Source organism: Cornus florida, unplaced genomic scaffold (genome assembly GCF_030987335.1).
Source record: "Cornus florida cultivar Cherokee Brave unplaced genomic scaffold, ASM3098733v1 CherokeeBrave_3.0.0_Hap2_Chr10, whole genome shotgun sequence".
NCBI classification, from domain to species: Eukaryota; Viridiplantae; Streptophyta; class Magnoliopsida; order Cornales; family Cornaceae; genus Cornus; species Cornus florida.
Genome location: NW_026775580.1, coordinates 91794597 through 91866685, shown reverse-complemented (window position 1 = coordinate 91866685; position 72089 = coordinate 91794597). Strand labels below are relative to the sequence as shown.

Genomic DNA, 72089 nt, shown 5'->3' with positions numbered 1-72089 from the left:
TTCATACCTGCCCACCAAAACTGCCGTTTCATATCCTGATACATCTTATCGCCTCCTGGATGAATAGAGAACTCAGAGTGGTGAGTCTCAGTCATCACATCCTTCCTCAAATTATCAGCAGAAGGTACCACTAACCGTCCCTTGTACCTTAAACCTCCATCAGCCCCAACATAGTAGAATGGAACCTCTCCGGAAGCTATCTCTACGACCTTGTCGACACACTGCTGATCGGTGAGTTGTGCTTGTAAAACCTTGCGAATGATGGAAGGTGTAACCACCATGCAAGCCATAAAAGCGTCTGACAACTCATCTACATTCTTCAAAGCATTCCACTCAATAGCGAATAGAGCAGAAAGACTACCAACAGGTCGGCGACTAAGTGCATCCGCCACCACATTCACTTTCCCTGGATGGTACTGTATAGAAAAATGATAGTCTTTTACAAACTCCAACCATCTGCGCTGTCTCATATTCAGCTCCCGCTGAGTGAACAAGTACTGCAGACTCTTGTGATCACTGAATAATCTGAAGGACTCACCCAACAGATAATGCCTCCAAATACGCAAGGCAAAAACCACTGCTGCCAACTCCAAATCATGTGTTGGATAATTAAGCTCATGAGGCTTAAGTTTCCGAGATCCATAAGAAATCGGTCGATCCTCCTACATCAATACACATCCAAGACCCTGCAACGATGCATCCGTGTCAACGAGATACTCTATCTCGCTCTGCGGAGTAGCCAGAACCGGTGCAGAAGTCAGCTTCCTTTTCAGCTCATCAAAAGCTCGCTGACAGTGTTCATCCCACATGAACTGTACACCCTTCTTGGTCAGATGAGTGAGTGGTCCTGCTATCTTGGAGAACCCCTGGATGAATCTCCTGTAATATCCTGCCAGGCCGAGAAAACTCCGAATCTCAGTAGGTGATGTAGGCTGTCCCCACTCAACCACCGCTGAAACCTTGGCCGGATCCACTGCTATCCCCTTTTCTGACACCACGTGACCCAGAAATTTCACCTCCCGCTGCCAAAATTCACACTTCTCGAACTTAGCATATAACTGGTGCTCACGAAGCGTCTGCAAGACTATGCGAAGATGTCTAGCATGATCGTCCTCCGACCGAGAATAGATCAAGATGTCATCAATAAAGACAATAACAAACTGATCCAAATAAGCCCGGAAGACTCTATTCATTAAGTCCATGAACACTGCAGGTGCATTAGTAGTCCCAAACGGCATAACACGAAACTCATAAGAACCATATCTCGTGAGAAACGCTGTCTTAGGAACATCCTGCTCCCTAACCCTCAGCTGATGATACCCAGAACGCAGATCAATCTTAGAGAAGTATGTGGCTCCCCTTAAGTGATCAAACAAGTCATCAATCCTGGGCAAAGGATACTTGTTACGAATCGTAACCTTGTTCAACTCCCTGTAATCTATACACAGACGAAGCGAACTATCCTTCTTCTTCACAAACAGAACCGGTGCTCCCCAAGGTGATGTACTCCTACGAATAAAACCCTGGCTGAGTAACTGCTGAATCTGATCCCTCAGCTCTCTCATCTCTACCGGTGCCATCCTATAGGGTGCCCTAGCAATAGGCGCAGTGCCTGGAGCTAAGTCTATCATAAAATCAATCACGCGACTAGGTGGCAACCCTGGAATCTCCTAAAATACATCCAGGAAATCCTGTACAATTGGTATGTTATCCAATGATACAGTAATCCCCTCATCCTTTTCCTCCTCCACATGGAACAAATAGGTGCTACCGCCTCCTTTAAAACGTGGCATAGCTACTACATACATATCCTGACCAGGTATGGTAAAAATAATATATCTATCAAAACAATCAACTTGGGCATGGTAGTGAGACAACCAATCCATCCCAAGTATCACATCATAAGTGTGCATGTCCAGGACCAGTAGATTGGCTAGAAACCTGAGTCTGCCAATATCTAGTGTCACAGGCCCATCACTCTCATGTATAATAGCTGTATCACCCAATGGTGTAGAAATACCCTGAGGTCTAGTGCATACCCTCGTCCGCATCCCAGATAAAGCAACAAAAGTCCTAGCTATAAATGAGTGTGTAGCACCCGTATCAAATAAAACACGTCCATGTAACCCATGAATAGAAAACTTACCCTCAATAGTCTGAGGTGCCTGAACATCCTGTTGCTTGGGTTATACACCCTACCATAGTGCAACTGTTGTGGTGCCTGTCCCTGAGTCTGCGGCGGTGCCGGTAAAGCCAGATGTGTCTGTCCCTGAATCCGTGGAACCTGTGGAGCTGGTAGAGGCACTGGCGCCCTCTGTCCCTGCTGCACATACTGTCCCTGTCCCTGTCCTGCTTTAGGACACTGCCTGGTGGTATGACCATACTCTCCACAAGTATAACAACTACCCTGGAAAGTACCAAATGGCCTCCTCTGTCGGTTAGCCTGTGGCTGACCCTGTCCTGCCTGTTGTCCTCCATTCTGTTGCCTCTGAATAGGTGCTCCATTCCGGTGAGCATCTGAACCACCCTTGTGCTTCTTCCAAGGCTGTTGTCCTTGGAACTTGCCTTTGTCATTCTGCCGGTGACCATTGCCATTCCCCTTTTCAGCTGACTGATTAGTAGAGTCTTTATCACCCCGCTTCTCACCACGAGCCTGTCTGATGTCCACAGTCAACTGATACTGTTGTAGCGCGGCGTCTACCACCTGAGCATAGGTAGTATAGGCTGGACTACCTGTAATAGCTCTCTTGATAGACCACATCAGTCCCTTGACGAAACTGTTACGCTTCTTCTCCTCTGTATCCACCTCCTCCGGTGCAAAGAGAGACAAGCGTGTGAACTGTTGCTCATACTCTGCCACTGTCATGTTTCCTTGCTGCAGACTTAGAAACTCGGTCTTCATAGCTGCCCTGATTGCATAGGGAAAATATTTCTCGTCAAAGCGAGCACTGAACTCATCATAAGTCAATGTCATCCTCTCCTCTGGGGTGGTAACTGACTCCCACCACTGTAGTGCATCCCCAACTAGCTTGAAAGTAGCAAACATCTGCTTTTGAACCTCCGTGCACTGAACCAAACGAAGATGACGCTCAATGTCTTGTTTCCACTGGTGAGCTGCTCTCGCATCGGTGGAGCCTGAGAACACAGGTGGACTCCCCTTTGTGAAAGAGCTCCTTGCCTTTCCCCAATAATCCGTCTGAACCACTGGTGCTGGTACAGGTGCCTGCTGAACCTGTGGTTGGTTCCGGAGTGCAGCTGTTACCCCAGCCTCTATAGCCCGAGCAACAAGGTCATTGAGGTGTGGAGGAATCTCTGAATCTCTGTCCTGACCCTGAGTCTGTTGAACTTCCTCCAGCTCCTCCTGAAACCCTAGCATTTGCTGCTCTTCTTCCATTTGTCGACGTTGTAGACGTTCCTGCTGTCTACGTGCCGCTCTCCTCTGTCGACTGTTCATGTTCTGTCCTCTTCCAGTGTTAACCATGCTGTTAACATAGAAAGACAGACATCAGACGAGTTTAAACGAACCGTAAAAGAATTCAATGAATCCTAAACATAAGCTCTATATAAACAAAACGCTACGCGGAAGTCTTAATACGAAATGTCATAGAGACACTTGAACCTGGAGTGCTCTGATACCAACTGTGATACCCCTCGGATCCGAGACACGGGTTGATCAGGCCCAGGCCCAAACCCGAGGGAATATCAAACAATTAAAGTATTTTAAAACGAACACAGATGACAAAAAGAACAATAAAGATAGAATAAAACTGAAAGAAACATTAATTATAAAATCCTCCATGGACAACTGAAAAATGAAAACTCCAATCCTCCAAAACTTCAAGGTTACAACTTGGGAATCCACTGATGGACCCCTAACCAAAAGTTCAACTGAAACTGAAAACTGAAAATAGATAATGCTAGGAATATCGAGAGAAATCCTACGTATCAGATGAAGGTGAGACTATCCTCGACAAGCACGATCAAGCTCTAAGGCTGGAACCGTTCTGTACCTGAAAAGAATAATAAAGGAGTGGGTCAGACCCACGAGCAAGTTCTAATCTAATTGCAATCCATACAGTGACCCGATACGCAGATACACCGTAGACACCTCACAATATCTATCTAGTCCATACGTATAAATATATCCACACTAAGGGACATTCATCAGTCTATAATAGGGGTCTCAACCTGAATAGAAGGCAACATGCGAATACGCACCCATAGGTGGGCATGAGTACCTAGACCTAACAGGGTACACCTCAACCTATTATAACCAGCTACGCATCCACTGCATATACGCACCCTAACCAACGAGTCTGAGACTCAAGCTCAACTCGTGGTACCATAACCATATATATAAAGTCCGTCCAAATCCAGGGTATGCAGTTCAACTATTTATTAAACTGTCATACAATAAACCAACTAGTTAGTCATTCAACTTATTCAGTCGATATGACTTAACTACCATCCGTTAATCCAGGAAGTCATCCAACTTATTTACAGCTGATCTGACTTAGTCACAATTAGGATTCGATATCTTTCAATCCATTCCATTAATCTATTAGGTTAGGTTTATGCGTTTTGAGCTAAACCGTCCCTAGTATGTCACTGTCCCATACCGGTACATACCATCCTCCATATCCATGTAAATTACAACATATATAACAGTTCAATAATTTACAGACCAAAAACTACCATCCAAACAATTGCAGAAAACTATTTAAAACTTCAGCAATTTAAATCCAACATTTAACCATATAGTTGCAGGAGACGATTTAACAAATCAACAACTAACATCCAGAGTATGCATAGACCAAATTTAATATGTAGGGACTCCATCATGCATGTGAATAGGTTAAATAATCCTATTATTAACCAATAAATTGCTAAAACAATTCAGAAGATTGTTTAAATATTTCAGCAATTTAAATCCAAGCATTAACCATATAGTTGCAGTAAACAAATTAATAATTCAGCAACTAGCCTCCTAAGCATGCATAGATCAAAATTAATAATTAAATGACCTTATCATGCACTTGAATGCATTCTAAAACAAGTTTTATAAACACATTATGTTCCATCAAATTGCTGAATTTTGATTCAACAATTAATTCAACTTCCATTTGTTAAGTGCCTTAATTTTTACACTGTTTGTCCCGAAAACTTAGAATTAAACTTTACTCAATTTAGGGTCTTAATGACACTCAAAATTCATTCCTTGATCCCTTTGTAAAGTTCCAAATTCATTCCAACAGTCTCCATGCTCCAACAGTGAACATAGTATGTAGAAAATTAAAAAAAATCGTAAAATAAACCAAAAATACCAAGGGAGCCTGCTCCAGAATTTGGAGCAGGCTCTTTTCCAGCCTAGAGCTGGCTCTAGGACTTCTTAGAGCCGGCTCTACTTTGTTGTGGGAGCCGGCTCCCACTTCCATGGAGCCGGCTCTCACCTCCTCTGAGAGCCTTGTCCCCGTTGCTTCGTTTCAGTCCGTCCGCTCCTTCTCTGATCAAATCCACCCACTCTGTTGGTCTCTAAAACCAATCTTAGGACTCGTAATTTAGTCTAGAAGCATTCCCCTAGATTGTTTACAATAGTTTTGAAAGCAATTACAGAGTTTAATCAGGCCATTTAAACTAGCGTTTGAAGAACAATACTGAAACTAAATTGCGACATCAGTTTTATCCCAACCCCTCTGTTCTTCCTCCAATTTTAAATTTGAAGTCTTAAATTACATCTAGTATCCAATCTGACCTCGGTTGATTTCAGTAAGATTCAAAATAAAAATTCAACCAGTAAGACGTTACGCCAAAACAGAGTCAAGAAAACATACGTGCTATAATTGTTTTGTAAATAAATTTCACAGATAAAACGATCAAGTAAAACATATATCAAACATGCATGGTTCAGTTTAAGGCCAATTAATCTCCTAGAGATGTCCAGGTGCACAGAACACAAATCAAATGGAAGGAGGAAGATAAGAACTTGCCTGTACAGTTTTATAAACAGAACCTTGACGCCGTTGTTCTAAGCTTTCCGGCAACCACTGACTACTTTCTAGCCTCCTCTGGTTCTGATCTAATCCACCAAACACCTCCCTTGGTCCTCTCTGTTATTCTCCTTGACAGACCGTTGCGACGCTCTGTTCTCTCAACCTCTCTCTTTGCTGTATACGGGAATATGGTGAATAGGGTTTTAGAAACCCTTGGCAGACGTATACCCATATATTTATAGAGTTATACCAAAACCCTACATTAATTAGAGCCCTAACTAAATCCTAACCGGCCCATAGAACTTAATTAAATCCTGTGTCGGCTAAAGAAACTAAACCCTCAATTATGAAAAAAAATAGTTAATTAAAATACTTCCTAAATTACTTCCTAAATTAAAACCTTTAATAAGCAATTAAATAAAATAAAATGCAATTTAAACAAATAAATAGATACCAATTAAATACACGTCACACAGGTAAACAATAATAAATAGAAACCAATTAAATACACGTCACACAGAATAAAAGAATTAAACCAAATAATCATGAAAAAAAAAATACAACAAAAATAATAATAAATGCCGAGACTATCCTTTTAAATTAGGGGTATTACAGGGGGCATCTTAGTTAATCATTTTAAATGGAGGGTAGCTCCATCACATGTTTTTTTTGTTTTTAATAAGCCTTGAGGCAATGATGGTCTTTAATAAAATTCCTTTTAGTTTATACGTGTAGTATCCCTGTACTATAAGGGATAATAAATGAGTGTCCCGTAGTACAAGACCCGGGCAGAGTGAATCATGTAATCCGTATCCCCGTACTATAAGGGATAGTAAATGAGTGTCCGACCCGGGCTGAGTGAATCCCGTAATCCGTATCCCTGTACTATAAGGGAATAGTAAATGAGTGTCCTGTATTACAAGGACCCGGGCTGAATGAATCCCGTCATCCATATCCCCGGACTATAATGATAAGTATCTTGTATTATCAGGACCTGGGCTGAATGAATCCCGTAATCCATATCCCCGTAATATAAGGGATAATAAATGAATATCCTGTACTACAAGGACCCGGGTTGGATGAATCCCGAAATTAATATCCCCTTACAATAAGGGATAGTAAATAAAAATTATTTATTAAAGAAGTGAGCTAAGTAAAACTCGTAAAGTTCAATTCCCTTACTAAAGGGACGAGCTTTGTAAAACTCGTAAAGTTCAATTCCCGTATTAAAGGAGTGAAACTCATACAATTTATTCCCTTATCAAAGGAAGAGTACTGTTCCCTCGGGTGCAAAAAAAAATAATAATAAATAAATAAATAAATAAAATAAAATTTCCTGAGTTACTATTCACGTGAATAGTGCCCGCGGGTACTGTTCATAGGGGTATTTAAAAAAAAAAAAAAAAAAAAAAAAAAAAAAAAAAACTCCTTTAGTTACTATTCACAGGAGTTGAAAAAAAATCCTGAGTTACTATTCACCCGAATAGTACCCGCGGGTACTGTTCATAGGGGTTGAAAAAAAAAAATTTATTATTATTATTATTATTTATTACATTCCCAAAACTAGACGTGCAAGCTTGGGAATGGGGGGCAACTGATAGGGAAAAATATAAACCTACCCTACCCTCAATAAGATTGATTAGATTTCATTATCAAAGATAATGAAATCTGACGTGGTTCAACAGGTAAGAATAATCCTATTATAACTGGAGGAGGTCAAAAGGATTAAATCATATCCCCGACAAATCTTGCAACAAATCTCCTATGATTTCACACAAGTGGGAGATAAGATCAACCATCGACATCGGCGGAACAATTTTGATTCCAATCGACAGCCATAAATAGGGCACTGAGCCATTAAGGAAGGTACGACGTAAAAACTATTATTAATCCCTGCCTTCTTTTTAAACCTCCGTGACTAATTTGATCGTCGGAGAGCTCTTGGTAGGCACCACACCGGTGCCGTCAAGGTTCATCGATCTTCTCCTCTCTTCCTTGCAGGAAAACGGTATCGTATTGGACTGCGCGAATTTCAGCCTTAACAGTTGGCACCATTTGTGGGAACGACGATTCCCTTGAATCAATTAATTACTCGTTGGGTATATAAGTTTGTAGTCCGGTATGGTTACCGAAGGAACACCGTCGCAGGGATCTGGTCAAAGGGTAGAGTCGGGTGAAAACCTGGATGTCCCAACTGACCAGGCACGGCTTGCAGTGTCGGAACTGCAGGTTCAAACTTTGAGTCAGGGTATGAACCAGTTGATCTAGCAAAATGCAATACTCTTGTAACACCTTGTTCCACCAGTTCAACAAAACTTTCCAGGACAAGATCTTTCAAATCCAAACGGAGGTAATCGGAATCTTGAAGAGAAGGATAATCATCCCCCACAAAATGAGACTGACGTCGAACAAAGCCAGGTGGGAACCCGACGTAGAGAGGTGGTTCACCCATCTCTCCCATGGAGTTCCCGACCTCCTGAAAGCATAGCCTTCTGTCTTAAGAAAAAGACAAAGAAAGTTACCCATATCGACTTGCAGATCAAGGATCTCAAGGGGAAAATGGAAGATGTAATGCAGGCTATGAAAGGGAAAGGTCATGCCGCTATAGATGACCGGGTACAAAGGACCAACCTGCCTTTCAGCCCCGCCGTTATGAAATGTCCACTACCTAGCAAGTTCAGGATACCCTCGTTTGAAAGCTTCGATGGGATCAAAGATCCCTTCGATCACCTGGAAACTTTTCAAGCTCTTATGCATTTACACACTGCGCCAGATGAAATCATGTGCCGAGCTTTTACCACTACACTTACGAGATCAGCGAGAGTTTGGTTTAACAAGTTGAAGCCAGGAACCATCAACACCTTTGAAGAATTGAGTAAGCAGTTTGTGAGCCACTTCATTGCAGGTCAGAGGCATAGGAGGCCGGCTACCTACCTGTTTACCGTCGAGCAACAAAAGGAAGAGTCGATTCGGGAATACATCACCCGATTCAACGCAGAGATGTTGCAGATAGAAGAGGTGGACGACAAGGTAGCTTTGACCGCTTTCATAAGAGGACTCCAAACCTCCAGATTCTTGTTCTCTTTATCAAAAGAACCTCCCACCAGCATGATAGAGTTGCTGGTCAGAGCGCAAAAACACATCAACGCTGAAGACACCATGAGTGCAAAGAAGAAAGAAGAAGACAAGAAGAGGCCAGCCCCTTTCGCAAGGGATGAAAATAATACCAAATATAAGAAATCCTTCTTCAGCCAGAGCAACAGCACATATCATGAGAAGGATTCAGATGAGTATACCGACTAGAAATTGTCTCACAGCTGGAATTAACCTTATCAAGTCATTCACAATAAAGATTGGGGGTATCTTAGTTAATCATTTTAAATGGAGGGTAGCTCCGTCACATGTTTTTTTGTTAATAAAATTCCTTTTAGTTTATACGTGCAGTATCCTCGTACTATAAGGGATAGTAAATGAGTGTCCTGTAGTACAAGGACCCGGGCTGAGTGAATCATGTAATCCGTATCCCCGTACTATAAGGGATAGCAAATGAGTGTCCGACCCGGGCTGAGTGAATCCCGTAATCCGTATCCCCGTACTATAAGGGAATAGTAAATGAGTGTCCTGTATTACAAGGATCCAGGCTGAATGAATCCCGTCATCCATATCCCCGGACTATAAGGATAAGTATCTTGTATTATCAGGACCCGGGCTGAATGAATCCCGTAATCCATATCCCCGTAATATAAGGGATAATGAATGAATATCCTGTACTACAAGGACCCGGGTTGGATGAATCCCGTAATTAATATCTCTTTACAATAAGGGATAGTAAATAAAAATCATTTATTAAAGAAGTGAGCTGAGTAAAACTCTTAAAGTTCAATTCCCTTACTAAATGGACGTGCTGAGAAAACTCGTAAAGTTTAATTCCCTTATTAAAGGAGTAAAACTCATACAATAGATTCCCTTATCAAAGGAAGAGTACTGTTCCCTCGGGTGCGAAATAAATAAATAAAAAATTTCCTGAGTTACTATTCACGTGAATAGTGCCCGCGGGTACTGTTCACAGGGGTATTTAAAAAAAAAAAAATTCCCTTAGTTACTATTCACATGAATAGTACCCGCGGGGACTGTTCACAGGGGTTGAAAAAAAAAATTATTATTATTATTATTTATTACATTCCCAAAGCTAGACGTGCAAACTTGGGAATGTGGGGCAACTGATAGGGAAAAATATAAACATACCCTACCCTCGATAAGATTGATTAGATTTCATTATCAAAGATAATGAAATCTGACGTGGTTCAACAGGTAAGAATAATCCTTTTATAACTGGAGGAGGTCAAAAGGATTAAATCATATCCTGACAAATCTGGCAACAAATCTCCCATGATTTCACACAAGCGGGAGATAAGATCAACCATCGACATCGGCGGAACAATTTTGATTCCAATCGACAGCCATAAATAGGGCACCAAGCCATTAAAGAAGGTACGACGTAAAAACTATTATTAATCCCTGCCTTCTTTTTAAACCTCCGTGACTAATTTGATCGTTGGAGAGCTCTTGGCAGGCACCACACCGGTGCCGTCAAGGTTCATCGATCTTCTCCTCTCTTCCTTGCAGGAAAACGGTATCGTATCGGACTGCGCGAATTTCAGCCTTAACACAAACGAAACCTAATGATACATAAAGAGTCGGTGAAACCCAACGAATTGAAATAGAACTGAAACGTTTTGATTCCTCGCTAGCATAATTTCAGTTTCAGTTTTTATATTTGTGGAACTTTTGCGTTTTACTTCGGTCCTTGAAATAGAACAAATTATACTATATGTAATCTATATATATATATATATATATATATATATATATATATATATATGGTTTTTTTAATTATATAATTACATTACATAATAATAATTACATAAATATATTGGCCATAACAGCTACAAATCATGACCCACCCATTAATATGACTTGACCATTGTATATATATATATATATATATATATATATATATGTATATGGTTTTTTTAATTATATAATTACAATACATAATAATAATTACATAAATATATTGGCCATAACAGCTACAAATCATGACCCACCCATTAATATGACTTGACCATTGTGTAATAATATATTATGGGATAGGGATTTATTGTTGAAAAAGGAAAAAATAATAGAAGTAATATAGCCTATATTCTATCTTATCTTTACCTTTAGTAGAAAATTTAATCGCCATTTTTATACCACAATATCGTAATTAAAATAGTGATACTTCATAATTACCATTCATAAAGTAAAAAAAAAATTAATTGCTCTTTTCTATTGAACTAATTGACTCATACTAAAATAATAAATAAAATAATCAAAATAAAGTAATTTTAATCATTGTTTCCACGCTAATCACCACTTGATACTTAAATAAAATGATAATTGATCCATATCAATGATCTTAGTACCGATCATCATTTAACATAAATGTGTCAAAAATATATAACATTTTATTTAATTTTTATTTATCAAGTAGTAATTGGTCTGATCAACAATTCTAGACCGTGTGGTAATTTCCCAAAAAGTTAAGTATAATTTAATCACCAATTTGCAACTACATATTGGTTTGTCATATTTGGTAATCATAGGGATGCATGGACATTTGGAGCCGCTGATCCCAACAATGAAACTGCAACCCTGCTTTAGGTAATTATAGTCCCACTGGATCCATTGTCAATTAAACTATTTTGTTGTCTAAGATATAAATTTTTATCCATCAAACAAATGAAATATGAACCATATGAAGATTGAAATGAATTGTGACAAAATTGATAAAGTGGCTATCTTCAGAACTAAATTTGACAAGACTTATATATGATTATTATTTCATGAAGTTCTATTCAACGAATAACTTATACAAAAGCTAAAAATATATGTAGGGAAAAAAATAAGAATTAATACCTTCAATCGAAAGACGGAGCTCTATTTATATGTATTTTTCTATTACGAACCATGAGTAATTTATCAATCATATCTAAAGGTCATTATGTATAATGTGACTCACTAGTGAACAAGAGATCACTTTCGATCTCTTGCTTATCAAAGAGCAAGAATTTCATGGACACCAAGCATGCTGGCCAAAAAAATATATATATATAATAATAATAATAATAATAATAATAATAATAATCATATCCAACTATAGTGTATATGAATTTCTTACTATAATATATATTCCATTACTCGATTTAATACAATACATTGTGTTTATACCCAGTGACGGAGCCAGGATTTCAAGTGAGGGGGGCACACTGCCAAAAAAAAAATACAGAGTGTGTGTGTGTGTGTGTGTGTATGTGTGTAACAACTATAAAATTCAAAAGACAAAAAAGAAGAAAAATATTAAAATATAAAAGGAAAGAAAAATGAGAAAACTTTAAAAGGAAATAGTTAAAAAGTTTTAATTGAGGAAAAAAAAAATTGACTTTTTCTACTAAGGAAATTTAAGAATGTGGAGAGTAAAAGAGAAAATAAAGAAAAAATAAAAATATAGTTTTAGAAACTACAAATTTGAGGGGGGCACTATATAAATTTTTTCATATATATGGAATTTTTTTTTAAAATTACCACATATATTATAGGTTGCTGGCCAATTCAGGGGGCACGTGCCCTCCCCTAGGCCTTCATTGGCTCCGTCCCTGTTTATACCATAAATATCTTTCAGTTGGAAAGGTTATCGTGGCGATCCCAATGGAAAGGTGAGCGTTTCTTATTAGAAATGTGAGCGTTTCTAATTGGAAGAGTGATATACAAATATTATTCAATCATAAAGCAACATGTGAAAAATGTAGCCATTTAGTACAAGTAACTACACAGGGACATGTGTCAGCCAAAAAATGAAGCAATTACCTACAGTTGGAAGGACGTGTGACTTTCCAAGTTGATACATGGCAGAAGGAAATTGTTTTTTACAGTTAGAAAGTTGTTGCTAAATAAGACACGTGTCAGCCAAAGAGGGAATCAGTTACTTGCAGTTGGAAAGACGTGTGACTTTCTAAGTGGACACATGGCAGGCAGAGAAGAAAACAATTACCTGCAAGTTAGAGGCCATTATAGGCAGTTCGGAGATCGTAGCCTATTCCATTTAGCAGTTTCAGAACGTGGCTAGAAGCCTTCAATTGGAATTGAACCACCAAAATCACTCATTCAAAGTTGTAATTCATGGGACATCATGTTCTTACATGTGTCAATATTGTGAGAAGACTAAGGAAGACATGAGACACGTGGCATAATCCGAACCTTCAAGGTGGAAGTTTTCAACTGCTGTTGGAAACCGTCGCCTTTCCATTTGGGCAGTTCCAGAATGTGGGTAAACGATTGCAAACATGCATACAACCACCAAGATCACTATTTATCAGTTGTAGATTACGGAAGAATATGATTTTACAATTGTCAACGTTGAGAGAAGGCTGAAAGATCACATTTCCAATTGTTACAAGAAGGCTCTATAAATAGAGTATTTAGGCTTAATATGCAAATCATGTTCAATACACACAACAATACAACATCTTTACTTATCATTTCATTTATCTTTACATTCCAATAATATACTTCAATTTTGTCTAATTTAAGTCCAGCACTTACTTTTCTTACTTTCCAACAAGCAGTCCATAGCTCTTTCAATTACAAGTCTCGCACTTTCAATACATTTTTTCTTTCCACTAGCTATAGAACATTCCTAAAGTCCTTTTTCAAGACAAAAAGAACCTTTGAAGATGGTTATTCCAATCCTTCATTCAATCGGCTGATCCCTACAACTTCCAACTGGAATATTGTTTGGAAAATCCACTTTGAAACGACAACAGTTTCTAATACGACCGTGACACCCACTCTCCTTTCCACACTTGGAAAGGACCACGATTTTTTATGAGCCAAACACATTGAAGTGATAAAGACATTAAATTTAGTAACAGCAAAAAAATAAGGGGAAAGAATTAAAATTGTACAGGAAAAGAAAGATGCATCCAAACATATAAAATCGTTTCATTCGAATTGATGATAAAATACAGGCAAATAATTAGCCTATCATTCAAGCTATAAATGACACCTAATCTGAAAATTGTTATGCAAATTTACATTGGGATATTCCACATCATAAGTTTTCCGAAACGAGCCTTGTTACTTTCAAAATCAATAGAGAACTGACTGTAATTGCTTATAAGTAAATAAAGACAACATCATTGTTTATGAATACAAGTGATAAAAATTGCAGAAAACATTCTTAATGCAGTGTTGGTTTGGAGGGAGGGGATTAAGGAGGGATGGATGAGAGGGTGGATAAAATAATTTTTTCGTGTTTGGTTTGAGGGAAGGGAAAAAAGGGAGGAAGGCTTCATCCCTCATTTCTTTGTATTTTTCTATCCCCTAAAATTGGAAGGAAGAGGAGAGAGAAAGAAGTAACAATTAACAAAAATATGTATTTTTCATTTCTAACCTTCCTATAAACTTGGAATAAATATAGAATTTTTATAATTTAAATAATGAGGGTATATTGGTAAAAAGAATATAAAAACCCTTTTTCCCTTCCTTCCAACTAAAAAAAATAATAATGTGTCATCTCATCCATCCTTTTTACTATTCATTCCATGCAATCAAATAAAATTTGAGGGAGACATCTCCCCTTCCTTCCCTAGGAATGCCTCATCTATCCCTTCTCCCGCCCCCCCCCCCCCCCCCTATCAATTTTTCCATCCATCCAACCAAATGGAGCATAAAAGTTCTGAAAACCCAATCATAAACAATAAAAATGTACTTTTCCACGAACTTTGAGAAGATCACACTTTTTGTTAGGGCTACAACTCGGGCGGGCCCAATCCAAAATAACCCGAGCCTAGCCCGAATTTTTATGGGCTTGGGTAATGTTTTTCTAATTTTGGTTTGGGCCCGGGCTATATAGTTTGAACCCGAATTCAATTCGGGCTAGGCTTGGGTTGATATGGATGAAGCCCGAAGCCTAACCTGAGTCTGAAAATATTATATATATTTATAATTATGCTTAAGTCACAAGAGTGTAGTAGCCAAGTTGGTAATGTGCTTGATATTTATGTTTAAGGTTTCAGGTTCAAGTCATGGGTGCAGCATTAATTGATTTATTTTTTACACACAAATTATTTTGAGGTGGGCTTAGTGTCGGCTAGAGCTGGGCTTGGGCTAAAGATTTTCTATATGGGCCTAGACCGAGATGAGTGCTATGCCTGTCCAACCTGCCCGAGTTGCAGCCCTACTTTTTGTCACTATATTTTTAAATATTACATACTTGAAAGTGATAATGATTGTCAGGATCCAACCCTTAAAAACGTTTATACTATTTGCCCTTAAGAGCGTCACATTCCAAATAATTAAGGCAGCATTTTGTAGGGCCAGAATCTTTTTTGCAATCCTTCTTGTAGTATGATTTCCAGTACAATGTATACACACAGCAAATACCATATTGCCCCTAAGAGCATCTCCAATAGACTCTCTAAAATTAGGCTCTCCGAATTTGCCACATCAACATTTTTCAATAACCATATCAGCGTTTCCTATAGCCACGTCAGCGTTTTAGAGTCTCCAAATTTTAGCTATCGCATGTACTCCAATGGTGCATTTTCGCTCTCCAAAAATATTAATATTTTAATATTTAAAATAAAATTTATTTTTTTAACTTTTTCCTAACGGTTATATTTTTCATGTTATATAAACAACTATTTGTTCATCTCATCATCATTACATTCATCTCAACTTATTCTAGCAAAATATCAATTCATATATCTTTCAATCTCAAAATTCCAATGGCTTCCTCATCACGATTTTTCCTTTGTCAGACTCTAATTCTTCATCTTTTTCATCATCTTCTTCATCATCCTCTTCATCAGAAGTTTTTAAACTGCGTAAAAGGCGATACATTCATCGTGATCGAGAGAAAGGCGATCGTCAACTAATGAAAGACTACTTTGACAAGAATTGCATATATCCACTGGAGTACTTTAACAGACGATTCAGGATACGACGAGAACTATTTTTTCATATTTTGAATGATGTTAAAGCTTATGACGACTACTTCATCCAAAAAAAAAAGGGATGCAACAAGTCGTTTGGGGTTGTCTTCTATACAAAATATGACAACTGCAATACATATACTCGCATATGGTTGTGCAACTGACCATTGTGAAGAGTATATTAAAATCAGCGAGAGCACTGCCATTGAAACCCTGATGACATTTTGTAAGGTTGTTATTGGTGTGTATGGGGAAGAGTACATGCACCCACCCAACGAAGCCGACATAACACCACTACTTCAAGAAGGGGAAGGGAGAGGATTCCCAAGTATGATTGGTTCTATCGACTGTATGCACTTGGAGTAGAAGAATTGTCCGGTGGCGTGGCATGGCACGCACAAATGATGCTCTCATACGCCTACGCTCATATTGGAGGGAGTTGCCTCAAAATTTTATGGATCTGGCATGCATTCTTTGGAATGCCGGGTTTACACAATGATATTAATGTGCTAGATCATTCTCCAGTGTTCAACAGTATCGTTACTTGCTAAATTCCTCCGGTTAATTTCGTTATGAATGGCCATTACCATACAATGGGGTATTACCTATCTGATGGTATATACCCTAAGTGAGAAACTTTGATGCAGACTATCCCACACCCAACTACAACAAAAGATAAACTTTTTGCTCAGAGACAAGAAGCCTGTAGGAAAGATATGGAACGAGCTTTTGGGGTCTTGCAGAGCAAATGGGCAATAACGCAAGGACCAGTGCGTTTTTAGGATAAAGGAGACTTGTGCCTTATAATGAAAACGTGCATCATCCTTCACAACATGATCATTGAAGATGAGCGTCATGTCAATGTTGGAAGATGGACTCCGCCACCAGAGGAGACAATCTCGATTCCCACTTTAATTCAAAATCCATCAGTCTTAGCGGCACACATCTATTCTCGCTAAGTCCAAATTCGCAACAAAGAGACAAATACGTGGTTGAGGAAAGATTTAATTGAAAATTTGTGGAACCGCTTTGGTGAAGAACATGTTTAATTTATGTTGCATTGTTTTATCTTTAAATTGTTCTGAAGTTTATGTAATGGAATATTTATTGTGTAATGTTTTATTTTGAAATAAAAAATTAAATTGTTTGTTGATTAAATTATTTAGCCAATATGTATGAAATCTTGTAAACAATACAATATCTAATATCATTTAATTTATTAATTTATAGTGAAAACAAAGACACATTTTTTTTAATAAAAAAATAATAATATTTAAAAATAAATTTCAATTTGTTAGGGAAATCATATAAATAAAAAAATTGTACCTAAAACAGCTATAATGTTAATAGGAAGATTGAAAATTTTGAAAACGAAAAAAAATCACTTTTTTTCAATTTTTTAAAACTTTTTTTTGCCCAAAAAAACCTTTAAGGCACTGTTTGTGTTAGCCAATCAATGCCTTAACGGCTCATTGGTTCAATTATTTTGAAGAAAAAAAGAAAAAAAGAAAAAAAAAAAGACCAAAGTAATCCAAAAATCTGAATTTTAGCTTTTATTTCAGCAAAGCATGCCCTTAGGAACAGTGTTTTGGGTTGGTACAGTGTTCCGGGTCTGAATTAAAAAAATAAAAGAAAACAAAAATGGGCCCACAAAAAGTGAGCCCCAATCGCCTTCCCAATCGCCCTTTTTGGCGACCTCCATGACAATCACAAATTTGGGGCCCACTTTTTCCATATTCCATTGGAGCATGCAATTTCCAAAAGTAGTGCCATTTTCGCCAAACAGAGCACTAATGGAGCTGCTCTAAAGCCTAGAAGAAATAGGAGCAGAAATAAATGTGATTGTAATTATTGGTTTAGAATGGGGTTAAATGCTCGACACTCTATCAGGTTTGCCTCTATTACTCACAAATTAAATTAGTGAAAAAAAAAGTCTAAACATCCTCTAAGATTTGGTTAATATTGCCCTGACACCCCTTTGTTAATTAATAGTTAGAAAAGTCGAAAATCAACTAATTAAAAAAATATAATACCAAAACTACTCTTTCCCAATTTAAGTAATTTTAATTTGGACACAAATATCAACCTAAATTAACTTAGATATATCATTTTAATTTAATATTGCCAAAAATCAACTAATTAAAAAAATATAATACCAAAACTACTCTTTCCCAAAATAAGTAATTTTAATTTGGACACAAATATCAACCTAAATTAACTTAGATATCATTTTAATTTAGGCATAAGCCATGAATCAAAGAAGTGCACTACCAATCTCACATAAAATCATCATAAAAAACAACATCTAGCATTTTTGATTTATTCTTTAAATCAATCTAATCAAATTATTACGAAATTGATTACTATTATGAATATATATATTTTTAAATCAATCCAATGAAATTATTATGAAATTGATTTTGAATCATGATACACAATTTAACTTATTAATCTAACAATATAGATCGACGATTACTTAATATATTTTATATAATGAAAGCCTTACCGATTATGAGAATTGCCCTTCTGCTCTGGAAAAAAGTGGACAACCCTATAATAAGGATAAGGCTATGAGGTTCAAAATTCACTAACTAATAGGAAAAGAAAAACAAGAAATGTTCATAATACAATGTCATCTTTTTTCTCTATTTATTTCTTCTTTTCTTTTTTCCTCTGCTTTCCTTCATTTTATGAATTGAATTGATTGAAAATAATAAAACATTAGTCTGAAGTATATAATTAGCTTTAACAATCATATACCTCAATTAAACATCCAACTCAATAGAAAATGAAACAAAAAAAGTCAAGGTCCACGTCATTTATGGCCTAGTTGGTCTCAAACTCATTAATGGCGTTATACATCTCATATTCTGGTGCAGTTTTGGTATTACATTTTTTTAATTAGTTGACTTTTGACTTTTTTTAACGGTCAATTAATGAAAGGGGGTGTCAAAGCAAAGTTAACCAAACCTGAAAGGAGGTTTAGGCTTTTTATTATTATTATTATTATTATTATTATTATTATTAGTTTAATCTATGAGCAATAAAGACAAACCTAGGGTGTCAGAGCATTTAACCCTAACTTTTTTCTTTCAGAAATTTAAAATACATTTTTAAAAACAAAGTAGACTTCAAATTCCTTATCAAACTATTTGTCATCGATGATTCTTCAGCTTCATTTCATTTTTTTCGGATAGATCCATGTCATTGAATATTCAATTGATCACACATGACTTGTGTCTCAAAAGGTCGGTCGCCTATTGGAAAACTGTGTCCCTATATAGGCAACTCTATTAGATACAGAGTTTCCTTGAGCATGTTGAAAATATTTGAGATAAACATCAAATTTTGACAACATATCAACAATTTTTCTGCATAACAATAGTTTTTATATCAATATAATTGAAAACAGGAATCTAAATTTAAAGAATAAACTCAAATTTTATACAAAAAAGCTTACTCATATGTTCTAAACATTCCACTGGTATATGCTTCTCCTTGACAATTGTTTTATGGTCAATCTCCAATATTAGTTTCTTTGCTTTCGTTCTCCTATGGAGTATTTCATCAATCCCATGATGCACTCTAAGTAAGAATACTTTATCTCTAGATCTCGCTTCAAGAAGTGACTTATGAAAATAAAGTGATAGGAAGAGATATGGAATGAGAGAAGATAAAGAGAATAAATATAAAAATGACAAGTTTTTTTTTTTATATTATTTTTTGGAAGATTATAATAAGAGTGAGCTGTTGTGCCTCAAAACGACGCTGTTTTGAGGCACATGACCTCCTTAACAGGACGGTCCCTCCTCGCAACAGTCAGCCAACCTCCCATGTTCACTCGAGCCCGCACGCTCCCACTTACTAGTGTTGTAGTAGCTCTCGCCGTCTCACTTGACTTGCCGACTCCGTCCAGGTTTGATCGTAAAGAATTAAGAATTGAAGTAAAAAAAGATTTTTATGAAAAAAATAATAAGTAATATTATGCAACAAACTATAGATTGAACGTACCAAATCTCTGAACAAATATCATCTATGTATTATGTATTTATTTGAATCCCACTAGGATACCTAGAGATAAGATTTACAAATTTCCTCCCTCCTTCATATTTTTCTTTTTTAGTTTTATCTCTTTTAATATGGGGTATCAATCTATAGGATGCTCCTACCCAAATTCAAATTGGACTTTTTTCGAATGACAAATAATGAAAAAAAAAATGTGCAACATATTATGAGGATGATGCAAAAGAATAGAGAAGTACTCTAAGCTCGTAAGCTATAAATAGAGCTTTTGGATCACATACTTGTACTAAAATTATATCATTAGAATGAAAATCAATGAAAAATGAGGTTACATGCATCATAAACACACTCACGTTACGTGGGCCCTCAAAATATGCTATATGAAGAATGTAGCAAAGGGCAATATTATTCAAATTTGAAACTGAACTAGTGAGGAACAAGAACTGAAGCACCGAATTGGTTAGATTCGGATAGGTTCTATCCATCAATTCCTTAGTCAAATAATTACATTGATCAAGTGTTGATCATCATCTTTGCAGGGGCATGCTGGCCCTTCTTTAAGAAATCGATTGAATATTATGTTTTTCTTACTTGAAGAGGTCAAAGAACGATTCGAAACAAAGAAATGAAAGAACAAAAGTAGTATAAATTCACAAAGAATCTGTGGATAGAAACTAAAAAAGACATATCAAAGTAATTTTGATGATTTAATAATATTATTACTTGAATGCGGAGTTGTTAGTTACTTCGACTGGATGAATCTAAGCAATGGACTAATTAAGTCATAATCCATTGGTTGATTGTATCATTAACCATTTCTTTATTTTGGTGCGAGGAACTTATCACATGAATCCATTGATTTTTGGGCGCGAATGTGGTTCCCATATAGTTTCCTGCAGTAATTTTTAAGTGGTTCATATTTGGCCACATCATTCTTCAGCTAACAGACACTGAGATTGTTTTTGGCCAATTACACCACCATTTATAAATAACATTTCACCACCATTTATATGTACGATCATAAGAGTCTAAAAAGTAACATCACCACTTAAATAGTAAAGGTTGTTGACAGCTAAATTAACAAAATAAATCATCTTCACCCTCAAAATAAGATATGCATATAATACAGACTAAGTAATGTCACATATAAACGCAACTCAATTCAACATATCATTTATGTTATTATTTGAAATTAAAGTATTTTAAAAACACTTTAACATGTTAATTTAAAGAATTTAAACCAAAATTAAAGTCACTTGGATTAACTTTAGACAACAAACAAAACACTTAATGTTTCTAATAATGAAAAGAGCCACAACTTTATTTTTTTCCAAATATTAAAAAAAACATACACTTAAGTATAAATTATTTAACACGTTTTTGAAAAAAAATTGGCAAAATTTAATATTAATTGTCACACTCACCACCTTCACCATCAAAAAAATGTATTTACATAGTGTTGAAAAACTAATAACTACACATAAATCTAACTCAATTCAACATGTTTTATATATACGTATACATATTAAGTACCTTGAGTTCAAAGCGTTCTTGTATATGTATATGTATATATATATATATACACACACACTTATATATTACCTAAGTGGTGATGTTCCTTTTTACAAATGGTAATGTTATTTTTTAGTTTCCTATGATATTACTTATAAATGGTGGTGTAATTGTCAATTGCAGACTTAGTGTCTGTTTTATGAAGAAATACGTGGTCAAACCTGTTGGGAGAGATGACAATAAACAAACACAGCGGAATAATTCTTCTTCCTATGTGCAAGCAAATATAGTATATCTCTACTTTTATATGTGCTGAAAATAATAGAAAACAAATCAATCACACCAAGCCACAAGAACACAAGTAATTTTTTACGTGGAAAACTTCCCCAGTGTGAGGAAGAAAAACCACGGGACCTAGTCCAGTTAAAATCTCCACTATCAACCAAATAATGGGTACACAAAGTCTTCTCTAATCGCAATTAGAGGCTACAAAATATCTCATCAAGATAACAACAATCTTGGTAAAAAAATAAAGAGAATTGGAGAGAACAATACCAAAACCCGGTTACTATTCACGGGCACGAATCACTGTTCCCGAGCTCAAAATCCGATCTTCACCGTTCAAATTTTAACTCATTGAGTCGTGAACCTCTCCTCCAAATTTCAGCTCGATCGAACCACGGACGAAGCGGGATCGGACGTTTGATGAAATCTGGGCAGAATAAAAAACTTGCATTTTTCTACCAAAACCCAGTTACTGTTCACGAGCACGGTACAAAGCTAGATTGGTTGTCAAAGGGTTCAGTCAGAGAAAAGGATTAAGCTTGATTATTTTGGAGTAAGCTTGATTAGAGAAGCCTTTGTGTACCCATTATTTGGTTGATAGTGGAGATTTTAACTGGATTAGGTCCCCGTGGTTTTTCTTCCTCACACTGGAGAAGTTTTCCACGTAAAAAATTGCTTGTGTTCTTGTGGCTTGGTGTGATTGATTTGTTCTCTATTATTTTCAGCACATATAAAAGTAGAGATATACTATATTTGCTTGCATATAGGGAGAAGAATTATTCCGCTGTATTTGTTTATTGTCATCTCTCCCAATAAAGTGGTATCAGAGCTCTAGGTTAACAGATTGCCAGGTTGGCAGTTTGAGTTATGGAAGCAAATACGAGTAGAATGATTAATTTAAATGGTTCAAATTATTACATATGGAAAGGAAAAATGGAGGATCTTCTTTATGTAAAAGATTAGTACCTACCGGTGTTTAGTGCTGAAAAACCAGAAAACAAATCTAATGTGGAATGGACTTTGTTACATCGATAGGTGTGTGGGTATATCAGGCAGTGGGTAGATGATAATGTTTTGAACCATATTAGTGGAGAGACACATGCACGTTCTCTATGGAGTAAGCTTGAACAGCTATATGCTAGACAGACTGGAAATAATAAATTGTTTCTGATTAAGCAGATGATAGCTTTGAGATACCAGGACGGGACTCCTTTATCTGATCACCTGAATACATTCCAAGGAATTATTAATCAGCCGGCTGGAATGGGTATTAAGTTTGATGATGAGATACAAGGGTTATGGTTGCTTGGTTCATTACCGAACTCGTAGGAGACGCTCAGAACTTCATTGTCTAACTCCGCTCCAGAAGGTGTAATCACAATGGATATGGCCAAAAGTTGTTTGCTAAATGAAGAGATGAGAAGAAAAACACAGGGATCCTCTTCACAGTCAGAGATCTTAGTTACAGAAAAGAGGGGGAGAAGTAAAAGCAGAGGTCCGAAGAACAGAGATAACAACAGAAGCAAGTCTAACAAGTTTGCAAATGTTGAGTGTTATCAATGCGGGAAAAAGGGACACATCAAGAAATATTGCAGGCAATTGAAGAAAGAAAACAAGAATGAGAAAGGGAAGGGAACGAAGAATGGAGATGACAAAGATGGTAATGACAGAGTTGCTACCACCACTCCTGCAGACTTCCTCATTGTTTATGATGATAAGATGATAAATGTTGCATACTATGAGACTAGTTGGGTGATTGACAGTGTTGCCTCCATTCATGCTACATCTCGGAAGAATTTCTTTACATCTTATAAATCTGGCGATTTTGGAACAGTAAAGATGGGCAACAATGGCTTGGTTAAAGTCATTGGAATTGGGGATGTGTATCTGAAGATGAATAATGGCATGAAGTTAGTTCTCAGAGATGTGAAGCATGTTCTTAACATTCGTTTGAATTTGATTTCTGCAGGTAAACTTGATGATGAAGGGTATTGCAGCATTTTCAATAATGGCCAATGGAAGCTCACTAGGGGTGCTATGGTTGTGGCTCGAGGTATGAAGCACTCTGCACTGTATGTTTTGCAAACAAAGATCTCCAACGACATTGTTAATGCGATGGAGGATAATGATACAACAGAATTGTGGCACAAGAGACTGGCTCACATGAGTGAGAAAGGATTAGCTCTACTAGGGAAGAAAAGTCTACTGTGTGGACTGAAAAGTACACTTCTGAAAAGATGTACTCATTGTTTGTCAGGGAAGCAGAGCAGAGTCTCCTTCAAGAATTCCTTTCATTCGAGAAAGTCAGAGATACTGGATTTGGTACATTCAGATGTGTGTGGCCTTATGAAGACGAGAACACTTGGTGGGTCTAGATACTTTATGACCTTCATAGATAACTATTCAAGGAAGTTGTGGGTATATACCTTGAATTCAAAAGACCAAGTGTTGGCAGTGTTCAAGCAATTTCAAGCCCTAGTTAAGAGACAGACTGGGAAGAAACTGAGATGCAGTCGTACTGATAATGACGGAGAGTATTCTGGTCCTTTTGATGAGTATTGTAGACAACAGGGTATCCGGCATCAAAAGACAACTCCAAAAACTCCTCAGTTGAATGGCGTAGCAGAAAGGATAAACAGGACACTGGTTGAAAGAATGAGATGTTTGCTTTCACAAGCCCAATTGCCAAAAAAAATTTGGGGGGAGGCATTGAGCACAGTTGTTCATGTGTTGAATCTTACACCCTGTGTTCCTCTACAGTTTGCTGTGCCAGACCGAGTTTAGACAGGTAAGGATGTATCCTATAATCGTTTGCGAGTTTTTGGGTGTAAAGCATTTGTGCATATTCCAAAAGATGAAAGGTTCAAACTTGATTTGAAAACGCGACAGTGTATATTCCTTGGCTATGGCCAAGATGAGTTTGGGTATAAGCTTTATGATCCAGTTGAGAAAAAAATTGTGAGAAGCAGAGATGTCGTGTTTGTAGAAGATCAGACGATTCAGGATATTGAGAAAGCAGGGAAATTTATGTCTCAACAAGGTGATATCTTGACTGATATGGATCCAGCTCCTCTGAAGAATCTGCCATCTCAGGTTGAGAATGATGGTCAGGATGACCACCAGTGTACATGTGATGTGGATGTTCCCTTACAGGTTCAGGGAGATATTGAGACTGATGAGCAGTTGACAGCGCCAGAGATTCCACCAGTGATTCCATCCAGGAAGTCTGCCAGAGACCGACGTCCTTCCACTCAGTATTCAGCAGAGCAGTATGTGTTATTGACTGACGGGGGAGAGCCCCAGTGTTTTGCAGAAGCCATAGAAGATGAACAAAAGACAGAATGGGTTGAGGCCATGCAAGATGAGATGCAGTCATTGCATGATAACCACACCTTTGAGTTAGTGAAGCTACCTAAAGGAAAAAGAGCTTTGGAAAACAAGTGGATTTATAGGAAGAAGCAAAATGAGTTATCTTCACGGCCATGGTACAAAGCTAGATTGGTTGTCAAAGGGTTCGGTCAGAGAAAAGGTATTAACTTTGATGAGATCTTCTCTCCAGTCGTAAAGATGTCATCGATCCGTATAGCACTCGGCCTAGCAGTAGTCTTGACTTGGAAGTTGAGCAGATGGATGTGAAAACTGCATTCCTTCATGGTGATTTGGAAGAAGAGATTTATATGAAGCAGCCAGAGGGTTTCAAAGCGAAAGGGAAAGAGAATTATGTGTGCAAGCTGACGAAAAGCCTATATGGTTTGAAACAAGCACCGAGACAGTGGTATAAGAAGTTTGAATCTATTATGGGGGAGCAAGGCTACAAGAAGACAACTTCTGATCACTGTGCATTTGTTCAAAAATTCTCTGATGATGATTTTATTATTCTACTGCTTTATGTGGATGACATGTTGATTGTTGGCAGGAATGCTTCAAGGATTGAACAGTTGAAGAAGCAATTGAGTAAGTTATTTGCTATGAAGGATTTGGGGCCATCAAAGAAAATTCTTAGCATAAGAATCAGTCGTGACAAGAGTGCCAATAAGTTATATTTGTCACAAGAGGAGTACATTGAAAAAGTGCTTCAGAGGTTCAATGTGGACAACACTAAAGTGGTTAGCTTTCCTCTTGCTACCCACTTCAGACTGAGTACAAAGCAATGTCCTTCTACAGATAAGGAAAAGAAAGACATGGAAAGAGTTCCTTACGCCTCAGCAGTAGGAAGTTTGATATATGCAATGATTTTCACAAGACCAGATATAGCCCATGCAGTTGGTGTAGTTAGCCGATTCTTGTCAAATCCGGGAAGAAAGCATTGGAATGCAGTGAAGTGGATCATGAGATATCTTCGAGGCACTTCCAGTTTAAGACTTGGTTTGGGAAACGGATAACCATTGTTAGTTGGCTACACAGATGCAGATATGGTAGGGGATGTAGATACTCGTAGGTCTACTTCGGGTTATTTGATCACTTTTGCAGGTGGGGCTGTAGGTTGGCAATCGAGACTTCAGAAGTGTATTGCTCTTTCTACGACAGACGCAGAGTTTATTGCAGCAACGGAAGCGACTAAAGAGTTCCTATAGGTAAAGAAGTTCTTGAGAGAACTTTGTTTCAAGCAACAGGGGTATGTGTTGTTTTGTGATAGCCAGAGTGCTATTCATCTTGCTAAGAATTCCAGTTTCTATGCAAGATCTAAGCACATTGATGTACGATACCATTGGATCAGAGATGCGTTGAACAATAAGTTACTTGAACTTGAGAAGGTTCACACTGATGATAATGGCTCTGATATGTTGACAAAGATATTACCAAGGGAGAAGTTTGAAGTTTGTTATTCGATCGCCGGGATGGCGATTCCCTTCACATAGTCGCAAAGGGAGAGATTTGTTGGGTTTATTTCCTTCTATATGGAGGAAAGCCCAAGTGGGTTTTATTAAAAGCTCAAAGCCCAGCCTTTAGGGAAAAGAAAACCTTAAGGAAGTTAGTATAAAAAGAGAGAGAGGTTAGCCGCAAGTGAAAAAAACAAAGAGAAGAAAAACACAGGTTTTTCCATTCTGCCCAGGTTTGATCAAATGTCCGATTCCGCTTCGTCCGTGGTCAGATCAAGCTGAAAATTGGAGGAGAGGTTCACGACTCAGTGACGCACAATCTGAACGATGGAGATCAGATTTTGAGCTCAGGAACAGTGATTCGTACTCGTGAACAGTAACCTGGTTTTGGTAGAAAAACGCAGGTTTTTCTATTCTGCCCAGATTTCATCAAATATCCGATCCCGCTTCGTCCGTGGTCCGATCGAGCTGAAATTTAGAGGAGAGGTTCAAGACTCAATGAGTTAAAATATGAACGGTGAAGATTGGATTTTGCACTCGGGAACAGTGATTCGTGCCCGTAAACAGTAACCGGGTTTTGGTATTTTTCTCTCCAATTCTCTTTCTTTTTGCCAAGATTGTTGTTATCTTGATGAGACGTTTTGTAACCTCTAATTGCGATTAGAGAAGACTCTGTGTACCCATTATTTGGTTAATAGTGGAGATTTTAACTTGACTAGGTCTCGTGGTTTTTCTTCCTCACACTGGGAAAGTTTTCCACGTAAAAAATTGCTTGTGTTCTTGTGGCTTGTTGTGATTGATTTGTTCTCTATTATTTTCAGCACATATAAAAGTAGAGATATATTATATTTGCTTGCATATAGGGAGAAGAATTATTCCGCTGCAGAAAACTACTGAAATAATTACATCAGAGGATTTGCGTTCGTGATTTCGGGCGTGAGGAAGTTGTTGTTTGGAGCGCGAGTCCGAATCCAAAATGTTAGTTGGAATATATGATTCGGAATTGGAGTCGGAAGGAGCGAAGGTGACAAAATTGATAAAGTGGATATCTTCAAAACCAAATTTGACAAGACTTATATATGATTATTAACTGATGATGTTCTATTCAATGAATGCCTTGTACAAAAGCTAAAAATATATATTGAGAAAAAAAAAAAATTAAAAAAGAAAAAATCAAGAAACAAAACAAAACTAAAATTTGAATTCATACCTTCAATCCAAGAGGGTGCTCAATTTATATGCGTTTTTCCATTACGAACCATGAGTAGTTTACCAAAAATGGGTGCTCAATTTATATGCATTTTTCCATTACGAACCACGAGTAGTTTACCAAAAATACACACACACATATATATATATATAGAGGTTAAGTGTAAAAAATGACAAATCATAATTTTGGTGATAAAATTACTAAATTAACCTTACTTTAACATTAGTAAAAAAAGGGGGCAAAATATCAAAATTACCTTTAAAGTCAAAACATAACATAACAGTATAAGGATTATAAATAAGTGTCCCAATATTTAAAACAAAATTGGAATGTGGGTGTCTAATTACCTTTTACCAAATTCAACCATTGTCCTTCCAATACATTCAAGAATATCTATATATAAATCTATAGTTGCTAAAAAAAAAATTTAGACATACGCCACTAACTACACGTCAATCTCACTTATCAATTATAATTTTTTTTTTTAACTGTATTTTATCCTACTTATTAATGATTTTTGAGAAATTGTGCTTGAAAAGTTAATGGTAAACGGACTTGGAAAAAAAAGAGAAAAAAAAAGTTAATAGTAAACTCAAAAAGTTTGGCTTGCACATTATATGATAAAAATAGACATTAATAAAATAAAATAAAATAAACAATTTTTTTTTAAAAAAAATGTGTTGCTTGAGTATGTGTTCAGCCGAAGAGTAACTAGATCAAAATTTTAATTTTGATAGAAATCTGAAGTTCATCTGATAACAATTTGCATCAAAGCAAATCCATTTATTTAATAATAATATTATTATTATTATAGATATAGATAAATATATAATTAAGGGGGGCTCATTCATTTACAATAAAATATAGTGCATCTATCATTCGGAGAGGAGATAATATTGGCATAGAAAAAATTTTAGGAGAAAAAGAAAATAGAAATAGAGATAATATCGGCGGCCACAAAAAATATTTTAGAGAGAATATATTTTTTAAAGAGACAGACTATGACAATACAAAGAATTTTCCTTGGACAGGTCTTGAAACACATTCAAACAAAACCATTTAATATTCAAATACATACAAAATTAGTAGGGACATTATTGTCAAACAAAAATAGCACTTTTAAATTTTTTTTTAAAAAATAATATTACTAGCCGCTCTTTTTCAACGAATCCATTCAAAGATGGACAAATTGCTCAAAAGATGAATAATACAATGAGTTGTATTCAATTTTTTATTTTATTTTTTTTCTTTTCTAATAGGGGTGTTTCTTGCATATTTTTTATATAATAAGGGAATTTGCATATCTATAGGGTCCTATAGATATATAGCCATCATATCTAAGGAACCGTATAATGTGATTGAATTTCTTGCTCATTAGTAAACAAGAAATCATTTTCGATATATATAAGGTAATGATCGAGCAAGAATTTCATCGACAGTGTCCGTAGATGTATAAAGATAGACATTGGATTTAGTAACAAAGAAAAAACTAATAAATAAAGGGAAAAAAAAATTAAATTGTACAGGAAAAGAAAGACATCCAAACATATATAATCATTTCATTCGATGATGATAAGATACAAACAAATAATTAGCCGATTATTCATGCTGGATGCACCTAATATGATAAATTTACATTGGGACGTTCCACATTTAAGTTTTATGGAACGAGAATTATTACTTTCAAAATGGATACAGAACTGATGCTAATTGCTAATAATGAAATAAAGACAACCTCGTTGTTTGTGGATACCAGTAATAAAAATTGGAGAAAACATTCCTAAAGTTTTGGAAACCCAGCCGACTTTTCAAGAAACTTTGAGGAGACCACTTTTTGTCACTGCATTTTTAAAATATTACATACTTGAAAGTGATCATGATTGTCAGGATCCAACTCTTAAAAACGTTTGTACTATTGGCCCAATTCTTGCAATCCTCGTCATGGTCAAGAGCGTCACATTCCAGTTTTCCAAATAATTAAGAAGGCATTTTGTAGGGCTAAAATCTTTTTTGCAATATGATTTCCAGCACGATACATACCAGTCCACTGACAGCAAATACCATGGTGCCCCTAAAACCTGGAAGAACAAAATTGAATCATCAATTCCAACACAATTACGCAACTCTTGAGAGAGAGGGAAAAAAAAAAAATTGAGAAAAGGAATATTAAAGTGATAAAAATGAGCACAAATGGCATAACACTGGTAGAAGTTTTAAACTAAATTGGTTAAAAGCATAAAGTGACAAATAAATAACATAAATTGATTTAAGTTAAAGTTACATAGTAAGCAAACATGTACAATATCAGATTATATGCATCCCTTGCTAAAAACTGGTTTTGTGACGACACCAGTTGCTTTAATAAGTAGTGAACTTAATAGGAAAATCAAATATAGTGCGGGCACAAACTGGAGTAGAACAATCAGTGAAAGGGCATTGTTATTGTGATCAGCTCATAAGCTACTCGCTGCTAGCATAATGAACCAGATAACAATCTGCAGAAAATATATTCAGCTAACAATTCTTTTCTCCTAGATAACTTTATACGGAGTAATTTACTAGAATAAAGGTAAAGAAAATTGTATTAGTAAAAATAGGCTTATAGGAGCAGAAATAAGTGTGATTGTCATGATGGAGTCTAGAATATATAGAAAACACAAACTTACTAGGATTACTTTAATACTGATGAAATAGAGAAATTTAAATTTCCCCTTATTATTTATTTTTGTTTCTAATGCCGGGTGAGCAACACAAGATCACAGTAATTACTTTCTCATTTCAGGAATTTAAAATACTATAAGAAAAGTAAAAGTACCAGACTTCAAATTCCTCATCAGACGATTCTTTCGGGATGATCTCATATCGTGGAATATTCAATCGATCATGCCTGACTTCTGTTTCAAAACCTCTATCGCCTATGGGAAAACTCTCTCCCACGGTCAGATGCGAAGCTATATACGCAACTCTATTAGCTACCGTGTTTCCCTGAGAATATTGAAATGATATTTCATATTTATCAAATTCTAACGAACCAAAAATTTTGCTGCATCACAATAGTTTTATATCAATATAATTGGAAACTTGAATATAAATTTTAAGAATAAACTCAAACTTTATACAAAAAACTTACTGATAAAGTCCAAGACATTCAATTGGTATATCGTTCTCACGATTTAGCACCTTGACAATTTTTTTATGGTTAATCTCCAATAATATATCCTTTGCTTCCAATCTCCTTTTAAGAATTTCATCTATCCCATGAAGCACTCCAAGTAACAATACTTCATCTCTAGATGTTGCATCAGGAAATGGCTTATAGAAAATTTCCAAAATCCTTCCCCTACAATCTCTTAATACTTCTCCACAACAAGCTTCCTTGGTCCCACCAAGATTTTTCTTAAAAAACACAGAAACATTTAACTTGTACTGTCCATCGAATGGTGCTCTCCAAGAACAGAGTACTGAGTATTTTAATAGTGTCATTGGAGAACTCTCCAAAACATAAATTTGCTGCTTAAACAGGTAATTATAAATCCTTTTTTTGTACTTTTTAGGAATCCAGAGTACCAACCACATGAAGTCATTTATCGAGATATATCTGGTCTTGGAAACCCCAGCCACATGCCAATCAGTGTTGCCCTTTTTGAACAACCCATAATTTTCTAATATAATGTTGTGCTTCTGTTCGAAAAAAAGTTGTTGGGGTCCACAAAAAACCTGTTGTTTAAAGATCAAACAATATAATTGTTAAAAAAAATTTGAATTAGATAAAAAATAAAATTAAAAATTAAAAATTAAAGTTATGTATATATTGAACTTACGACTAAATTGGGGATGCAATTGTGGATGCTTTTAAAATTTCCTTCGTTGATAAAAGATACAGAACTTGCAATAAAATTGTCAATGTTTGGAAAATTTCCTTCCTTGATGTAAATGGCACGCACCATTCGATGAAGGATTCCTAAGGAGGCAAAATATAAAAACAGCATTAAAGGCAAAAATATAGTAACAAATAACAACGAAAAGATAAACATTTTAATCACATGAAGCCAGAATCTTTCTTGATTGTTTTTAAGAATCAGGTACAAAAATAGAAATGACAATCCTGGAAGTAAATTCACGAATTAGACGTGTACGTACGATGCTTTGGGAAATGCTCCCGCTTGAAATTGAAGTTTGAAAGATACGGTTTTCACTATTAACCCAAATGAAACGATTTTATATGTTTAGCCCTTTAATTCATTTATTTATTTATCTATTTTATGTTTCCTGATAACCCAATTATTTTTATTTACATTTCAATTTTAATTCTATATTTTTCTCAAGCACTACATTACTATTAGCAACCGGTGGTCTGAACAAAAAAAAAAAGTTGAGACTACATTACTTCAACTGATGTTGAACAATGTAGACTTGTTAAATTTCCCCCCTCATCTTCAAAGGGTTCACATCAAATACACCATGCCAGAAATAATTAAGAAAATAAATAGGAGTGAGGTAAATAAAAAAATTGCTAAGCATATTATTTCGAATGATATTCAATTCAATGTGGTTCAGACTCGATCTTTTATTGATTTCGTGAAGAGTGTATCTGTATTTGAGTCCTAGAATTTACGTTGTATGACTCAATCATACAAATTACCAACTTACTCAACTTTATGCACGAAGCTAATACCAGATTCTACGATGGAAGTTGAGGCATACGGTGTAAATTTGCATAAAATGGGATTTATTTTATTAATTGTAACATTTTCTTTTATTGTCTTTACAAGTATATGATATAGAAGAAAATATATAAGATGTGTATAGCTTAATTTTTTGTCCCGAATTTTCAGCTCATACGTGTTATACATGTATGTATCCGTATTCGTATTTTTCTTTTCCGTTTATTTGGCCGAATTTTGCAATGTATTAAAAAAATAAATAAATAAAATAAAATAAAATAAAAAGAGTCGAATTATACTCATACATTCCCAAATCCTCCTTCTTCTCTTTTTCCTTAGCGTAATTTACTAACTATGATAATAATAAAATTCCCTAGAAGAGGGAAGTTATAGCTAAACACAATGTAAAAATTCAGATTGAATTAGATATTCGAAACATTTCATGCTGTGAACAACATGCTCTCATTACGGGCTTTTGTCTTCATTTTTTAAAACTAGCAATGACAAGCATGGAATTGATGTTCTGGAACGATAGAAATAAAAGACTGCAATTTGACCTTTGCAACTGGGCATTAGTACTCCAAGTCCAAGGCATGGATTAGAAGTAATGAAACAAAATTCCGTTGATAGATGATGTAATGTTACTTATAAAGACTGAGCATCAGCATTTCAAGATATCTTCAGCAATAGAGAGTTGCATTATATTCTTTGCGCGATAGAGAGGGCAAGGATAAGCGTCGACCTGTCTTTAGCGTGACCTTATGTTTGTGACAAGTCTGTATGAAGAGGAGAAGGTTTTTGGAGGTAGTAAGACTACCGCGCATTCTCACTTTCGGGCTATTGTCGTCAAATGGAGGGCACATCAAAGTGGATGTGGGAGTGCCGAGAGAAGGAAAGAGACTTAATAACTGTGCCTTTTTGGTTTTTTCTACACAGAAGTCGCAAGCCTCGAGAAGACAGAAGAGTGGGCTATGAAGTCTTGAATGGTGATGACTGGGGTGTGTGACTTCATTGCCGGGGACCCAATACTTCTATTCAAGCTACATTCTCGCAATGAGGCAAATAAGGTTTTAAAAAAGGGAAAACCATAATGGGGAGATGCTTTTTTAAATACAGAGTGGGATTCTCTGGCATTATGAGGAAGAGCAAGGAATGGCGAATTCTATTGTATGGTGTGCAGCTCCATCTATGGTGCCATCCACAATTCGTTGCAATTGGGGATCAGTGTGGTGATTTTAAGGGCGTAAAAGCAAATGAAAAGGTAAACATGAAAAGAATAAAATTTTAGGCATGGACAGAGAGGAGAAACCCGCTTTTGTGATGGCGGGGGACGGGAAGGTGTTTTATCAGGTGGCTGTGTTGGAAGAACCATGTCAGAATTGACTCTGACAGTAGCATCGCTCAGAGATCAACATGAGAAGTTGTTAACTCAAGAGAAGGATCGGTGGTGAGAGAAGGACGAAGCCAAGTGTGCATCGGAAGTATGCCGGAAATTGAAATATGAGAAGTAGAGGTAAAAGGGACAAGAGAGGTTGGGGACAAGGGTCTTTGCAAGCGCCTGAAGCACGTAAAAAGAAGAGGCGAACAAAAGGAGAGGGTCTTCTTAACAACCAAAAAGGGGTGGGAGGCAGCTCGGTTGCAACATGGCATATAGGGGATGGCAATGGGAGAGATGTCACGCGACATGTGCCGCTATTAATGATCCAATCATAAATGCAAGCATTCGGTCTAGGTTTTAAAATTTTGAAAACATAGACCACCACCTCAAACAAGAATGAACCTGCTATTACTGATCCAACCCGAAATAAAAATACTAGGTAGGAGTGACAATAACTGATACGACATGAAATAAATGTGTTTACGTTTGACTAATCGTGCTTGGATTGCAATAGTGTCATCCCATACCATAGTTGTTAAGGGCACACCTAGGCTCTAAAAAAGTCCCAGGCTTGTCGAGGCTCAGCTAGAGAGCCTTGACCTAGTAAAGGCCAAGCCCCTTCAGTCAGGCTCACTGGCATGCACTTTTTAGTATGTCCCAGGCTAAAAAAAAAAGTGTCTTTCAATTTTTGGGTAAATTCCACTTACCTCTCTTGATTCCCCCTGCCGTTGGGACACCTGACAGAGATGAACAGAATATTTTAAGGTAAGTGAAATTTGTTCTCTATTTTTCAATAATTTATTCATATCATTTTTCTTTTATCAAATGACTACTAAATTAGAATGTCACTATGGGCGATTTCACCCCACTAGGGGCGATTTCAAGGCGATCGTGATTTTGTTTTTCAATTTCAGTTTGCGATGAAATCTTTTTTAGAAATTGCAAGGATTCCAAGAATTTCACTGAGAAGGGATGTGAAGTCAGCAGTTCCACATCGAGAGCCGTCTTTGTACATCGACGAGGAGCCCGTCGGAGGGAGGAAATCAGTTCTCTCACCTTGCTTGGTCGGTCGTTTTGACAAGGAAGTTGGGGGATGTGATCGGGTGGAGGAAGGGGCGGTGTGAGCATGGAATACGTCCTGTGGAGTGGGGGTTACTCCCTTATCCGATTCGTTGCTCCTATTCAGGTTTCCTTCTCAGGCAAAAGCTCAACGTGTGTTGAAGGAAGGCCGGCGTCAATGCGGATCTGCAACCTTGTGGATCGATGTGTGGTCTTTTAGGGTTGGTTGTTGCGGCGTCCTTAGAGACAAAGGTCTCAAACAGATCCGGATGTTTGGACTGCCCCTTCACCTATGGTGTCATGCTTTATTTGTTGAAGTAGGGGAGTTGTGCGGCGGATTTATGGGAGTTGTTGCAGATGAAACAAGGGACGCCGAAAGCATTCGGATTACAGTGAGAATAGGATCGACCTGTCCGCAATTCGTGTTTATTAATGATGACACCTTCTATTACAAGGTGGCGATCTGGGAAGAAGTCGCGCCGGAGTTGGTTCCCTCGACAGAGACTCTTGAATGCAGTGACGGGTCTCATCTTATGACTGAGGAAGGATGGAATTCGCTTCTTAACAAAGGGAAAGAAGCGGTGCAACAGGTCCAACAATGGCTGAAAGATAGAGAACTTCAAAAAATTTGTGCGAGGAATCAAGTAGCCGAGACGCGCCGGTTAAGCGCGTTGCAGCTGACAAGAATAAAATTACACGTGGCGCTCGTAGAGGCTCACTTCCAGATTCGTCCCTATCCTTATCTACAAGGGTTGGTGAAGAGGTTGGGTAGGGCCGCACAAATTGGCCTAAGGTTGATTTAGGTTGGAGGGGTTCAGGGAAAGCTAAAGTGTTAAGTTTTGGGTCTGGGAGGAATGGGCTCAAGTTCAAGCCTGACTTTGGGCCTAAGACAGCCCACACTAAAAGACGGGTATTTAGAGGACCCAACTCACTTTCTGTTTCCTTTCTCAACGAACCAGATCCATCTAAAAGACAAGCCCAGGTTCAAGCTCAAATCCAAAACCAAACTCTCTCCTCTTCTTCATTTCAGCGTCGGACTGAGAAAGAAAAGTGGAGACTGCCGGTTGCTTCAGCTAGTCGCCAAGGCACTCGATGGACTCGTACTGAAAAACATAAATGGGTAGCATGCTCTCCTTCTCCTTCTCCTTCTCCTTCTCCTTCTCCAGGTTTGACCTCTGTTTCTCATTCTAAGAGCTCATTTTCTACCCCTACTTGTGAGGTGATGGGAAATGGTGGCGGTGGTGTGGAGTATCGTTTGGATCATAAGAGGGGTTTTTCTGAGGCCATTGTTCCACGGGCTAAAGAGTCATTGTCTTCAATGATCACGTCCGGAAGTGTTAGTTGTTCCAACGGGGTCATAGTATGTGTAGGACGGGACCTTCATTTCAAGCTGACAGATGATTTAGCCATGACTTTACTTAACGAACTTAAGCTCTTTGTTGCTCTAAAAGGCTTAAATGGTTTACCCTCCGTGACTGGGACGAATTACACCCATGATTTGATGACAAATTTTACGGATGACCATGGAACAGAGCTGAATCTGCAATTAAACTTGTATCAGAACAGTGTTGAAAGCAAAGGGGAGGAGTTTGAAGATCAGTTTTCTTCTCAACAGATCTGTCCTCTTCCCTGCGATATTGATCAATCTGACGTGGACATTATGGAACCCTTAGCAACTGTGCACCCTGATTGCCTAGAGACGACAAACGATTTGGGTATGGACTAGGTGTTTGATAATATTGGCGAGGTCAGTGAAGCTTTGGGTGTCTCCTCGGAAGGTGATGATGACCGAACACAATCCATTCTTCATGTTATTGTGGCAGGAAATAACCATACAGAGACCTTTAAAAGCACAAAAGTTGATAAAAATAGGAAACATGCACATCGGAAAGGAGATCAGGAGGTTAGAACCTTATTTCCAATGTCAATTACGAAGGGAAGGATGGAGTGAATAAAGAAGGGGGAAGGACCAGGAGTGGGAAGCAGGGAGGAAGGGCATTGATTATTTTTGGTTCTCAATGAAGATACGAATTATTACATGGAACGTCCGTGGATTAAATGATCCGGACAAAAGAAGGGTGGTTAAAGTTGCTGTGAGGAAGTGGAATGCCCATGTTATATGTTTGCAAGAAACCAAGTTGGCTTCTATCACTGATGATGTGGTTAGAAGCCTTTGGGGAAGTAGGTTCTTGGATTGGGAAGCATTGAACGCCTCCAGCACATCGGGCGGCATTCTTATTATGTGGGATCGCAAATGGATGTCCGGAACGAATTTCTGGAAAGGGCTATTTTCTTCGTCATGAGTGTTTCAGATGGAAGATGATACTTTCAGTTGGGTCTTTTCTGGAGTTTATAGACCCGTTATTGATTGTGAAAGACCTGTTTTTTGGCAAGAACTCGTTGCCTTGGTGCTTAGGCGGGGACTTCAATTCTGTTCGATCTCCATTTGAGATATCCACAGGGGGGAGGTGGTCTCCGGAGATGACCCAGTTCTCTGACTTTATTGATGGTCACCTTCTTATTGATTTGCCATTGGAAGGGGCAACTTTCACTTGGTCAAGCGGCAGAGACCCAGTTACTCTATCAAGGCTAGATAGATTCCTGAATTTTGGAGATTGGGAGGAGAAGTTCCCGGATGTCACTCAGGCAGCTTTGGTTAGAGTCACGTCTGATCACGAGCCCTTAGTCCTTGATTGTGGAGGTATGACATCTAGACGCACACCATTTCGCTTCGAAAATATGTGGTTGAGAGCTGAGGACTTCCAAGGGAAGGTCCAGTCCTGGTGGGGGGAAGCAACGTTTACAAGCTCTACCAGTTATGTGCTTGCTAAGAAGTTTCAGATTCTCAAATATGAGCTTAAGAAGTGGAACAAAGAGGTGTTTGGGAATCTTGAATGGAAGAAAAATAGAGTCCTGGCTTATATTGCTGAACTTGATCGTCTTGATGAGCTAGGGCAAGGCTCAGAGTCTCTGCGCTCTAGAAGAGCATCTTGTCTGGCGACTTTTGCTGAGATTGCTACTATGGAGGAGATTTCGTGGCGTCATAAATCTCGAGCTCTGTGGCTTAAAGAAGGCAACCGCAATACTAAATTCTTTCACAGGCTTACTAACGCTCATAGAAGATACAATAACATTGGGCACATTCATGTGAATGGTTCAGAATTGTGGAAAGAAGATGAGGTGCATGGGGGAATTGTTTCTTTTTATCAACAGCTCTATACCGAGACTTTGGGATGGAGACCCAAATTTGACAGTTTGCATTTCGATGCTATTTCTATGCTGGATAGTGATAGGCTTGACGTTCCGTTCTCTGAAGAGGAAGTTCTTAAGGCGTTATCCAATTGTAATGGTGATAAAGCTCTAGGGCCAGACGGATTCACTATGCGGTTTCTTAAGGAGAGTTGAGAGGTGGTGCGCAATGAGGTAATGGACAGTGTTATTAAAGGCACGCCTAGGCACGCGCCTAGGCACTAGGCACCTACAGGCGCACTCATAATAGCCTAGGCGCAGCGACCTTCATTAGGCGCGCGCCTGGGACGCGCTTGATGCTTTTATTCAGGAGCGCCTAGGCGCGCCTGATTACTTATCCATGTGTTATTCAGCTTTTTCCATGTGTTGTTCACTTTTCCATGTGCTGTAAATTTGTCTTCTTGTGCAATAAAAGAATAAAATAAAGAAAAGAAATGCAATGATCAAATAAAAATGGATACAACATAGAAATGTGAGAGAGTGGAACAAATAAAGAAAGACCAAAAAGAGAAAGAAATAAAGGGGAGTAGTTTATTGCAATGAACTTTGTCTTCTTGTGCAATAAAAGAATAAAATAAATTTACCATTCCTGCTTTTTTTTTTTTTTCCTTTTTCTTTTTCTGTTCTGTTTTTTTCTTCTTCCTTTGAGATTGTTTAAGATTGTTTGGTTTTATCACTCAAAACTGAAACTAAATACCTTCTATTTGCAGTTTTTCTTAATGGAGCTTTATTGTTTTAATTGGGCTATTTTGCTGGTTGCTTTATTGGTTTAATTGTGATATATTTAGTATTTTTATTACTGGATGTTTATTGTTTAATTGTGTTCTTTTTGCTAAGAATTATTGTTTTAAATTTTTACTTGTGCGCCTCACATCACTCGGGCGTGCACCTCGCCGTGCACCTCGCGCCTAGGCTCCAATGCCTTTAATAACTATGGTAATGGGCACGTTTCAGGATTTTCATTCTCATGGCACATTTGAAAAATCATTGAATGCATCTTTCATTGCTCTTATTCCTAAGAAGGGCGACGCCTCTGACATTAAGGTCTTCCGGCCAATCAGTCTAGTGGGATGTATGTATAAGCTTATTGCTGAGGTCCTTGTTCTTAGAATGCGAAATGTTTTGGATGGAATTATTTCAGAGTCACAAAATGCTTTTGTTGGTGCAGATTTTAGATTTCGTTATTATCGCAGGAGAATATGTTGACTCTAGGTTGAAGAGTGAAGTTCCTGGTGTCTAATGCAAACTTGATATCGAGAAAGTTTATGATCACGTGACTTGGAAATTTCTTCTTTACTTGCTTCGAAGAATGGGGTTCGGGGATCGATGGATAAAATGGATTGACTATTGCATCTCGTCCGTTATGTTCTCTGTGCTTGTGAACGGCTTTCCTGCTGTTTTTTTCTCGAGTTCGCGTGGTTTGAGACAAGGAGATCCTTTGTCGTCTTTTCTATTACTTATTGTTATGGAGGGATTGAGCAGATTAATGAAAAAAGCAGAGGATCTGGGTTACATAGGGGGATTCACAGTTGGTAGAGATGTTGCTAATCAGATTGAGATATCCCATTTGTTGTTTGCAGATGATACCTTGGTTTTTTGTGATGCTGATGTTTCCCAACTCAGGTATTTGAGGTGCATTCTTACATGCTTCCAAGCGCTGTCTGGTCTTAAGATTAATGTTGGAACGAGTGTGCTTCTCCCAGTGGGGGATGTTTTTGATATTTCCACCTTAGCTGCAGTTCTTGGGTGTGGAGTGGGTGCTTTTCCACTCCCTTATCTGGGCTTACCTTTGAGAGTATCCTCTAGAAGAGTGGGGACCTGGGATCCGATAATTAACACGTATGAAAAAAGATTGACGGGATGGAAAAAACAATATCTTTCGAAAGGGAGGAAGGTCACTCTTATTAAGAGCACCCTCTTGTCCCTTCCCACATATTTTTTATCCTTGTTTCAAATCCCGTGCTCTGCTGCTGAACGGATCGAAAAAATTCAGAGAGATTTTCTTTGGGGTGGAAAAGGAGAGGAGTTTAAGTATCATCTTGTTAATTGGGAGCAAGTTTGCAAACCTTTGAAGTTTGGCGGTTTAGGCATTCGGAAGTTGGTCTCTTTTAATAGAGCCTTATTGGGGAAGTGGTTATGGAGGTTCGATAAAGAGCGTCATCAACAATGGAGAAGAGTTATCTCGTGTCGTTTTGGGGAGGAGAGTGGAGGTTGGTCCTCTCGTCTTGTATCTATCAATGGAGGCGTTGGCGTTTGGAAGTTCATTTGGAAAGGTTGGGATGTGTTTTCCACCCATATTCAGTTCAAGGTTCGTAATGGTACGAATGTTAGATTTTGGGACGACTTATGGTGTGGTGATTAGTTGTTGTCACTTTCCTTTCCTCGTCTCTTTTGTATAACCGAGAATAAGCATGCTTACGTAATTGACTGTTATCATCTTGATAACAATGGAGTTATGTGGGATGTGCGTTTTAGGCATTCTTTTCAGGATTGGGAGATAGCAGAAGTATGCGTCTTTTTGAACCTATTGTATAGACAAAAGGATGTTGGCAGAGGTTGTGATGACATTTTGTGGACCCCCTCTCTTCATGGTAGATACGGAGTTCGATCCATGTTTTTGTGTTTGTCTAAATTTATTGGACATAATTTCCCATGGAAGTGTATTTGGCGCTCTAAAGCTCCTCTTAGAGTCGCCTTCTTTGTTTGGACTGCTACCTGGGGAAAAATTCTAACATTGGATAATCTGCACAAGAGAGGTAACACCATTGTTAACTGGTGCTGTCTCTGTAAAACTGATGGTGAGTCCGTGGACTATTTTCCGTGGACTATTTTCTTATGCATTGTCCTGTTGCGTCTGATTGTTGGAATCTCATATTCAGTATTTTTGGAGTTCAATGGGTAATGCCTAAGCATTCTTTTCAATTAATGAATGCTTGGAGAAGATGCCCTGCTACTCGTCATGCTCATGATTTTTGGAGGGTCGCCCCACACTGTGTTTGGTGGTGCATTTGGAGGGAGAGAAATAACAGAAATTTTAAAGGAAAGGAATCGTCTTTAGCAAACCTAAAGTCTCATATTCTTCGCTTTCTTTTCTGTTATGTAAGAGGCAGCGCTTGCTCCTCGATTGATGATTTTTTTATTCTCTTGGACTCTATTGGTCCATAGGTTTGACTTCTATTTTTTCGTTTTTGCGAATTAGGGACGCGTTCCCCTTTTGAACGTTTTTCTAATATATTTTTTACTTATCAAAAAAAAAAAAAGAATGTTTGATATCATATCATGATCATATTTTTCAACATTATGAAATATTTGACAAAATCCATAACTTTATAGTTGCATTTAGTGCTTAATTATGAATACTTACGATAATATATGTTTAAAGTAGTGCATAATGAAAATTATAATTATTTCAGATTCATAATCACATTTAATTTGGTTAATACATACGCATATGAAATTATTTATGAGCATTAATTAACCTAATCCTCTCTTAGTTGATATATCAAAATCCCATTTTTAAAGAATTTTTTATTTTTTGGGCACATAGCTCAAATTGTTCTTATTACACATTGATTTTATTGAATTCATCATCAATTGGTGTTGTGCATGTGCAAAAGAGATGAGGAAACGGTGGATCATCTGCTCCTGCATTGCCCTTTGGCTCAGGATTGTTGGGGTTTACTTTTAAGGTTCTTTAGGTCATGCCAAAGTTCCCTAATGCTTTGGTGGAGGCTTGGAGAGGGTGTATAGTGGGGGCCAAGCTCGGGATTATTGGAGGGTTGCGCCCTTATGCGTCTGGTAGTGCTTATGGCTAAAAAGGAATAGAAGATCTTTTGAAGGAAAGAAGACTCCTATAGGGACTCTTAAGTTCTCTATTATTAGCACTCTTTTTTGTTCTCTATTAAATGAGGTCGGGATTATTGGAGGGTTGCACCCTTATGCATCTATGCATCTGGTGGTGCTTATGGCTAGAAAGGAATAGGAGATCTTTTGAACGAAAGGAGACTCCTATAGGGACTCTTTAAGTTCTCTATTATTAGGACTCTTTTGTTAGGTTCTAGGGAGAAATTGTAATTCTATAGAGGAAATTGTTGATATTTTGGGCTCTTTGAGTATTTAGAGGCCCCATTTGGTCTTGTGTTTGTTTTGTGGGATGCATCCCCTTTTGGGCGCTTTAATACAATCTTACTTATCAAAAAAATATACATTTATTGAATTCATATGCAAATAGAAAAGATATATGTATGTTGATTTAACTAATTTATTGAAGGGTTAATTTCACAAACAACCCCTTAGGTTTGGCCAAATATCACGCTCAAACATCTTTCAAAAATAACTATCACTTAGGTCTATTTCTATTTTTCCGTTAAAATCTCCGTTAATAATATAAAAAAGACAACTATACCCCCTTATTTTTTAATCCTATTTATTCCAAAATATACATTATACCTTCAGTTATATAAATAGAAATAGACCTAGTTTAAAATATATATATATATATATATATATATATATATATATATATATTATAATCGCAAATATATATTGTAGGTGACGACATCTCTGTGCCATCAACGGAGAACGGCTGTAAATTGCAGCGTTGATTTTTTTAACAAACTAACAAATTGGCGGCGGTTAGCAGTGATGGGTGGTGGTGGATATTCACGGTCCCGTGGACGGTGGTGGTTTGGTGGGAGGGACGCCGAACCAAAGATTGCAGGTGGAGTCGATGGTCTTGACGCCTTGGATGGGCTTGGAAATTTTGAATTGGGTAGAGCTTTGGCGTGGAGGATCTGTACCACCAACCATCACCGTTCACAGCGGGTGGAGCTCTTTTGCAACGTATTTGCCAAGGTGCCTTCCAAGCTAGCCGGCATGAACTCTCCGCCGCAACCGTACACGGTGTGGCCACCAAGTCCGACGACGTGGATTTTCAGCCACCCTGGGACCTAGTTTCCTGGGTGCCGCTTCATATGGCAGTGTGTTAGCTCCATCTAGGGTCAAGACGAGTTACCTAACTCGGTGGCAACTCAATCTCCTCATCTTGCTCCTCTTCCTCTTGATCCTCAAACTCCATTAACATTTCTTTCACTAATACAACAACTAATTATATATAATCAATATATATATAGCTAACTGTATGACATATATATTGTCAATTTTTGTGTAATTTGATTTGGGGGTGTTACAATAACAGTTAAAAATAATTAAATACAAATTCAATTCAATACAATTAAAAATAAGTTACAGATTTAATAGGAGTTCCAAAATAATTTATACATTATAATAGGAAACTAAAGATGTGAGGACTGTATATAGTATGAACCCATTATTGAAAAAATAATAATAATAATAAAATAAATAAAGAAAGAAAGAGGGTGTTTTAAAATTAATTATGTGTATGTCCATATCTAAAACTAATTATGTATATATATATATATATATATATATATATAGTATAAACCTATTATGGGTTTAAACAAAATGGGTATCTATAGATATATGTGTGTGTGTGTGTGTGTGTGTTTAAACAAAATGGGTATGTATATATATGTATGTATATATAGTTTTAGGGATATTTTTGTCTTTTATCATTTTTTAGGCTAAAGAGTTGTTTTGATAAAGTCAAAGGATATTTAAGTCATTTTACATTGTGTCATAACTGTGCAATTAACGATTGGGGTGTGAGTGAAAAACGGAGCAAAAGTTTCCAATATAAGTGATAATTATTTTCGAAAGATGTTTGAAGGTGATGTTTGGCCAAACCTGAGAGGGTGTCAGTGAAATTAACCCTTTATTGAATTGATAAGTTGAAAATATTTCTTACTTTTTTTTTTTCCCCCTAATTGGAACTCACACACACTTGTCTGTTCTGAGACTTGAACCCCTGACCTCCCTTTGAAAAGTAAGAAGCCGATACCGCTAGGCCACTGGTTATTTCTTATTTTAATATTGACAAGTATGTGTTGAATAGTTTAATTAAACTTTATAAACTTATAATGTGTCCCAAAATTCTTAGGGTGTGTAGGGAATCCAACTTTTTATGGTAGTGGGTTTTTAATACTTTCTTATTGCATTGATAATAGTGAATTTCCAAATTTATCATTGTTAAAAGACAAAATAGTACTCCGTAATTAGTGCACTCCTTTAATTAAATCAATGTCAGAAGGATAGTTTGGGAATGTTATAAAAAATAGTACAACCATTTTTGGAATGGGAAATGTATTTTGGGACAATCCAAAATAGAAAAATGGACAAGAATTTTGGAATGGAAGAAGTAACTAATATATATGATGATCAAATACGCACCTTCCTTTGATCAGCCATGCACATATGTTGCACCTTGTGTTTAGGATCCAAAAGACCTTTGGCACCATAGTGCACATTGAACCTTCAACAACTATGACCCGAATTGACATGGTAACTAAATGTGTCATGTTCGTGTTTGACTTGCAAATCCATTTATAACTAACCTGTGTAATTAAACGTGTCGGATAAATATGTTGTGTTCGTGTTAGAAATGACCCATTTAACACAATGTCTCGTGTTCGTGTTAGAAATGGCCCTAATAGTATGGAATACTAATTAAAAATAAAAGTATACATAATCTAGACTACAAAGACGACCAAGAAAAGCGATTAGTTTCTTTAGCAGATTTGTCTATACTATTTATTCTAGTTGTGTTTTTCTTTTTTAATAAATAAAATGTATTAGAAAGCATTCAAACGGAGAACGCATCCCAAGAGATAAACAAGGAACCAAACAAAAACCCTACGGAGCCAAAGAACCCAAAAAGTCCACAATCTCATCTAAAGATATACAATTTATTGTAGCATGGCGCTTTCTCGTGCTTTGTGCTTTCTGGGTTTTGTGCTGTTACCACGTTCTGGAGGAATGAAGTCCTACTCGACAAGGACATTTAATGTAAGAATTTATAGCACACAAGATTTTATTTCGAGGGAGTGGGAGAAGATGATTCTGACGCTATTTAGGTGGCATTGGCTAGACCAGTCTCAGGTCACATCCCTTTGTTGCGGGACTGTGGTGGATTGTGGCAGAAAAAATAAATAAATAAATAAATAAACACATTCAGATTTGAAAACATGTGGCCTCAGGCGAAGGCTTCAAGGAGATAGTGAAGCATTGGTAAGAAAGGTATGAAGTAGAAGGTAGATAGAGCTTTTTCCTTGTTAGCAAAGTTCACCTTTTAAAAGAGGATGTTCTTTTTTCTCAAAAGTTCAACCAAACACACACACCCACTATATATATTATGCCTCCACTGAGACTTGAACACTCAGCTTTCCCCATTCTGGTTTGGGAAGGAGAGCTTATAGCACCTAGGCTAGTGACCATTCGTAAATATAAGATTTTTTAAATGTGCATGTTAAGAAAGGAATAAGGAGGTGTTTGGGAACCCTAATTGGAGGAAGGACAGAATATTGATAGCAATTGTTGTGTTTGATCGTACAGAGGGAGCGGGGGTTTAGACAAGTTAGTGAGGTGCAGGGGAGAGGAATGCAACCTTAGTGCTCAGGAAGATTGCTATATTATAAGAGATTTCGTGGCGGCAAAAGTCCAAGGATTTTTTGTAAGGACCCGCCCAAAACCAGTGTAGATATTGGCTATTTTGCACACTCTCCCACATCGCTGGAGGGGAGAAGTTCCTGGCATTTATATGTGTCGATACCCCCTAACCATGTAGATGCGTTTTGAGCAAAATCATGAGCACCAAGAGGAGAGTGTGCAAAGTGGACAATATCTACATGGGTTTTAATTAGGTCATGACAAATGGTATCAGAGCCCATCCCCAGCCGAAAATGGGAGAGCGTGCATAAGCGCACGGGTTGGCCAACAATGACGCTAGGTCCTAAGAGGGAGTGATGGTAACTTCCCACATTGTCGTGGGAGCAGAAGTTGTTGATGCTTATATGTGTGGACGCCCTTAACCATGTAAGCGCATTTTGAGCATCGGAGGACAGTGTGAAAAGTAACAATATCTACACAGGTTTTGGGTGGATTGTGACATTTGTGGCTCAAGGAAGGGGATTGAAACACGAAATATTTCATAGGTTTTTTTTTCCCGCATGGTTAAACAACTGAAATGTATGATGAAATAATTACATATTGGGCAGTACAAGCCCAACTAAGTGGAGCAAAAGAAGCCCAATGAAGGGAAACAAGGGACAAGCCCAATCCGAGGGAGTACCCATATTGGAGAAATCCTAGTGAATGTTCTTGTGTGGAGCAAGGAGGATGATGTTAGTACGGAGATTATGTCATTTGAACAGTACTTGCATATGGAGAGCATCAAGCAACAACCACTGCTGGATGGTTTGGACTTTGATGTGATCTCAGCAGAGGATAGAGAGGAGATACAAAGACCATTCACGGAAAAGGCGATGGTTTGTACCTTGAAGAGTTGTGACAAAGATAAGGCACTGGAAGGTGGTGAGGAAAGAGTTAATGGGGGTGGTCCACTCTTTCCAGGTGGGATGACCGGTATGAGAAATGCATAAACGCCAATTTTCTAACACTTATCCCAAAGAAGGGGGGCGAATGACATCAAGGACATTAGACCAATTAGTTCAATTGGTAGTGTTTACAAACTAATAGCTAAAGTCCTACCTTTGAGGTTAAATAAACGGTGAATGATGTAATTGGGAGACCCGGAATGATTTTGTTAGAGGGAGGCAAATATTGGATTCTGCTCTAATTGCCAGCATGTGGCTCCATGCTGAGGAGCAACGTGCCCGTGTGATGTGTAAGCGTGATGTAGAGAAGTCTAAAGATGTAGGACTTTCCTGCTTTGTATGCTAAAGAGGATGGGTTTCAAGGAGAGGTGGAGGAGGTGGATTTATTTTTGCATCTCTATAGTGAGGTTTTCAATTTTGGTGAATGGGGCCCCATTTGGGTTCTTTGGTAGCTCTAGAGGGTTGAGGTAGGGGGTTCCCCTTGTCCCCTTTGTTGTTTATTAATGTGAGGGAGGCATTCAGTAAGCTGACGAGGAGAGCAGTGGATCTGGGCAATATTAGAGGTTTTAGAGTGGGCAGGGATACGTCTTTGCAGTTGGAGATAATCCCATGTTTTGTTTGTTGATGAAATAGTTGTATCTGTGAGGCAGATGAGGCTCAATTCAGGTATCTTCAAGTGCTTTGGTGTGCTTTGTGGTTGTGTCTGGCCTAAAGGTCAATATAGGGAAAAGTGCGTCGGTGCGAAGGTGGGGGAAATGAGACTTTCTGGCTTATATTCTAGGGCGTGCAGTGGGACATTCTGGTCAACGTATTTGGGTTTACCATTGGTAGATCCACTGACAAGGGTGGCTTCGTGGGATCCATTAGTTAGATCGGTTCAAGAGGAAACTTACAAGGTGGAAAAAGCAATATGTATCAAAGGGGGGCGACTTCTACTCTTGAAGAATACCCTTTTGAGTCTTCGAACCTAGTTTCTCTCCGTCTTTTAAACTCCAGCATCGTTGTTCAGAAGATGGAGAGATTCCAAAGGAACTTCTTGCGGGGCAGTAAGGAGGACAAGTTCAAGTATCAACTTTTTAATTGGGAGGAGGCCCATTCAAGTACATGGTCTCGGGATTCAAAGGTTGGACTTGTTCAACAAAACCTTGTTGGGGAAGTTGCTTTGGAGATGCGTGATCAAGTGTTATGGAGGAGGGTCATTAGTTATAATTCAGGAAAGGGAGGGGTGGTTGGTGCTCCTTGGAGGTGCGTGCGCTGGCAGGGGTGGGTGAGGAAGTTATCAGGAAGGGTTGGATGAATTCTCAACACATGTTAGGTTTCGAGTGAATAATGGGAGGAGTATATGGTTTTGGGTAGATGACTGGTGTGGAGAGAGATTATTTTTTTTTTTTGATAAGTAAAACAGAAAGACCAATAAATAAGGTAATCGTGGGTGTCCGGGCCAGCTTGCGCGCACCTCGACTAATCCCATGAGGCCCTAAAGTTAACGATCGGACAAGCCGTAAGCCTCCAATGGCCTTGCGGAGTCTCGAACTAGTGACCATTGGGGAGCAAAACCCAAAGCCTGACTAGCTGAGCTACCCCGCAAGGTTAACTGGTGTGGAGAGAGATTATTACTCGTGGTTTTTCAGAGACTGTTTCGGATTGCAGCACACAGACTTCCTACCATAACCGATTGTTATCGCCTTAAAACAGGAGGCTGATTTGATATATACAATTCATAAGACCATCTCAAGATTGGAAGGTTGAGGACTTTGTTGAGCTATTGGGGCTGTTGTATAATTTGTAGATCGGTGAGGAGGAGAAGGATGAATTTGAGGTCCTCCCTTTTATAAGTGATTAGTGAATGTGGAAGGGCTGCATTTTTTCTTGTAAGGCTATTTGGGCACACAAAAACCCCTTTAGAGGTAGCTGTCTTAGGCAAGGTTGTTAGAATCGGGATTCTACGTACAATCGTTTTGGGCTCCGCAGAATTGGAATCGTAGAATCGGATCGTGAATAGTAAGATTATACCAAACTAATAAAAATACAACTCAAAGTAACTTTCTAAACAAAAACTATCCTTAAACAATTGTCTAAGGAGTATGTTCATATAAAAAATATTCAAACAGATCTTTTAATTTTTAAATTTTAAATTTTCTATTTCCCTTTTTTTTTTTTTTGGGGAGGTAAGACAAAATTTATATAAATGCAAATATTACATTGGGCTTCAAAACCCTGAAGTTTGCAAAGCCCGTCAGCCCCAACTATACAATAGAACAAAGAAAAAAGAAAAGAACAAGGCACAAGACCAATCTGGTTGGATAAAACCATAGCAACAGATGAGAGAGAGCAAATTTCCCTGTTCCCCTGTTGCAATTTCCCAAATATCAGTGGCAGCCGGCAGCCCCTCTCGTGTTTCTCAGGTAAGCCCTCTTAATCTCTTGTTCTCTCTCTCTCCTCCTCCTCCTCCGCTTCTTCTTCTTCTTCACCGAAACCCCAGCGACTCTTTTTTTCCTTTTTTTTTTTCCTCAGGCATCTTATCTCTTCGTCGGAGCTGCTTTGTCGACCGCGAAAGAGAAGGAATTGTGGCACTATGCTAATCGATCTAGGGCTTCTTCTTATTCTGACAACTCTTAAACCCAAAACAAGACCACAAACATGGAGTAATTTAGAATCACTGGGATCGTATAGAATCGTACGATCCCACGATTCTACCCACACTCCCAGCGATTCTACACAAGCAACGATTTTTAGGCGATTCGGATCGATTTGGGCGTGTTGGATCGTAAAATCGTGCGATTATACGAGTTAGAAACGCGATTTTAACAACCATGGTCTTAGGGCGGACAACCTTAGAGAGGATTCTGACCATTGATAAACCTCAGGAGAAGGCAGAGTCAGCGTAGCTGATCGTCAATTGGTGTTGTATGTGTAAGATGGATGAGAAGTCGGTGAACAATCTACTCTTGCATTGCCCAGTGACTAGGGACAGATAGGGCTTTATTCTTGCCTGCTTTGGTGTTTCTTTGGTCATGCCTCATTCTACAAACAGCATGCTTACAGCTTGAAGAGAAAGTACAATAGAAGCAAGTTCGAGATGCTTGGAAAATTGCTCCTCTTTGCTCGTGGTCAGGTATTTGGTAGAGAGAGTAATAGGAGATCTCTTGATGGGAAGGAGACTCCTACTTGGGCACTCAAATTCTCTATTCTTTCTATATTCTTATTTTTGTTAGTTGTTATGGTAAACGGTTGAAATTGTAAATTTGTAGAAGATATGATAATTTTAGGGATATTTTGAGGATATAGCATATTGTTTTGGCTGTGAGCTTTCTATTTGGGTTATGCTCCCTTTTCAAGCGCTATTTTATGATATGTTACTTATAAATAATACTCCCTCCGTCCCAATATAAATGTCACTTTTAAAATCAATGGAAGTGTTCTACCAAAGAAAAACAGCCAAGGGAGCACTGTCAGTGTCACTAAGTGGGCTCTCGATTTTTCGCACTTCCTAATTGTTATCCACCATCTCATGAGTTTGTTTTTGAAAACACGAGAGAGAGAGAGAGAGAGAGAGAAGAAAAGGAGGGGGGGGGGGGGTTGGTGAGGGAGGGTTTCTGAAGTAATTTGTTAACCTTGCATGAAGATCCTGTATGGAAGTGCCCCTAGCTATTTCTACCAAAAGCTCACTCCGGATGCTTCATATTCCACCTATAACAACAGTATTCATTCTAAGGGATGGAGAATACCAGAAATACACAAGAAAGTGGTCTACAAGGCACATAATCTTGTTCAATGGAACTCACAAATTAATTGAATAATTACTATGGGGGTCATAATAAAAGGTTCCTGACAAACAATCTAGCCTGATGCTACAATTCCCCTTCCAGAAATGTTGAGCTTAATTGAAATACTGCAAAAATAAACCACCTATTCTGCTATAATCTCCAATATTTAAAAAGAACATGAAGCAAAAACAGAAGTAAGGTAATTGACATGTAAAAATAGGCAGAGACTACAAATCATAGTTTCCTATTACGCCCATGAATCCCACCGCTGGCAAAATTCCATCTTTTGCGAATCAATGTCTCCCAGAAACTAAAGGCTCCCTCACATGGATTAGTCCTTAGAAGCTTTCAGAAGGAGAGGACTCCTCTATTTAATTTACTCTATATGAACATAGGACCTCACTGCAGAAAGAGCCCTCTCTGTCATTGTAACCTTCAATGCCTCTTTCCTTCAGAAAAATGTAAACACAGCATATCATCACCTCTTTACAGGGGCACGCTATAAACCAAGTCTAGTTCAAATGAACAACTTTTCAAATGAGCTTGAGTTTGCAACAATCTCGGAAGGCGATAGAAACGGGCTTGAAATGCCGTTTGGGGAAGATGAGGAGTTGGCGGCTCTAAGAAGCTGTGATGGGGATAAAGCTCCAGGGCCGGAGGGGTTTACTTTAGCTTTCTTTCATCAGAATTAGGAGGTGGTGAAGGCTGAGGTGATGGGGGCATTGGATTCTTTTTTTCTGCATGGTTCTTTTGAGAAGAGCCTCAACGCTTCCTTCATCACTCTTATTCCCAAAGAGGGTGGAGCATGTGAGGCGAAGGAGTTAGTGTTGTTGGGGTGGTGTATAAAATTATTGCAAAAGTCTTCAATTGTGGAGAGTTCTCAAAGGGGTGATTTCAAACTCCCAGAATGCATTTGGTGGAGGGCGTCAAATTCTGGATTCAATTTTGATTGCTAGTGAATGCATTGAGGCTAGGGAGAGAAGTGGTATTCCGGGGGTTGTTTGCAAGCTGGATATCAAAAAGGCTTATGATCATATTTGCTGGAATTTTTTAGAGTACCTGAGGGAGAGAATGAGCTTTGGGCAAAAGTGGAGGTCGTGGATTTTTTTCTGTATTTCGACTGCTCGATTCTCTGTTTTAGTGAATGGATCCCCAGCTGGTTTTTTTGCTAGTTCCCTTGGATTGAGGCAGGGGGACCCTCTTTCCCCATTCTTATTTATTATCGTCATGGAGGCCTTTAGCCATCTGATGGGGAGGGCGGGTGATCTTGGGTTCATTCATGGATTCTCGGTGGGTAAAGCTCCAAATCAGTTGGTCATCTCCCACCTGCTTTTTGTGAATGACACCATTGTCTTTTGTGATGCTATCCACCTTCAGTTGAGGTATTTACGGTGCGTACTGGCCTGCTTCCAAGTTGTTTCAGGGTTGAAGATTAACACTGTGAAAAGCGAGATTGTACCAGTTGGAGAGGTGGATGATATTCATGCCTTGGCATACTCTGGGGTGTGGGGTTGGCTCTTTTCCGATCTCCTACTTGGGACTCCCTTTGGGAGCCTCATCAAGGAGAGTTTCTGTGTGGGATCCGATTGTTGAGCGGTTTGGGAAGAGGCTTGCAAGTTGGAAAAAGCAATACTTGTCCAAAGGGGGGAGGGTTACACTTATGAAAAGCACACTTCAAATCTTCCGACCTACTATATGTCGCTATTTCCGATGCCTAAGACAGTTGTTCGAAGACTTGATAATATTCAAAGGAAGTTTCTGTGGGGGGTGTAGGAGGTGAGTTCAAGTACCACTTGGTTAACTGGGAGAGGGTGTGCTCTCCAATTAATAAAGGGGGTTTGGGGATTCGAAGGCTAGATGTGTTTAATAAGGCATTGTTGGGCAAGTGGTTGTGGAGGTTCGGGAGAGAAAGGTTCAAGCTTTGGAGGCGTGTTATAGCTTGTCATTACGGGGAGGGCGATGAAGGGTGGATTTCTAGGGAGGCTAGGAGCCTAGAACCCTAGCAGGTATGGGCTCTTGGAAACTTATCCGTAGAGGTTGGGATGAATTCTCCAAACGTATTCGGTTCAAAGTTAGAAGCGGAAGTAATGTCAAGTTTTGGGAAAACAAATGGTGTGGGGATTCGGATTTAGCCAGTAGATTCTCTCGCATTTACCGGATTGCTATGGCTAGAGATGCGGTGGTCGCTAACTATTATCGACTCGATAATGGGAAGGTGACTTGGGATGTGTAGTTCCGCAGACAGTTTCACGATTGGGAACTTTTGGAGGTTACAGACTTCCTAGCATTCATCTATAAACAGGTGGTGGTTAGGGTGAGAATGGACGAGATGTTGTGGGTGGGTACCCCGAGAGGAGTGTTCGAGGTCAATTCTTTCTACAAATGCATGTTGGAGCGCCTTGGCCCTATGTTTCCTTGGAAAGCCATTTGGAGGACAAAAGCTCCTCTGAAGGTGGCATTATTCTCGTGGACTGTCACTTTGGGAAGTAGCCTTACTATTGATAACCTTAGAGAAAGAAGTCATATTGTGGTTGACATGTGTTACATGTGCAAGAAGATGGGGGAATTTGTCAACCATCTCCTTATTCATTGCTCAGTAGCTAGGGATGTTTGGGCTATGTTTTGGGTTGCGTTTGGTCTTCCATGGGTGTTCCCAAAATCCACGGTCGACTTGTTAAAGACTTAGAAAGGATGGACAGTGGAAAGTCGAGTCAGAGATGCTTGGAGGGCCACTCCCCTTTGTATTTGGTAAGGTCTGTGGTGCGAAAAAAATAGGAGATTCTTTAAAGGAGAGGAGTCTCCCATTTGGGCTATTAAATACAATATTCTTACTTCTTTATTTTTTTGCGTATATGGGCGGGATTGTAATTCAATGGATAGTCTTTTGAATTTTGTGGATAGCTTAAAGCTATAGAGCCGATTGTGGGTCCGCCGTTGTCTTCTTTGGGATCGCTCCCCTTTTGAGGGCCTTTTATAAAACCTTACTTATCCAAAAAAAGTTCCTTTTGGGATTTGAATATGAAAAAGGAGTTGGAATTGGGATTAGATAGGAATTAAAATGAAATTCCATTTGTATGTTTGGAACAATTGGATTCGAAAGAAAGAAAGAAATTCAGTTTTTAGTTTGGATGTAAGATGGGATTCGAAGTGAAAATATTATTATATATAGATATAAAATTGTAAAATGAGTATATAAAAAAAATGAACTTTAACTTCTCAAAATGTTCTAAACTAGAAATTTGTCTGATTGCTCGTAAATATCTTTAAAATATGTTTTTTAATAATTCTAGAACCAATTTTATAATATAAATAAGAGTAGGCGCAAATTCATTGAGCGTGATATAATAGTTTAGTGTTTAAACTTGAGTGCAGTTGGAAGATGTGATATGGAATGGAATATAGAAATAAAAGAAAAACTACAGGGTAGGAAGACATTAGACATACGGAAAGCACTCAAGAGTCTAGAGATAAATATAAACTAGAGAGTAAGAAGATCTTAGACATTTGTTTCCTTATAGACGGTGTGGGTTTGCATGGATTTGGTGCTTTGGAATTAATTAAAGAAAAATTAGTTCAAAGGATTAAATTTTTCTTCTCCAATCTACCCGGTATTTGAAATCCCATCAATTGTAGTCCCAAATTGATAAAGCAAATTCTTTTATAAAAATAAAAAATAAAAAAACCTATTAGTTACAAGCACAACTTAAATATCCGATTCTACTAAAGTAATACTTACTTTCAAGCTAAACGCAATGTCCTTGAGCTCCGTTACGATATTTCCCATCTTGTAGAGGCTCTGAGGAAGATCGATGTTGCCGAAGTAACTCATTCGGTACTCCTCCACGGACAGAGGATCATCATCCACCTCTTCCACGGCATTCAGAGAGTTGTCTGCAACCAGCAGTTTCAGCCCTTGCTTCCGGGTCACCGGCATGTCCATCCTCGCATATTTCTCGTCGTCGTTCAACACCTTGCGGGGGAACGTTGACCCGTCTTTCATAAATCGATTGAATGCTCTGTTTTTCTTACCTTCGGCATGAGGAAGTTGTTTTGAACGTAAGTCCGAATCCGAATTATTAGTTGGATTATCTGATTCGGAATTGGAGTTGATGGGAGCGAATGTGCGGAGGGAACAAACAGCCATTCGAGAGAGGAGCTTCGAGTAGATTGTGTTGAGAGCTCTTAATGCCATTGTTGCATCTAGGGTTTTTCGGTGTGAGAGGGAGTAGCTTAATGCCATTGTTGCATCTAGGGTTTTTCGGTGTGAGAGGGAGTAGCTTAATGCCATTGTTGCATCTAGGGCTTTCGGGTGTGAGAGAAAATGGGTATAGAGCTTTTGTTGCAAGTTTTTGGGTGAGAGAGATGGGAAGGGTGTAGGTTTTTCTTTTCCCTTTTTGGTTGGGGTGGGAGGCATACAAAACTCCAACGCGCCTTGTGACTTACAAACGCCGCCCTTCCTTTCTCCTTTTTTTTACCTATAACTGTGGAACTCGAGCGAGTTGTAAGTATAATAACTTAGCCTAATCTGCGCCGCCCCTTCCCCATTTTTTTCTCGAAAATTGTTAGACCCGGTAGATTTAAATTAGGCTGCAACTCAAGCGAACTGGAGCAACTCAATATATAAAATGTTCAATCGAGTCCAATCCTAACCTTACATTCAATCCGATCTTAAACTTAACTCTATATTCAACCCTAGCTATTAAACCCAAGTTCATCTCTTTTTTTTTTTTTTTTGAACTCGGGTTTACAATTCGAACTTAAATTTCGGGTTAGAAAGTCAGACTAATTCAAGTTATCCATATGACCTATCTCCACGGTGCAAATTTAATGTGGGCTTGAATTACTTTATGATTAAATTACTCTTATAAAAAGTTTTAAAAACTTATTGCAAATTTATAAATAAATTACCAACAAACTCTTAGAAAATTAATTCTACTAAATGTTAACATAAAATAAATTACGATTTACCAAATGAAGTTAGAAAGAAAAAAGGTGATCGTAATTTGAATAGTATATATAATGCATTTCAAATAAAAATATATATGGAAAAAAAAATATATAGAATCCGGGTTCAGGTTCGACCCGGGTTTATAGCACCTCAACCCAAACTCAACCCTAATTAAGTTTGGGTTAGAATTTTTCATCCAAAACCCAAACTTAATCATAAAAATGATTGTCTAAGCCCATAAAAAATCAAGCTGGGCTTGGGTGGGTTCGGGTTACGTAACCCAAGTTGCACCTCTAATTTTAATATATAATCCGTAATCTCTTATGTTGCGATTTTAGGGCCAATTTGGCACAATGGAAATGAAAGGAAAAAAATAATAATAATGGTAATAAAGATGATAGATTGTTTCTAGTATGAAATGTTGGAAGGAAAATAAAGGATTCAGTGGAATGCAATAAGGCATGAATAGTAACTTTTGTTATCATTTCAAAATGGGATGAAAGACAAATATTTCTAATGCAACTTTGTTAATATCAAATTTGTCATTATTTTATAAAAAATTAAATCTATAAAAAGGGTATAGTTGTAAATTCAATAAAATGGTTCCTTTCATTTCCTTCCACAAATATGATTGCTATTATGTTGCATTTGTTTTGCAGGAATGGAATGAAATGCAAGTATGTAATGAGCATGGGAATATAATGGAATAGTCATTCTAATTCTATTATTTGGTTGCAAATATGATATGTATATGAATAATCATTCTAGTGTTTGGTTGGACAAATTTAAAATTTAAAATATAATGAATTTGAATTGAATTCTCCAAAATACCCCTCTTAATGACAATAAATTAAGTTAACAAAATAACATTTTTTTATAATTTTTATAAAAGAAATGGTGGTGGTGTTGGATGGCGATGAAGATGATAGTGGAGGTGGAAAATATACAGTAGTGGTATAGGTGGTGGTTTGGAAGGCGGCGGGTGGTCGCAGTGGTGGAAGGTGGCGGTGGACGACAGATGATGAGCGCTCAAATGTGACACATTTTAGCACCTAAGCGAGGGTATTTTAGTCCATTCATCTATCTTTATTTTTCCGTTTTAGTACTTATTTGTGTTTTTGTCTATTTCAGGTTAATAAGGTTCAAACGGGCTAAAAATGGTCTATTACAGCCTTTTTGGAATTAAGCAAAAGTTCCAGAAATATTTCAGAAAAATCCAGAAAAAAAGTTAAAAATGTTGAAAATTTGGATCGATTGAAGATTTATTCTATCGATCGAAGATATTTTGGATCGATCGATCGAAGATTTCTTTAATCAATCAAAAATGTGCTGGGAGCGAACTGTTTTATTCCTATGCTCCCGAACTCTACCTACCACATAGTTGCGGGATTAGATATTTTAAGGGTTTATTTTCTGACTTGTTCACTACTCCAAGGAAGGGGGGATTTGTAATACCCCCTAGTTTTAAAAAGAATAAAATTGGAATTTCAATTATCTTTATTGTTTTTTTTTTTTATGTGGCTAGTTGCTTAAATGTTTAATTGGTTTATTTGTTTTAAACTGTAGTTTTGTATTTGAATTGCCTTATTTAGTTAAGTATATTTTAATTAAATTAATTGTATTTTTGGTTGTTATGCTTACTTTAAGTGTATTATTAATTATTTTCTTGCATGGACATAACTGTTTAATTAAATTAAGTGTATGAATTATCTTTTAGGGTTTTAGTATTTTTATGGACTTGCCGACATAATTAATTAGGATTTACGTCTAGGGTTTTTATTGACTTAGGATTTGGAGTTAGTTATAAATATATAACTTATACGTCCCTAGGGTTTGATAACCCTATTCACGACACAGTGAAAATACAGAGAGTTTGGAGAGAATTGAACGAGAGTAAAAACAGAACAAAACTTAGAAGGAGAACAGAGAGGGCCAAGGGAGAGTTGTGGTGGATTAAACCAAAACTATAGGAGGCTTGAAGGTGGTCAGTGGTTGCCGAAAATTAGGAAGACGACAACACAGTTTTGAGACCAAAGCTACAGGCAAGTTCTTCTACTTTCTCCTTCCCTTTGGCTTGTGTTCTGTGCACCTAGGTAGTCTCTAGGGTTAAATAAATTATAAACTAAAACTTACATGTTAATTGTATGTTATATTGATAATCTGTTTGAGTTGTAATCGAATCTATTACAGAATTCATACACATCTGTTTTCAGTTTTATTGGAAAAGCTTGTTAGTCCGGTTGTAATTTTAGACTCTAGGGAATTTGTTGAGTCTTAAATGGATCTTGCATGATTATTATATGTCAAATTTCATTATCTGTTGTCTGAGAAAGTGGTCTGAAATAAATTCGTTATTATCTGTTCCAGTTTTGCTCTTTAAGCATGCTAGTAAATTGCTTAGTTAAATCTCTGTATTTGATTTCAAATTGTTATTCTAAAACCATTGGGAGTCTGTTTTGGTATTAATAAGACCCTAGGATAAGTTTTAGAAATCAACTGAAGGGTGGACATAGGCCGGAGAAGAAGCAGAAGGACGAGGACGGAGCAAACAGGGACTGGAAGCTCTCAAAGGAGGTGAGAGCCGGCTCCATGGATGTGGGAGCCGGCTCCCACACTCATTGAGCCGGCTCTACATTCTTAGAGCCGGCTCCAGGCTCAAAAAAGAGCCTGCTCTTGGAACTTAGAGCAGGCTCTTTCAAATAGTAATTTTCTGAAAAAAATTCTACGAACTGTTTGGATACTATTGGAGCATGGGAACATTTCTATTGACTTTAGGGTTTTACAGAGGGATTAGAAGGTTGGATTTGAGAGTTATTAAGTCCTTAAATTGAGTAAGCTTGACCTCTAAGTGAATGAAATTAACAGTGTGCTAATTTAACAATTGTGCGTACGGGTAACTACTGGAAGGAAATTTATTGTCTAATTTTAATTTGACAATTTAAGGGGCTATAATATAGTTCTAAATTAAAGTTTAAATGTGTGATGGAGTCTTTTGAATAACAATTAGACTTGTAGCTTATTGGGGCTCTGTGCTAACAGGTTAAACAGAATATCAGTATACAACTTAGCACGCGGTTACCTGATGGAGAAAATTAAGTTGCTCAAATTAATCTAGCAATTTATGGGACTATAATGTGATTTAAAAACTTATTTTTAATGCATTATAGAGTCATTGATATATTAGATGTGATCTACGCATGCTATGGATGCTAGTTGTTGAACCTTTAAACCGTTTCCTGCAAATACATGGTTTAACTCTTGGATTTAAATTGCTGAAACTATAAATAGTCTTTTGTAATTATTTGGGATGGTTCTGGATTGTAAATTGCTATACTGTTATTTATAGGTTGTAATTTACATGGTTTGGGTGTTAATTGTGGGATCTTAGATATTATCTTACAAGTAATTGGATTATGGTTTTGAACTGTAATTGCTGTAGTGTTGTATAAACTATTCTGCAATTACCTGGCTTTTGGTTTTAGTTATTAAATTGCTGTACTGTTATTGATAGTCTGTAATTTTATTCTGAGGTTTTGGATTATTATTCTAGTTTCTCTTCAGCAATTTATTTATTCTTGTTTTTCTTATTTGTATTCTGTGTTCGATTATTGCTAATTGATTTGATATCCTCGGGTTATCGGGCGTGGGCCTGGCCAACCCGCATCCGGAAATTCGGGGGTATCACTGTTGGTATCAGAGCACTCCAGGTTCTAGTGTCCTTAGGAGTGTTTTTGTTATAGGACTTCCGCGTTGCGTCTCTTAAAAACTTAGAGCCATATTAGGATTTGTTGTACTTTTGTGCTACACTTAGTTTATTTATCGGTTAGGTAGACAATTCATACATGAATTTGATGGTCCATGCTTAATATTGCAATAGTAGACGTATTTTGTTTACAATAATGTTTTCCCCAAATTATTTGAAAGCGTGTGATTTGGTGAACAAGTTTGGTGGCAATTTCAATAGACCCCAAGACCTCACTTCTCATCTCTTAAATCCCTAACTCAACTTAGTTTATTTTAATTGCATTTTAATTTCCTTGCATCTTAGTTTAATCAACCGATCTCTCTCTTTGCAATCAATTGGTACATTAGAGTCGAAGTTAAATTCCAACACGTATAATCTATGTGGACGATCCCTACTCACTATACTTCAGTAGTTATAGTGGTGGTTTTATAAATGTAAATTTGACTAGAAAGACTTCTGAAACTACATTCATATTTTGACCTTGCGAAGCGACCTCTCACATTACAAAGTCCGTTTTCTAAACACATAGAAGAAAGGCTCGTCAAATTTTGGCGCCTTTGCCAGGGATTAACGGTTTTGTTGGAATTAAACTAGACAATAGTGTTCATTAGACTGCTTCTATTTTTATTTTATTTTCCATTGCATATTCATTTCTCATTCTTGATATTATTTGTCAATTAGGTACTTGTAATACCCCTGATTTTGTAAGGGTTATAATTGAAATTTTAATATTTATTTTATTGTTTTCATTATTTATTTTAATTATTTTTTGGTATTTATGTGGCTAGGTGCTTAATTGTTTTATTTTTTTTTTTGTTTCCATTTGATTTAAATTTAAATTTTGTATTTGAAGTTGCCTTATTGGATTAATTATTCTATTTAGTTTGATTGTGTTTTATTTTTCTGTGATTGTGTTAGGTTCAGTTTAAATGCTGTGTGATTTTATTCATGGAATTAAAGGAGCTAATTAGGTTAAAATTATAAATGAATTAAATTGTAATGTTAATTAGGGTTTGAGTTTGGTACATCTCACGCCGACTAGAATTTAGTTTTCCATCGTGGATTAGGATTTGGGTTTAGGGTTTCTTGGGGCTTATATATATATATATACTGCTATGGTCTTCAAAAGGTGGAAACCTTATACACGTACAATATAATGGAGAGAGAACAGAGAGGGAACAGAGAGAGATGGTGAGGAAATGTAATACCCCTAATTTCAAAATGGATAAAAATAGAATTTAAATTTTATTTTTGTGCATTTTAAATTGATTTTGTATCTATATGCTTATGTGTCCAATTGTTTGTTTATTTTAATTCATTGTGTTATTTTTTTTTATTGTTTGTTTATTTTAATTAAGGGTGTAATTCTTTATTTGTTTGTTTATTTTAATTAATTGTTTTATTTATTTTATGTGTTTTAAGTGATTCGTTGCTTGCTTATTTGATTTAATTAATGGGTTTTATTAAATTCATTATTTATTAAGTATTTAATTTTTGAACAGGGTAATTATGTAATTCCCATTAACTGGGGTTTTAGATACGTTTTAGTTAGGGTTTTTGGAGCCGTCTCATAAGCATCTGATATGTAACTAAACTGGGTTGCTTTGTGGGCCGACGAAGTTAGGGCTTTGTAGATTAGGGTTTTAATCTAGCAATTATAAATACCTCAGTATATGTTAAACCTAGGGTTACATATTGTCGTAGCTTTTACACCGAAAAGTCTGCCAAACAGAGAGAGTTACAGAGGGAGTTTTGGTGAGAACAGAGTAGTTTGTGAGAATTTCGACTGGGGTTCCAAGGTTTAACCAAGGAGAAGGAATGAGCAGAGCTTCTAGGAGGTTAGACAAGTTTCAGTGGATGTTGAAAAAACTGAGACCAACGGCAACAAGGGTTTGTTTGCAAACCTATTCAGGCAAGTTCTATCTTCCTCTTTCCCTTTGGGCCGTGTTCTGTGCACCTAGATAATCTCTAGGGTTTAATCAAGCAGAAACTGGAATTGATATGTTTAGTATGTGTTATATTGTTGGTCTGTATGTGTTGAAATCAATATCTGTTACAGTGTATGTAAGTGTTGTTTCAGTTTTCTTTACTTTAAGCATATGGTTTCTATCGTAGCCTTAGTTTCTGTATTTGATTGCAACTCTTGTAGACACAATATAGGAACTCTACTGGGGTTATACAAAACTCATAGGGATGTTATTATTCTGTTTTAAATACGTGTGCAATCTGTTCTGTTTCTATTTCTGCATATAGTTTCAGTTTTGATACTAAAAGCTTGGTAAGTTCAATAGCAACCTTAAGCTTTGTAATTGATTTAAATTACTGTAATCAAACCTTGGAGATGTTAATAGAGTGATAATAAACCCTTAAGATCAGTTTAAGAAATAAACAGAAGGGTAGGGACTGACCAGAGAACGAGCAGATAGGTAAAAACGGAGCAGAGATGAACTGGAGGCTCTCAAGAGGGAGAGAGCCGGCTCTAGAAAGTCAAGAGCCAGCTCCCCTTCAGCAAGAGCCGGCTCCTAGGGAATTGGATCCGGCTCCAATAGGGGAAGAGCCGGCTCTTCCATTCCAAGAGCCGGCTCCAATTTGTTTTACGTCCAGAAAGTGTTTTCTAGGGCTCTGCTTGGTGTTTTGAGCACTGTTTGAGCTTCTGAGTGATTCTAATGAACTGTAGGGACTTAACAGAGGATCTAAGTAGTTAATTCTAAGTGTTATTAAACTTATTGTTGTATGGTTTAAGTCTCTAAGACAAAGGATGAAGCAGTGTAAAAATATACAACGGTGTATGCTACTAACAGAAAAAGGAACTAAATGGCTTGATTAAATTTAGAAATTTAATGAGACTTCACGGAGGGATTAAATAGTTAATTTCTGGGTGTTATTAAGACCCTAAATTGATTTAAGGTTAATTCTAAATTAACGGATCAAACTGTATAACACTTATGTACATTGTATGCGGTTAGTGGATAGAAGAAGTTTTAAATACTTAAGCTTATTTTTAGGCATTCCAGTGGGATTTAATATATTTATAAAATGGTTTTAAATATATTATAGGGTCATTGATGTATTAGATGTGATCTATGCAGGCTCTGGATGTTAGTTGTTGATTTATTAAATCATCTCCTGCAACTATATGGTTAATTGTTTGGATTTAAATTGCTGAAACATTTAAAAATCTTCTGTAATTATTTGGATATTGGTTTTGGATTTTAAATTATTGTACTATTATTTATAGCCTGTAATTTACATGGTTTTGGATTTAAGTTATTGGAATACTAAATGCTATTCTGCAATGATATGGATAGTTAGTTTTGGACTATAAATTACGTGCTTATTATTTATGCCTTGTAATTTACTTGGAATTATGTATTGGAACATAATTGCTGAATTCTTATACTTAATTCGGTCAATTATTTGGAATCATATATTGGATTATAATTGCTGAATTCTTATATTAAATTTGGCCAATTATTTAGAATTATGTATTGGATTTTAATTGCTGAATTCTCACATTAAAATTCTGTCAATTATCTGGGTTTGGTTTTGCATTGTAAAATACTTGCTTATCATTTGAATGTTGTAATTTACATGGATATGAAGGATTGTATGCACCGGTATGGGACGGTGGCATACTAGGTATGGTTTAGCTCAAAATGCTAATTCCTACCTTATGGATTTTAATTGGTGAACAGCTTTGCCTGTTCTATCAATTATATGGATTTTGTGGATTGTATGTACCGGTATGGGACGGTGACATACTAGGGACAGACTGATTCAAAATACTCAGTCCTACCTATTTTGGGAAGAAGGGTACGAATTATAAAAACATAATTCTCCTTATATTTAAGTTTGTGCAGTTGAATAAACTGAACGACTTACTGGATCTCTTATATAAGTCTGTGCAGCTGAATAAGCTGAACGATTTATTGGAGTTCCTATGGATGGATTTGAATGGACTTTAAATATATGGTTATGGTACCACGAGATGAGCTTGAGTCTCAGACTTGTTGGTTAGGACGCGTATATGCAGTGGATGCGTAGCTAGCTATAGTAGGTTGAGGTGTACCCTGTTAGGTCTAGGTACTCATGCCCACCTTTGGGTGCGTTTTCGCATGTTACCTTCTATTCAGGTTGAGACCCCTATTGTAGTTCAGTAAATGTCCCATAGTGTGGATATATATATGTATGGACTAAATAGATATTGTGAGGTATCTACGGTGTATCTGCGTATCGGGTCACTGTATGCATTGCAGTTAGATTAGAACTTGCTCGTGGGCCTGACCCACTCTTCTATTATTCTTTACAGGTGTTCGTTAGTTCCAGGCTGCAGAGCTTGATCGTGCTGAGCAGATACAGTTGTTCACTCCACCGATGACATAGGAGTATATTTTGTGTGTAGACTTGGGTTTTGTTTCCCGTCTTTTGAGTTCAGTGGGTTATTTTAGGGGTCCACTAGATGGATTCCCGAGTTGTATTGGAGAACGATATGTGTTCGTGGTGAATCAGTTGTATCTGAAATATTTTATTTATCAATGGAGTTATTTTTCTGAGGTTTTCAAATATTGGATTACTCTTTTAGTTTTCATTTCAACAAATTTTATTTATCTCTTTTGATATAATTATTCTGTGTTCGTTAATTGCTAATTTGTTTAATATCCTCGGGTAATCGGGCGTGGGCCTGGCCAACCCGCATCCGGAAATCTGGGGGTATCACAGGAAAACAGAGGAGGAGACGAGGGTTTTGGCCAAGAATTAAGGCTGAACCAAGGAGAGGAAGAAGGGATGCTGCTCATGGGTTGAACCTGTGGCAACAATGGAGTGGATGATAGTCAAGAGGTGTAATACCCCTAATTTAAAAGGATAGTCTCGGCATTTATTATTATTTTTGTTGTATTTTTTTTTTCATGATTATTTGGTTTAATTCTTTTATTCTGTGTGACGTATATTTAATTGGTATCTATTTATTATTGTTTACCTGTGTGACGTGTATTTAATTGGTATCTATTTATTTGTTTAAATTGCATTTTATTTTATTTAATTGCTTATTAAAGGTTTTAATTTAGGAAGTAATTTAGGAAGTATTTTAATTAACTATTTTTTTTCATAATTGAGGGTTTAGTTTCTTTAGCCGACACAGGATTTAATTAAGTTCTATGGGCCGGTTAGGATTTAGTTAGGGCTCTAATTAATGTAGGGTTTTGGTATAACTCTATAAATATATGGGTATACGTCTGCCGAGGGTTTCTAAAACCCTATTCACCATATTCCCGTATACAATAAAGAGATAGGTTGAGAGAACAGAGCGTCGCAACGGTCTGTCAAGGAGAATAACAGAGAGGACCAAGGGAGGTGTTTAGTGGATTAGATCAGAACCAGAGGAGGCTAGAAAGTAGTCAATGGTTGCCGGAAAGCTTAGAACAACGGCGTCAAGGTTCTGTTTATAAAACTGTACAGGCAAGTTCTTATCTTCCTTCTTCCCTTTGATTTGTGTTCTGTGCACCTGGACATCTCTAGGAGATTAATTGGCCTTAAACTGAACCATGCATGTTTGATATATGTTTTACTTGATCGTTTTATCTGTGAAATTTATTTACAAAACAATTATAGCACGTATGTTTTCTTGACTCTGTTTTGGCGTAACGTCTTACTGGTTTAATTTTTATTTTGAATCTTACTGAAATCAACCGAGGTCTGATTGGATACTAGATGTAATTTAAGACTTCAAATTTAAAATTGGAGGAAGAACAGAGGGGTTGGGATAAAACTGATGTCGCAATTTAGTTTCAGTATTGTTCTTCAAACGCTAGTTTAAATGGCCTGATTAAACTCTGTAATTGCTTTCAAAACTATTGTAAACAATCTTGGGGAATGCTTCTAGACTAAATTACGAGTCCTAAGATTGGTTTTAGAGACCAACAGAGTGGGTGGATTTGATCAGAGAAGGAGCGGACGGACTGAAACGAAGCAACGGGGACAAAGCTCTCAGAGGAGGTGAGAGCCGGCTCCATGGAAGTGGGAGCCGGCTCCCACAACAAAGTAGAGCCGGCTCTAAGAAGTCCTAGAGCCGGCTCTAGGCTGGAAAAGAGCCTGCTCCAAACTCTGGAGCAGGCTCCCTTGGTATTTTTGGTTTATTTTACGATTTTTTTTAATTTTCTACATACTATGTTCACTGTTGGAGCATGGAGACTGTTGGAATGAATTTGGAACTTTACAGAGGGATCAAGGAATGAATTTTGAGTGTCATTAAGACCCTAAATTGAGTAAAGTTTAATTCTAAGTTGTCGGGACAAACAGTGTAAAAATTAAGGCACTTAACAAATGGAAGTTGAATTAATTGTTGAATTAAAATTCAGCAATTTGATGGAACATAATGTGTTTATAAAACTTGTTTTAGAATGCATTCAAGTGCATGATAAGGTCATTTAATTATTAATTTTGATCTATGCATGCTTAGGAGGCTAGTTGCTGAATTATTAATTTGTTTACTGCAACTATATGGTTAATGCTTGGATTTAAACTGCTGAAATATTTAAACAATCTTCTAAATTGTTTTAGCAATTTATTGGTTAATAATAGGATTATTTAACCTATTCACATGCATGATGGAGTCCCTACATATTAAATTTGGTCTATGCATGCTCTGGATGTTAGTTGTTGATTTGTTAAATCGTCTCCTGCAATTATATGGTTAAATGCTTGGATTTAAATTGCTGAAGTTTAAATAGTTTTCTGCAATTGTTTGCATGGTAGTTTTTGGTCTGTAAATTATTGAACTGTTATATATGTTGTAATTTACATGGATATGGAGGATGGTATGTACCGGTATGGGACGGTGACATACTAGGGACGGTTTAGCTCAAAACGCATAAACCTAACCTAATGGATTAATGGAATGGATTGAAAGATATCGAATCCTAATTGTGACTAAGTCAGATCAGCTATAAACAAGTTGGATGACTTCCTGGATTAACGGATGGTAGTTAAGTCATATCGACTGAATAAGTTGAATGACTAACTAGTTGGTTTATTGTATGACAGTTTAATAAATAGTTGAACTGCATACCCTGGATTTGGACGGACTTTATATATATGGTTATGGTACCACGAGTTGAGCTTGAGTCTCAGACTCGTTGGTTAGGGAGCGTATATGCAGTGGATGCGTAGCTGGTTATAATAGGTTGAGGTGTACCCTGTTAGGTCTAGGTACTCATGCCCACCTATGGGTGCGTATTCGCATGTTGCCTTCTATTCAGGTTGAGACCCCTATTATAGACTGGTGAATGTCCCTTAGTGTGGATATATTTATACGTATGGACTAGATAGATATTGTGAGGTGTCTACGGTGTATCTGCGTATCGGGTCACTGTATGGATTGCAGTTAGATTAGAACTTGCTCGTGGGTCTGACCCACTCCTTTATTATTCTTTTCAGGTACAGGACGGTTCCAGCCTTAGAGCTTGATCGTGCTTGTCGAGGACAGTCTCACCTTCATTTGATACGTAGGACTTCTCTCGATATTCCTAACATTATCTATTTTCAGTTTTCAGTTTCAGTTGAACTTTTGGTTAGGGGTCCATCAGTGGATTCCCAAGTTGTAACCTTGAAGTTTTGGAGGATTGGAGTTTTCATTTTTCAGTTGTCCATGGAGGATTTTATAATTAATGTTTCTTTCAGTTTTATTCTATCTTTATTGTTCTTTTTGTCATCTGTGTTCGTTTTAAAATACTTTAATTGTTTGATATTCCCTCGGGTTTGGGCCTGGGCCTGATCAACCCGTGTCCCGGATCCGAGGGGTATCACAAGAGGTCACCGGAAAGTCTGGACAGAGGACGGCAAACTAAAGTTACAGAGGCAAGTTCTATTCTGTCTCTCTCCCTTTGGCTTGTGTTCTGTGCATTCATAGCTGTTCTCTAGGATATTAAACGTATTATGCATGCTTAGTATATGATAAATTAATTATCTATAGGGGTTGAAATTAAACTGAAATTATTTTATTTTTAAGTTTGGTTTCACTATTAAATCTGTACGCATGCTAAATCGGTAGCACGTTTAATCTCTGTATTTGTTTGCAACCATTGAATATAAAATTTGGGAGTGCTACTGGGGTTATATAAAACTCATGGGGTCAGTTTTATCCTATTTAATTATGTGTTGCAATTTAATCTGTTTCAGTTTGTGCTTATTGAGTTTCAGTGTTAGTCTTTAAGCATATTCTATTTGGTAAGTGTTCTAAGATTTTTCAATGATGCCCACTAGTGTAACTAATGTTTAAGATGTTACTGGATACTCCTAGAACCCTTAGAATCAGTTTTATAAATCAACTGAATGGTAGAAATATGCCAGAGATGAAGCAGAGGGTTGATGCCGGAGCAAAAAGGGGAACGGAGCTTTCAAATAAGGTGAGAGCCGGCTCCAGGAAGTTGGGAGCCGGCTCCCCCTTCATTGAGCCGGCTCCAAGAGTATAGGAGCCAGCTCCAAAGTGTTTTGGAGCCTGCTCAACTTGTCTAGAGCCAGCTCCACTTTTCTCCGACGTTCGGTGGTTAGTTTTAAGGCACTGTTTGATATTTTTGGCACTGTTTGAGTTTAAATTAGACTTTCTGAACTATGTTGAGTTAGGGAAAGGTTTTTAAAAATTAATTCATGAAGTGTTTAAGCCTTAGGGTGCATTAATTTAACTATATGCTAATGTTTTAAACCGTAGGAAAATCTAAGGCAAGTCGCAGGCAGTTTACGGATTTAGCGGATCGAAAGGATTTTACTGTGCAAACTGTGTCTAAAAATTAAAAAGAGTTGGAACATGGATTCCAAACATTATACCATGCTATCTTTAATAAATTAAGGTCTTAGTACTCATGAGTTTAACCGTAGAAAAGTATATAACAGTACAGGCGGTTAACGGATGGAATGAGCTTAATTGCTTAAGTAAACTTTAGCAATTTAACGAAATATTATTATAATTATAAATCTTAATTTTTGGTGGCATGCTAGGTCCATTTAATTAACAAGTTTGGTCTATGTATAGTTTGGACATTATTGGTTAAAATATTAAATTCTTTTCTGCAATACATGGATGTAAAATTTGAATTACAATTGCTGTAATATTAAGCATTACACTGCAATTATTTGGGTTAGGATTTGGATTTAAATTGTTGAACCAGTACTTAGGCTTTATAAATCTAATTCAATGCTTGGCCTGGAATTAATTGAGGAATTATATTTATATTTTCTGTCAATTGACGGGATGGATACTGGATTTTAACTTAATGAGTTACTAAACTTTGTCTCGTTTAATTACATGGATGGATTTGTTTTTGGATATTAATTGCTGAACTATTATTAATAGTCTGTAATTGTTACATGGTCGTGGATTTAATTGCTGAATTATTATATGTTCAGTCAATTACATGGATATGGAGGATTGTATGAACCGGTATGGGACGGTGTCATACTAGGTTTGGACAGCACCAGTTGCTAAAGTCCTACCTATACTGGAATAAGGGTTCGGATGATTAAAACAGAATCCACCCTAAATACTTAAGTCTGTGCAGTTGAATAAGCTGAACGACTTACTGAATTTTTTATGGATGAATGTGAATGGATTTTAAATATATCATTATGTTACCGTGACAAGAGCTTGAGTCTCGTAGTCGACGGTTAGGGTGCGTATATGCAGTAGGATGCGTAACTAGCTATGTTGGTTGAGGTATACCCTGTTAGGCTTAGGTAGTCATGCCCACTCAGGTGCGTATTGCATGTTACCTTCTATTCAGGTTGAGACCCTCAGCATAGTTGGTGAGAGTCCTGTAGTATGGATATATATTTATCTATTACGGACTATATAGATATGTTTGAGACGTCTAGGATGTATCTGCGTATCGAGTCTTTGTTTGGATTGTAGTTAGGATAGAACTTGTTCGTGGGCCTGACCCACTATTATTTTTCAGGTAACGGACGGTTCCAGATCTTAGAGCTTGTTCGTGCCGAGCAGAGATGACTACTCATTCTATCGACGATGTAGGGGGTTCTTCATGGTTTAACAGTGGACTTCTTTTTAGTTGTTCGCTTTCCAGTATTGGCTTTTGATTAGGGGTCCACCAGATGGATTCCCGAGTTGTATTATAATTGGAGGAGTTGGATGTAACAGACTAGTTCTTATTTATAAGATTTATTCTGAAGTTTTCAGTAAAGGATTTGCATTTAGTTTCTTTCCAGCGAATTTTATTTACTCATGTTTATCTTAATTATATTCTGTGTTCGATTATTGCTAATTGTTTTGATATCCTCGGGTAATTGGGCGTGGGCCTGGCCAACCCGCATTCGAAAATCCGGGGGTATCACAGTACTTGAATACAAGAAAGACAAACTTTGGAACTTGAAGCAATCATTTGAGCTTAAAGCTAATATTAAAATTTGAAATTGCTTAAGGACCATTGTGAGTAATTCTTGGAACTCTTGTATTTTAATTGTGCACTTCTTTGCATGCTTGTGATAGCCCTTGTTGAGGCTCGTTATATTGCTTAAATTTTTTGTCCAAGCATCGACCCGCGTGGAGGCCAATATTTTATTACATTTAGATTTTTAATTGTGAATAGAGGACTTGTTTGATCCAAGTTTGGGGGGAAATTATATCCCTTCACCTTACACTCCTCCGTCATATTTTAATCCTTATGAGATTGAGTTCAATGTTCAACATGCATCATTTTATCATGGACTTAATCACTCTTTTAATCCTTCTTATGACTACTACCCTCCCCCACCATTTTATGAAGAACCACCTCCATCACCTTGTTCACCCGAGTTTCAAGAAAAAGTGTTAGCTCTACTTAATGGGCTTAATTCACACACTCAATATATTAATTCTCATTTTCCAATCTTAGCCAAGCTTGAAGCTCAAATTGAGCAAATTGCAAGTACTCTTTCTCGTTAAGAGAAGGAGGAAGAGGCAACTGAAAAAATGGCAAGAACTTCAATTTATATAAATGAGGATAAGGAGATCGAGGAGGATAAGACAAATGATCTAATGCCTAGCACTCTATCTTGTATAGAGGATGAAGTAGCAAGTGAGTTAGTGGCTACTCCAATAGAGTACAACATGATTAATGAGGACTTCCCTTGTTTTGATCATGATTTTATCCCGGCCATTGTTACTTTAGAGAGTGAGGAAATGTTGACCACTATAGAGGTAGAAGAGATGGAGGAGGAACTTGTTGAAGAAGGCCTTCCTTCTATTATCTCCAAAAATCCTCTCGAGACATGCCATTTTGAAATGTATAAAAATTGTGGTTTTGACCTTGAAAGCTCCAAAAAATGAAATGAACTCTCTAATGGACTCCTTAGCTAACTTAAAAGGTAAGTAGATGGTGATTTTTAAGGAAGGGAAAAAGAATGAAGAGAATGTAACTTCTATTAATCCAATTGAGTCTTTGAAATACTTTGCATTGCTAAGTGTAAGGCCGCCCATCGTTGATTTTATTTTCAAGACCGTGGATGAAAAGAAACAAATTGCATCTTCCATAATTTCTTTTCAAGTCATTCTTTTGGAAGATGATTTCTTTGTTGTAAGTGAGGCATTAATGAGAAAATGGAAAAGAGGGTCAATAAAGATGTTTCATATCCGGTTTTGGATACATTTGACTAGTAAGTTGAACCAACGTCTTGCTAAAGACGTTAAACACTAATATTCGTAAAGTTTCACAACTTTATTCCTTCCCCCTTTTTTATTTTTTTTTTTCTTGCGGCGCCTAGATACGTTTCATTGTACTTCATTGTCAAAAATCAGGTTTTTAGACCATATTCATGCATTTTGGGCCCTTAGAAAATTTCTGCATTTGAAATTTTTTCGAAATTCAGCAATTTGTGCCCAGGTAGTTCGATCGATCGAAGACTTTTTCGATCGATCAACACTTATTCCGATCGATCGAATATGGTCTCAATCGATCAAAAATAATTTCGAACGATCGAAATTGCGTCGAAATTTTTTTTATTTCAAGGCAATACTGTTCATGTTTTCGATCGATCATGGCCAGCTCGATCAATTGAAGTAAATTTCGATCAATCGAGCACTGTTCAAAAAAAAGAAAAAAATTGTATCCCTTATTTCCTTGCATGTTTATTTGTTTTATTTTTGTGTGTGTGTACAGACTTGTTATGTCTAATAAAATAAAAAATAAAAAAGAAAAAAAAGTTTTTATTTTCATTTTTCATTATTTTGTTCTTGCATTTTTTTTTTTTTTTTTTTTTTCATTTCTTGCATTGTACATATTATTTCATTGCATTTTACCTTCTTTATTTTTCTTTTTGTATTTTGTTCATACATTTTATTCTTTATTTTTCTTATATTTTGTCTATACTTGCTTTCATAAAATGAAAAATATAAAAATTTATTTCACCATTGTGCCCTTATGTGTAGTCATGCTACTTTCATATTTTCTATTGGGCTTGATCTTATATCTCTCATTCATATTATGCTATATTGCCTTAGAATGATTGATTTGGTTATCTTTATCCCATTTGATATTTGATGCGAGTTTGCTAGCGTGGTTATTCAAGTAGGTTATTGATTCCAAGTTTGGAGGTGCACTATTTCCCAATGGATTACTACTAGGCTTCATGTCTATGCCACCATGGTATGTTCTTTCCATATTTTCCATTGTTCTCATTGCACGTTGAGGACAATGTGCGATTTAAGTTCGGGGTAAGGTGATTTTGTTGTATTCTACTTAAGTTTGAGACTTAATTGCATGATTGAGATTTGAGATCCATTTGAATTATGATTTTGATCTTTTGAGGACCATCATATTTAGAATTTAAAAATTGCTTGACTTGAGAGTTCAATACTCCTTATATGCCTTGTGGATGCCATTTAAGAGTAAATTTTTTGAAAGATTGATATCATGCTTGCATTTGTGATCCACATCATCTTGACTTTATG

At 37.2% G+C, this 72089-nt stretch overlaps 1 protein-coding gene across 4 annotated transcripts; it reads right to left on the bottom strand.

Moving 5' to 3' along the window:
- Positions 1-29409: 29409 nt before the first annotated feature.
- LOC132280199 (uncharacterized) lies at positions 29410-54944 on the bottom strand. Of its 4 annotated transcripts, none has more exons than XR_009471493.1 (5): positions 54199-54943; positions 31696-31835; positions 31005-31591; positions 30690-30859; positions 29410-29952 (listed from the first exon to the last, which is right to left on the bottom strand). XR_009471493.1 is itself a non-coding variant. In XM_059782370.1 (5 exons), the coding sequence occupies exons 2-5, from the start codon at positions 31819-31821 to the stop codon at positions 29946-29948; spliced, it is 948 nt and encodes a 315-aa protein (XP_059638353.1). In that variant the 5' UTR covers positions 31822-31835; positions 54199-54936; the 3' UTR covers positions 29410-29945. The 4 variants fall into 4 exon arrangements, 3 of the variants coding, with proteins under 3 accessions (XP_059638353.1, XP_059638352.1, XP_059638354.1); XM_059782370.1 differs by having other exon boundaries at positions 30690-30917; positions 54199-54936; XM_059782369.1 differs by having other exon boundaries at positions 30695-30917; positions 54199-54929.
- Positions 54945-72089: the final 17145 nt, after the last annotated feature.

Bases quoted from the DNA above. Each gene is read 5' to 3' on its own strand.
- LOC132280199 (XM_059782369.1), bottom strand. From the start codon at position 31,821: ATGGTGCGTGCCATTTACATCAAGGAAGGAAATTTTCCAAACATTGAC. The intron at 30,918-31,004 runs GTAAGTTTTTTG...ATTGTGATGCAG, and splicing joins GAATGTCTTGGACTTTATCA to CAAAATTTTTGGTTCGTTAG. The intron at 29,953-30,694 runs GTCTGGTACTTT...TTGTTCTTCCAG, and splicing joins CGTCTGATGAGGAATTTGAA to GTTTTAGGGGCACCATGGTA.